The sequence below is a fragment of the Mustelus asterias genome, unplaced genomic scaffold, assembly GCF_964213995.1.
Source record: "Mustelus asterias unplaced genomic scaffold, sMusAst1.hap1.1 HAP1_SCAFFOLD_1370, whole genome shotgun sequence".
Classification (NCBI taxonomy): domain Eukaryota; kingdom Metazoa; phylum Chordata; class Chondrichthyes; order Carcharhiniformes; family Triakidae; genus Mustelus; species Mustelus asterias.
In genome coordinates, this window is record NW_027591315.1 from 146 (window position 1) to 71,491 (window position 71,346).

A 71,346-nucleotide genomic window follows, 5' to 3' on the forward strand; every position below is an offset into this window, starting at 1 on the left:
AGTGGGATAGCTTGATCTTGGTTTCAGATAAAGCTCGGCACAACATCGTGGTCTGAAGGGCCTGTTCTGTGCTGTACTGTTCTATGTTCTACGTTCTGTATCTAACCCCGTGCTGTACCTGTCCTGGGAGTGTTTGGTGGGGGACAGTGTAGAGGGAGCTTTACTCTGTATCTAACCCCATGCTGTACCTGTCCTGGGAGTGTTTGATGGGGACAGTGTAGAGGGAGCTTTACTCTGTATCTAACCCCGTGCTGTATCTGTCCTGGGAGTGTTTGATGGGGACAGTGTAGAGGGAGCTTTACTCTGTATCTAACCCCGTGCTGTACCTGTCCTGGGAGTGCTTGCTGGGGGACAGTGTAGAGGGAGCTTTACTCTGCATCTAACCCCGTGCTGTACCTGTCCTGGGAGTGCTTGATGGGGGACAGTGTCGAGGGAGCTTTACTCTGTATCTAACCCCATGCTGTACCTGTCGTGGGAGTGTTTGATGGGGACAGTGTAGAGGGAGCTTTACTCTGTATCTAACCCTGTGCTGTACCTGTCCTGGGAGTGTTTGATGGGGACAGTGTAGAGGGAGCTTTACTCTGTATCTAACCCTGTGCTGTACCTGTCCTGGGAGTGTACACAGGCTGTCACCATTATTGGGAAGAGGAAGTCTTTATCATCCATATCAAATTGTTTTAACATCCTGATTTGACCATCTAACAGTCTTCTAAACACAAACCTAGTCTGTGCAACCTGTCCTCGTAGTGTAACCATTCTAACTGGGGTTGTCGTGGTCACTCTGTAGAGATAAGCCAGGGAACTACAGACTGGTGAGTCTCCGATCAGTGTTAGGGAAATTATTGGAGAAAAGTCCGAAGTTGAGAATCTGTCTGCACTTGGAGAGGCAAGGCTTGATCAGGGACTGTCAGCATGGCTTCGTCAGAGGGAGGTCATGCCTAACAAATTAGATTGAAGTTTTCTGAGGAGGTGACCAGGTGTGTAGATGAGGGCAGTGCAGTCGATGTAGTTCATATGGAATTTAGCAAAGCCTTTGACATGGGAGACCTATAAAGAAGGTAAATTCATAAGGGATCCAGGGTAATTTGAGAATGTGGATTCATACCGGGCTCAGTTGTAGGAGACAGAGGGTGATGACAGAAGGCTGATTTAGTGACTGGGAGCCAGTGTCCAGTGGCGTATCACAGAGATCTGTGTTGGGTCCCCTATTATTCGTCAGTTATATAAATGACATAGATGACTATGTGGAGGGGGTAGGATTAGTAAGTTTGCGGATGACTCAAAGATTGGCTGGGTGGTTGACAGTGAGGTTAAGTGTCTTGGGCTACAAGGAGATATAGACGGGACGGCCAAATGGGCGGATAAGTGGCAGATGGAATTTAACCCTGAGAAGTGTGAGGTGACACATTTTTGAAGGAATAATTTGACCAGGAATTATTCAATGAATGGTAGGACACTAAGAAGTTCTGTGGAACAAAGTGACCTTGGTCTGTTTGTCCATCGATCTCTGAAGGCGGAAGGGCGTGTTAGTAGGATGGTGAAAAAGGCACATGGGACACTTGCCTTTATCCATCGAGGTGTAGATTACAAAAGCAGGGAAGTCATGTTGGAATTGTATCGAACTTTGGTGAGGCCACAGCTGGAGTATTGTGTGCAGTTCTGGTCATCACTTCATAGGAAGGATGTGATTGCACTGGAGGGGGTGCAGAGGAGATTCACCAGGATGCTGCCTGGGATGGAGCATTTAAGTTCTGGTGAGAGGTTGGGTAGGCTTGGGTTGTTTTCATTGGAGCAGAGAAGACTGAGGGGCGACCTGATTGAGGTGTTCAAGATTATGAGGGGCACGGACAGGGTGGATAGGGAGCAGCTGTTCCCCTTAGTTGAAGGGTCAGTCACGAGGGGACACAGGTTCAAGGTGAGGGGGCAGGAGGTTTAGGGGGGATGTGAGGAAAAGATTTTTTACCCAGAGGGTGGTGAGGGTCTGGAATGCGCTGCCTGGGAGGGTGGTGGGGGTGGGATGCCTCACACCCTTTAAATAGTCCCTGGATGAACACTTGGCGCATCAGAACATTCAGGGCAATGGGCCAAGTGCTGGCAAGTGGGATTAGGTGGGAGGTCAGGTGTTCCTTGTGTGTCGGTATGGACTCGATGGGCTGAAGGGCCTGTTCTATGCTGAGTGATTCTATAAACCGCCCTGTGCTATGTCTAAACATCAAGCACTTGAGCCTCAGTGAGCACAGCTGGAGGGATTCCCTGCTCAGGTTTGGTGTTGGTGGGGTCCGCTCCACTCCGCCCTGCCCTGGTCTGACTGTCTGTCTCTGCTTGTAGACGGGGGCTTGCTTTCTGAACTGTCCTTTGTGGAGGAGCCCAGCGATGTGATTGCTGTCAGGGACCGGCCGCTGCTCCTACACTGCCAGGTTGACGGAGTCGAGCCCATCGCGATTACATGGCGGAAGGACGGATCGACGCTGAGAGGAGGTCCCCGACTCTCCCTGCTCCCGAACGGTTCCCTCCGCATCCAAAACTTCCAGAAGAAGCGGGAGAACAATGATTCCGATGCCGGGGAGTACGACTGCACGGCGCGCAACCGCTTCGGGATCCTGCTTAGCCGCAAGGCCAGGGTGCAGGTGGCAAGTACGTCTCATCCCTGACCCCCTCCTCCACCCAACCCCCCCCTCCCTCACCCAACCCCCCCCTCCCCCACCCACACCCACCCCCTCCCCACCCAACCCCCCCTCCCCCACCCACCCCACCCCCCCCACCCAACCCCCCCTCCCCCACCCACACCCACCCCCCCCCACCAACCCCCCCTCCCCCACCCACACCCCCCCTCCCCCACCCACCACCCCCCTCCCCCAACCCCCCACCCACACCCACCCCCCCTCCCCCAACCCCCCACCCACACCCAACCCCCCTCCCCCACCCAACCCCCCTTCCCCACCCACACCCCCCTCCCCCCCACACCCAACCCCCCCTCCTCCACCCAACCCCCCCTCTCCCATCCACAACCCCCCTCTCCCACCCACAACCCCCCCCACCCACACCCCCCCTCCTCCACCCACACCCCCCCTCCTCCACCCACACCCCCCCTCCTCCACCCACACCCCCCTCCTCCACCCACACCCCGCTCCTCCACCCACACCCCCCTCCTCCACCCACACCCCCCTCCTCCACCCACAACCACCCTCCCCCACCCACACCCAACCCCCCCCCCCACCCCACCCACCACCCCCCCCCCCCACCCACACCCAACCCCCCCCTCCCCCACCCAACCCCCCCTCCCCCACCCACACCCTCCTCCCCCACCCACACCCTCCTCCCCCACCCACACCCTCCTCCCCCACCCACACCCTCCTCCCCCACCCAACCCCCCCCTCCCACACCCAACCCCCCCTCCCACACCCAACCCCCCCTCCCCCACCGAACCCCCCCACCCAACCCCCCCTCCCCCACCCAACCCCCCCACCCAACCCCCCCTCCCCCACCCAACCCCCCCACCCAACCCCCCCTCCCCCACCCAACCCCCCTTCCCCACCCAACCCCCCCCCACCCAACCCCCCCTCCCCCACCCAACCCCCCCCCTCCACCCAACCCCCCCCCTCCACCCAACCCCCCCCCTCACCCACCCAACCCCCCCTCCCCTCCCCCACCCAACCCCCCCTCCCCTCCCCCACCCAACCCCCCCTCCCCTCCCCCACCCAACCCCCCCTCCCCTCCCCCACCCAACCCCCCTCCCCTCCCCCACCCACCCCCCCTCCCCTCCCCCACCCAACCCCCCCTCCCCTCCCCCACCCCCCCTCCCCTCCCCCACCCAACCCCCCCTCCCCTCCCCCACCCAACCCCCCCTCCCCCTCCCCCACCCAACCCCCCCTCCCCCTCCCCCTCCCCCACCCAACCCCCCCTCCCCCTCCCCCACCCAACCCCCCCCTCCCCCTCCCCCACCCAACCCCCCCTTCCCCCTCCCCCACCCAACCCCCCCCTCCCACCCACAACCCCCCTCCCCCACCCACAACCCCCCTCCCCCACCCACAACCCCCCTCCCCCACCCACAACCCCCACACCCCCCTCCCCCACACCCCCCTCCCCCACCCCCACACCCCCCTCCCCCACCCCCCTCCCCCACCCCCACACCCCCTCCCCCACCCCCCTCCCCCACCCCCCCTTCCCCACTCAACCCCCCTCCCCCACTCAACCCCCCTCCCCCACTCAACCCCCCCTCCCCCACCCAACCCCCCCTCCCCCACCCAACCCCCCCTGCTCCACCCAACCCCCCCTCCCCTCCCCCACCCAACCCCCCCTCCCCTCCCCCACCCAACCCCCCCTCCCCTCCCCCACCCAACCCCCCCTCCCCTCCCCCACCCAACCCCCCCTCCCCTCCCCCACCCAACCCCCCCTCCCCTCCCCCACCCAACCCCTCCCTCCCCTCCCCCACCCAACCCCCCCTCCCCCTCCCCCACCCAACCCCCCTCCCCCTCCCCCACCCAACCCCCCCTCCCCCTCCCCCTCCCCCTCCCCCTCCCCCTCCCCCTCCCCCTCCCCCACCCAAACCCCCTCCCCCTCCCCCTCCCCCCCTCCCCCTCCCCCACCCAACCCCCCCCTTCCCCTCCCCCACCCAACCCCCCCTCCCCCTCCCCCACCCAACCCCCCTCCCCTCCCCCACCCAACCCCCCCCTCTCCCACCCACAACCCCCCTCTCATAGAAATCATAGAAACCCTACAGTGCAGAAGGAGGCCATTCGGCCCATCGAGTCTGCACCGGCCACAATCCCACCCAGGCCCTACCCCCACATATTTTACCCACTAATCCCTCTAACCTACGCATCTCAGGACTCTAAGGGGCAATTTTTAACCTGGCCAATCAACCTAACCCGCACATCTTTGGACTGTGGGAGGAAACCGGAGCACCCGGAGGAAACCCACGCAGACACGAGGAGAATGTGCAAACTCTCCCACCCACAACCCCCCTCCCCCACCCACAATCCCCCACCCACAACCCCCCTCCCCCACACCTCCCTCCCCCACCCCCACACCCCCCTCCCCCACCCCCACACCCCCCTCCCCCACCCCCTCACCCTCATTCAGACCTCCCCACTCAGTTCTTCGGCCAGACTCTCTTCGCCTGCTCCTCCTCCTTCACCCTCCAGCTCGACCCCGTCCACCTCAGATCCTCTTCACCCGCCTCCTCCCCATCCCCTTGCTCCCTCACTCTCTTTCCAGTGCCATAGAACCATAGAACATTCCAGCGCAGGAACAGACAGGCCTTATGGCCCTTCTTGCCTGTGCCGAACCATTTTTGTGCCTAGTCCCACTGACCTGCACCTGGACCATATCCCTCCACACCCCTCTCATCCATGAACCCGTCCAAGTTTTTCTTAAATGTTAAAAGTGAGCCCACATTCACCACCTCATCTGGCAGCTCATTCCACACTCCCACCGCTCTCTGTGTGAAGAAGCCCCCCCTAATATTCCCTTTAAACTTTTCCCCCCTCACCCTTAACCCATGTCCTTTGCCGAGCTTTATTTACAATTTCTTTTTGTTTCTCTCTGTCTCCTCTCTCGTGACTTTCATCTCCCCTCACACTGTCCACCTCCCTTTCTGTCTGCACGTTCTCCCCGTGTCTGCGTGGGTTTCCTCCGAGTGCTCATTTTCCCTCCCACAGTCCAAAGATGTGTAGGTTAGGTGGATTGGCCATGCTAAATTGCCCCTTAGTGTCCAAAGATGGGCAGGTTAGTGCTAAATTGTCCCTTAGTGTCCCAAGATGAGTAGGTTAGGGGGATTAATGGGGTGGATGTGGGGTTATGGGGATAGTGCAGTGAGTGGGCCTCAGTGGCTTGCTCTGTTGGAGAGCCGGTGCAGACTCGATGGGCCGAATGGCCTCCTTCTGCACTGCAGAGATTCTATGATTGTGTGTGTCACCCCCTCCCTCTCTATCACTCACTCCACCTCCTGGTCAGTCTTTCTCTCGTTCTCGAATCTCCCTGTCCAGTTGAGATCTGGATCAATGTGCTGAGTGTGAGAGAATAATGAACCTGCTTTCTCCTCTTTCCCTCCCACTCCAGCCCTGCCTCGGTTTCACACCCACCCTCAGTCCATGAAGGTGCAGCTGGGAGGTGTGGCCCGTTTTGAGTGTCACATCTACGGTGTTCCGGAAGCCACGATCACCTGGGAACTTAATCGTGTCCCTTTGAACATGGATGACGCCAGGTGAGCTACACATTTCCAAACAGGATTTCTGAATGTGACGTTTGATTTGATTCATTATTGTCACATGTATTGGGGTACAGTGAAAAGTATTGTTTCTTGCACGCTATACAGACAAAGCATACCGTTCATAGAGAAGGAAAGGAGAGGGTGCAGAATGTAGTGTTACAGTCATAGCTAGGGTGTAGAGAAAGATCAACTAAAATGCAAGGTAGGTCCATTCAAAAGTCTGACAGCAGCAGGGAAGAAGCTGTTCTTGTGCCGGTTGGTACGTGACCTCAGACTTTTGTATCTTTTTCCTTAAGGAAGAAGGTGGAAGAGAGAATGTCCGGAGTGCTTGGGGGTCCTTAATTATGCTGGCTGCTTTTCCCAAGGCAGCGGGAAGTGTAGACAGAGTCAATGGACGGGAGGCTGGTTTGCGTGATGGATTGGGCTACATTCACGATCCTTTGTAGTTCCTTGGGGTCTTGGGCAGAGCAGGAGCCCCAGACCAAGCTGTGATACAACCAGAAAGAATGCTTTCTATGGTGCATCTGTAAAAGTTGGTGGGAGTTGTAGCCATAGTCATCAATGGCCTGTGGTGATATGCATTCCCAGTCGAGGACAGAAGAAGTCGGGGTGACAGGGAGGGAAGCAGAGGTAACTCACTCCCCTCTGTATTGTATTTCCATTGTAGTTTCCAATGTCAACATTCATAATGGTCAGAGCCTGTGTAAACTGGTAACGCTGTAATAACACCCTCCTGCCAGGGGTGATGCTGTGGCTGCTCCTGAGAGAAGCGTGACAGTTTACACAGACAGATCCCATTGGAACTGGAGATGGGAGCACTGGAAAAGATTGAAAGGATGCAAGGATTGAAAGGGGTCAGCCCGGGGGCACACTGGTTAACACTGCTGCCTCACAGCGCCAAGGACCGGGCCTCGGGTTACTGTCTGTGTGGAGTCTGCACATTCTCCCCGTGTCTGCATGGGTTTCCTCCGGGTGCTCCGGTTTCCTCCCACACTCCAAAGATGTGCAGGTTAGGTGGATTGGCCACGCTAAAGTGCCCCTTAGTGTCAGAGGGATTAGTGGGGTAAATACGTGGGGTTGTGCTGATTGGGCCTGGCTAAGATGCTCTTTCGGTGAGTCAGTGCACACATGATGGGCTGAATGGCCTCCTCCTGCACTGTAGGGATTCTGTGATTTCTGTGCACAAGAGAGAGATATTTAGTCGATGTTGAATTTGATGATCAACATTGACCATAATGAATGGCAGAGCAGGCTCGAAGGGTCGAATGGCCTCCTCCTGCTTCTAGTTTCTATGTTTTGATTTAATTTCAAAACACAATGCGGAGTATTCCCGCCTGAAAGACAAGGAACTGGGATTGAGTCCAGCCCCCGAGTCCTCAGCATCCAACTCAGGCTGACACTGCCAGTATAGTACTGAGGGAGCGCCGCACTGTGGGAGGGTCAGTGCTGAGGGAGTGCCGCACTGTGGGAGGGTCGGTGCTGAGGGAGCGCCGCATTGTGGGAGGGTCAGTGCTGAGGGAGCGCCGCACTGTGGGAGGGTCGGTGCTGAGGGAGCGCCGCACTGTGGGAGGGTCAGTGCTGAGGGAGCGCCGCACTGTGGGAGGGTCAGTGCTGAGGGAGCGCCGCACTGTGGGAGGGTCGGTGCTGAGGGAGCGCCGCAGTGTGGGAGGGTCGGTGCTGAGGGAGCGCCGCAGTGTGGGAGGGTCGGTGCTGAGGGAGCGCCGCACTGTGGGAGGGTCGGTGCTGAGGGAGCGCCGCACTGTGGGAGGGTCAGTGCTGAGGGAGCGCCGCACTGTGGGAGGGTCAGTGCTGAAGGAGCGCCGCACTGTGGGAGGGTCAGTGCTGAGGGAGCGCCGCACTGTGGGAGGGTCAGTGCTGAGGGAGCGCCGCACTGTGGGAGGGTCGGTGCTGAGGGTGCGCCGCACTGTGGGAGGGTCAGTGCTGAGGGAGCGCCGCACTGTGGGAGGGTCAGTGCTGAGGGAGCGCCGCACTGTGGGAGGGTCAGTGTTGAGGGAGTGCCGCACTGTGGGAGGGTCTTGTGATGATGTGAGAGTTTGCTGCATGTAACTTGTCCCCTGTGTTTAACAAAGAACAATACAGCACAGGAACAGGCCCTTCGGCCCTCCAAGCCCGTGCCGCTCCCTGGTCCAAACTAGACCATTTTTTTGTATCCCTCCATTCCCACTCCGTTCATGTGGCTGTCTAGATAAGTCTTAAACGTTCCCAGTGTGTCCGCCTCCACCACCTTGCCTGGCAGCGCATTCCAGGCCCCCACCATCCTCTGTGTAAAATATGTCCTTCTGATATCCGTGTTAAACCTCCCCCCCCCCGCCCCCCCTCACCTTGAACCTATGACCCCTCGTGAACGTCATCACCGACCTGGGATAAAGCTTCCCACCGTTCACCCTATCTATGCCTTTCATAATTTTATACACCTCTATTAGGTCACCCCTCATCCTCCGTCTTTCCAGTGAGAACAACCCCAGTTTACCCAATCTCTCCTCATAACTAAGCCCCTCCATACCAGGCAACATCCTGGTAAACCTCCTCTCCACTCTCTCTAAAGCCTCCACGTCCTTCTGGTAGTGTGGCGACCAGAACTGGACGCAGTATTCCAAATGCGGCCGAACCAATGTTCTATACAACCGCAACATCAGACCCCAACTTTTACACTCTATGCCCCGTCCTATAAAGGCAAGCATGCCATATGCCTTCTTCACTACCTTCTCCACCTGTGCCGTCACCTTCAAGGATCTGTGGACTTGCACACCCAGGTCCCTCTGCGTATCTACACCCTTTATGGTTCTGCCATTTATCGTATAGCTCCTCCCTACGTTAGTCCTACCAAAATGCATCACTTCGCATTTATCTGGATTGAACTCCATCTGCCATTTCTTTGCCCAAATTTCTAGCCTATCTATATCCTTCTGTAGCCTCTGACAATGTTCCTCACTATCTGCAAGTCCTGCCAATTTTGTGTCGTCCGACAACTTACTGATCACCCCAGTTACACTTTCTTCCAGATCGTTTATATAAATCACCAACAGCAGAGGTCCCAATACAGAGCCCTGCGGAACACCACTAGTCACAGGCCTCCAGCCGGAAAAATACCCTCCCACTACCACCCTCTGTCTTCTGTGACCAAGCCAGTTCTCCACCCATCTAGCCACCTCCCCCTTTATCCCATGAGATCCAACCTTTTGCACCAACCTACCATGAGGGACTTTGTCAAACGCTTTACTAAAGTCCATATAGACGACTACAGTGTACGTTTTGTACACTGTAATAAGTATTTCACAATGTAGACATCTTTCTGATGTGGAATGTTTAGTGTTCACTCTTGTTGGACTCAGTGCCTCTGCCTTGATTCACAGGTATACTCTGTTACCTACCGGTGTGCTGCAGATCACCAGAGTACGGCAGCAAGACCTCGGCCCTTACCGCTGTGTGGCTGTGAACATCGCCAATACCAGAGCGAGTCAGGAGGCCACGCTGAGCCTGTCAGGTTAGTATCGCCATCGTCTCTCACACTCACACACACACACACACACACACACACACACACACACACACACACACACACAGACACACACACACAGAGACACTCACACACACACACAGAGACACTCACACAGAGACACTCACACACACACACACACACACACAGAGACACTCACACAGAGACACTCACACACACACACAGACACACACACACAGAGACACTCACACACACACACAGACACACACACGCACGGACACACACACAGACACTCACACAGACACTCACACACAGACACTCACACACAGAGACACACACAGACACACACAGACACTCACACACACAGAGACACACAGACACGGACACTCACACACAGACACACACACACACAGACACTCACACATACACACACAGACACTCACACACGCACGGACACACACACAGACACACACACACAGACACTCACACACAGACACTCACACACAGACACTCACACACACACACACACAGAGACACACACACACACACACACACAGACACACACAGACACTCACACACACAGAGACACACAGACACGGACACTCACACACAGACACACACACACACACACACAGACACTCACACACACACACAGACGCACACACGCACGGACACACACACAGACACTCACACACAGACACACACAGAGACACACACACACACACACACAGAGACACACACACACACACACACAGACACACACACACAGACACAGACAGACACACACACACAAACACACACAGACACACACACACAGACACACACACACACAGACACACAGACACTCTCTCTCTCTCACACATATTCTCTCTCCCTCACACGCACACTCTCTCCCTCCCTCTCTCTCTCACACACACTTTCTCTCTCACACACACTCTTTCTCACTTTCTCTCTCTCACACCCACACACACACACACTCTCTTGATCTTGTACAACTTCAACAAGACGTCCCAACTCCTGTATTCAATGTTCTGACCGATGAAACCAAGCATGCCGAATGCCTTCTTCACCACTCTGTCCACCTGTGACTCCACTTTCAAGGAGTGATGAACATGTGCCCCTAGATCTCTTTGTTCTGTAACTCTCCCCAACGCCCGACCATTAACTGAGTCCTGCCCTGGTTCAATCTACCAAAATGCATCACCTCGCATTTATCTAAATTAAACTCCATCTGCCATTCGTCAGCCCACTGGCCCAATTGATCAAGATCCCGTTGCAATCCGAGATAACAAAGAACAGTACAGCACAGGAACAGGCCCTTCGGCCCTCCGAGCCTGCACCGATCACATTGTCCTATCTCGACCAACCGCCTGTACCCCTCTATTCTCCACCTGTTCATGTGTCTATCCAGATAAATCTTAAATGTCGCTAACGTGTCTCCCTCAACCACCTCCCTTGGCAGTCCATTCCAGGCCCCCACCACCCTCTGTGTAAAAAACCTTCCCCCCGCACATCTCCACTGAACCTTTCCCCCCTCACCTTGAACTTGTGCCCCCTTTTAATTGTCATTTCTACCCTGGGAAAGGCTTCCAACTTTTCCCCCTATCCATACCCCATATACTTTAATAAATGTCTATCAGGTCGCCAGTCAGCCTCCGTCTTTCCAGGGAGAACAATCCCAGTTTATTCACTCTCTCCTCATAGCTAATACCCTCCATACCAGGCAACATCCTGGTAAACCTTCTCTGTACTCTCTCCAAAGCCTCCATGTCCTTCTGGTAGTGCGGCGACCAGAATTAGACACAGTATTCCAAATGTGGCCATAATTATAACATAATTTGCCAGTTTTTATACTTGATGCTCCGTCCGATGAAGACAAGCGTGCCATCTGCTTCCTTCACCACCTTTTCCACCTGTGCTGCCACTTTGAAGGATCTGTGGACCTGTACTCCCAGATCTCTCTGTACTCCCAGATCTCTCTGTACTCCCAGATCTCTCTGTGTGTCTCTGTTCCTGATAATTCTGCCATTTATTTTATAGCTCCCACCTGAATTTGATCGACCAAAATACACCACCTCACATTTATCCGGATTAGATTCCATCTGCCATTTCTCCACCCAGTTTTCCAGCCTATCCGTATCCTGCTGTATTCTCTGACAATCTTCATCACTATCCGCAACTCCGCCAATCTTAGTATCATCCACAAACTTGCTAATCAGACCAGCTACGTTTCCTTCCAAATCATTTATATATATTCCAAACAGCTGAGGTCCCAGCGCTGATTCCTGCTGAAGACCATAAGACATAGGAGCAGAATTAGGCCACTCGGCCCATCGAGTCATAGAATCATAGAAACCCTACAGTACAGAAAGAGGCCATTCGGCCCATCGAGTCTGCACTGACCACAATCCCACCCAGGCCCTACCCCCATATCCCTACGTATTTACCCACTAATCCCTCTAATCTACGCATCTCGGGACACTAAGGGCAATTTTTAGCATGGCCAATCAACCTAACCCGCACATCTTTGGACTGTGGGAGGAAACCGGAGCACCCGGAGGAAACCCACGCAGACACGAGGAGAATGTGCAAACTCCACACAGACAGTGACCCAAGCCGGGAATCGAACCCAGGTCCCTGGAGCTGTGAAGCAGCAGCGCTAACCATTGTGCTACCGTGCCGCCCCCAGAGTCTGCTCCGCCATTCAATCATGGCTGATATTTCCCTCATCCCCATTCTCCTGCCTTTTCCCCATAGCCGCTGACTCCTTTATTAATCAAGAACCTATCTGTCTCTGTCTTAAAGACACTCAATGACCCGGCCTCCACAGCCTTCTGCGGCAAAGAGTTCCACACCACTAGTTACAGACCTTCATTCAGAAAAACACCCTTCCACCGCTGCCCTCTGTCTCCTGTGGCCAAGCCAGTTCTGATTCCATCGAGCGAGTTCACCCTTGATCCCGTGAGATTTCTTCACTGTCCACTATGCCGCCAAACTTGGTGTCATCTGCAAACTTACTAACCATGCCTCCTAAATTCTCATCCAAATCATTAATATAAATGACAAATAACAGTGGACCCAGCACCGATCCCTGAGGCACACCCCTGGTCACAGGCCTCCAGTTTGAAAAACAACCCTCTACAACTACCCTCTGGCTTCTGTCATCAAGATGTGGAGATGCCGGCGTTGGACTGGGGTAAACACAGTAAGAAGTCTCACAACACCAGGTTAAAGTCCAACAGGTTTATTTGGTAGCAAAAGCCACTAGCTTTCGGGGCGCTGCTCCTTCATCAGGTGAGTGAGAGTTCTGTTCACAAACAGGGCATATAAAGACACAAAACTCAATTTACAAAATAATGGTTGGAATGTCAGTCTTTACAGGTAATCAAGTCTTAAAGGTACAGACAATGTGAGTGGAGAGAGGGTTAAGCACAGGTTAAAGAGATGTTTATTGTCTCCAGACAGAACAATTAGTGAGATTTTGCAAGCCCAGGCAAGTCGTGGGGGTTACAGATAGCATGACATGAACCCAAGATCCCGGTTTAGGCCGTCGTCATGTGTGCGGAACTTGGCTATCAGTCTCTGCTCAGCGACTCTGCGCTGTCGTGTGTCGCGAAGGCCACCTTGGAGAACGCTTACCCGAAGATCAGAGGCTGAATGCCCGTGACTGCTGAAGTGCTCCCCAACAGGAAGAGAACACTCTTGCCTGGTGATTGTCGAGTGGTGTTCATTCATCCGTTGTCGTAGCGTCTGCATGGTCTCCCCAATGTACCATGCCTACGGACAAGCCCTCCGTACACACAGGATCTGCTCGGATGAGGAGGATCGCAACAGACACCTCCAGACGCTGAAAGATGCCCTCATAAGAACAGGATATGGCGCTCGACTCATCGATCGACAGTTCCAACGCGCCACAGCGAAAAACCGCACCGACCTCCTCAGAAGACAAACACGGGACACGGTGGACAGAGTACCCTTCGTCGTCCAGTACTTCCCCGGAGCGGAGAAGCTACGGCATCTCCTCCGGAGCCTTCAACATGTCATTGATGAAGACGAACATCTCGCCAAGACCATCCCCACACCCCCACTTCTTGCCTTCAAACAACCGCACAACCTCAAACAGACCATTGTCCGCAGCAAACTACCCAGCCTTCAGGAGAACAGTGACCACGACACCACACAACCCTGCCACAGCAACCTCTGCAAGACGTGCCGGATCATCGACACGGATGCCATCATCTCACGTGAGCACTCCATCTACCAGGTACACGGTACCTACTCTTGCAACTCGGCCAACGTTGTCTACCTGATACGCTGCAGGAAAGGATGTCCCGAGGCATGGTACATTGGGGAAACCATGCAGACGCTACGACAACGGATGAATGGACACCGCTTGACAATCACCAGGCAAGAGTTCCCTTCCTGTTGGGGAACATTTCAACGGGCATTCGGCCTCTGACCTTCAGGTAAGCGTTCTCCAAGGCAGCCTTCATGACACATGGCAACGCAGAGTCGCTGAGCAGAGACTGATAGCCAAGTTCCGCACACATGAGGACGGCCTAAACCGGGATCTTGGGTTCATGTCACGCTATCTGTAACCCCCACGACTTGCCTGGGCTTGCAAAATCTCACTAACTGTCCTGGCTGGAGACAATACACATCTCTTTAACCTGTGCTTAATCCTCTCTCCACTCACATTGTCTGTACCTTTAAGACTTGATTACCTGTAAAGACTCGCATTCCAACCATTATTTTGTAAATTGAGTTTGTGTCTCTGTATGCCCTGTTTGTGAACAGAACACCCACTCACCTGACGAAGGAGCAGCGCTCCGAAAGCTTGTGTGGCTTTTGCTACCAAATGAACCTGTTGGACTTTCACCTGGTGTTGTGAGACATCTTATTCTGTCATCAAGCCAGTTTTGTATCCATTTAGATACCTCATCCTGGATCCCGTGAGATTTAACCGTATGCAACAGCCTACCATGCAGCACCTTGTCAAAGGTCTTGCTAAAGTCCATGGAGACAACATCAACTGCACTGCCCTCAGCGACCTTCTTGGTGACCCCTTCAAAAAACTCAATCAAATTTGTGAGACATGATTTTCCACTCACAAAGCCATGCTGACTGTCCCTAATCAGTCCTTGCCTCTCTAAAACAACAAACCCCTGCCCTCCAGCACCCCTCCACCCTCTCCCTCCACCCTCAGCAGCCCCCTCATCCTCACGTTCAATGAACCCGTCCACCTTCATCATCTGCTCCCTCAGAACCGCACCCTCAGCAGGACCTGAATCATCGCTCCACCCTCTCCCTCCACCCTCTCCCTCCACCCTCTCCCTCCACCCTCTCCCTCCACCCTCTCCCTCCACCCTCTCCCTCCACCCTCTCCCTCCACCCTCTCCCTCCACCCTCTCGCTCCCAGCCCTAACCCATTCCTCACCATCACAGCTGATCCCAGCACCGTTGTTTCTGACTGATGTTTATTCCTCCCTCAGTCGTGTCGCCCCGCGCCGACCAGGAGCCGGTGATCCTGTCCGGACCCCAGAACCTCACCCTCACCATTCACCAAACAGCCATCCTGGAGTGCATCGCCACAGGAAATCCCAAACCCATTGTATCCTGGAGCCGCCTGGGTGAGTGTGAGAGAGAGAGAGCGCTGACTCTCCGGGATATCTGTCCCACAGGCAGGTAACAGGGCGCACGCTGGGAGGGAGACCAGTGACTGACCCGGATTCCCTATTCGTACCTGTCAGCGATGGATAGATTGACGGAAACCTGCAATAACCCGAGAAAGCTTTAGTGTAACTCCCTCCCCGCGCGTAACTCCCTCCCCGCGCCGCACGTAACTCCCTCCCCGCGCGTAACTCCCTCCCCGCGCCGCACGTAACTCCCTCCCCGTGCGTAACTCCCTCCCCGCGTGTAACTCCCTCCCCGCGCCGCACGTAACTCCCTCCCCGCGCGTAACTCCCTCCCCGCGCCGCACGTAACTCCCTCCCCGTGCGTAACTCCCTCCCCGCGCCGCGGGTAACTCCCTCCCCGTGCGTAACTCCCTCCCCGCGCCGCACGTAACTCCCTCCCCGCGCCACGGGTAACTCCCTCCCCGCGCCACGGGTAACTCCCTCCCCGCGCCACGGGTAACTCCCTCCCCGCGCCGCACGTAACTCCCTCCCCGCGCCGCGCGTAACTCCCTCCCCGCGCCGCGCGTAACTCCCTCCCCGCGCCGCGCGTAACTCCCTCCCCGCGCCGAACGTAACTCCCTCACCGCACCGCGCGTAACTCCCTCCCCGCGCCGCACGTAACTCCCTCCCCGTGCGTAACTCCCTCCCCGCGCCGCACGTAACTCCCTCCCCGCACCGCGGGTAACTCCCTCCCCGCGTGTAACTCCCTCCCCGCGCCGCACGTAACCCCCTCCCCGCACCGCGGGTAACTCCCTCCCTGCGCGTAACTCCCTCCCCGCACCGCGCGTAACTCCCTCCCCGCGCCGCATGTAACTCCCTCCCCGCACCGCGGGTAACTCCCTCCCCGCGCGTAACTCCCTCCCCGCGCGTAACTCCCTCCCCGCGCGTAACTCCCTCCCCGCGCCGCGCGTAACTCCCTCCCCGCACCGCGCGTAACTCCCTCCCCGCGCCGCACGTAACTCCCTCCCCGCGCCGCACGTAACTCCCTCCCCGCGCCGCACGTAACTCCCTCCCCGCGCCGCACGTAACTCCCTCCCCGCGCCGCGCGTAACTCCCTCCCCGCGCCGCACGTAACTCCCTCCCCGCGCCGCACGTAACTCCCTCCCCGCGCCGCACGTAACTCCCTCGCCGCGCCGCACGTAACTCCCTCGCCGCGCCGCACGTAACTCGCTCCCCGCGCGTAACTCCCTCCCCGCGCGTAACTCCCTCCCCGCGCGTAACACCCTCCACGCGCGTAACTCCCTCCCCGCGCGTAACTCCCTCCCCGCGCCGCGTGTCTCTCCCTCCCCGCGCCGCGCGTAACTCCCTCCCCGCGCAGCACGTAACTCCCTCCCCGCGCGTAACTCCCTCCCCGCGCGTAACTCCCTCCCCGTGCCGCGCGTAACTCCCTCCCCGGGCGTAACTCCCTCCCCGTGCCGCGCGTAACTCCCTCCCCGCGCCGCACGTAACTCCCTCGCCGCGCCGCACGTAACTCGCTCCCCGCGCGTAACTCCCTCCCCGCGCCGCGCGTCTCTCCCTCCCCGCGCCGCGCGTAACTCCCTCCCCGCGCCGCACGTAACTCCCTCCCCGCGCGTAACTCCCTCCCCGCGCGTAACTCCCTCCCCGTGCCGCGCGTAACTCCCTCCCCGGGCGTAACTCCCTCCCCGGGCCGCGCGTAACTCCCTCCCCGCGCGTAACTCCCTCCCCGCGCCGCACGTAACTCCCTCCCCGCGCGTAACTCCCTCCCTGCGCCGCGCGTAACTCCCTCCCCGCGCCGCACGTAACTTCCTCCCCGCGCGTAACTCCCTCCCCGCGCCGCGCGTAACTCCCTCCCCGCGCCGCGCGTAACTCCATCCCCGCGCCGCGCGTAACTCCCTCCCCGCGCCGCGCGTAACTCCCTCCCCGCGCCGCGCGTAACTCCCTCCCCGCACCGCGGGTAACTCCCTCCCCGCGCGTAACTCCCTCCCCGCGCCGCACGTAACCCCCTCCCCGCACCGCGGGTAACTCCCTCCCTGCGCGTAACTCCCTCCCCGCACCGCGCGTAACTCCCTCCCCGCGCCGCATGTAACTCCCTCCCCGCACCGCGGGTAACTCCCTCCCCGCGCGTAACTCCCTCCCCGCGCGTAACTCCCTCCCCGCGCCGCGCGTAACTCCCTCCCCGCACCGCGCGTAACTCCCTCCCCGCGCCGCACGTAACTCCCTCCCCGCGCCGCACGTAACTCCCTCCCCGCGCCGCACGTAACTCCCTCCCCGCGCCGCATGTAACTCCCTCCCCGCACCGCGGGTAACTCCCTCCCCGCGCGTAACTCCCTCCCCGCGCGTAACTCCCTCCCCGCGCGTAACTCCCTCCCCGCGCCGCGCGTAACTCCCTCCCCGCACCGCGCGTAACTATCTCTCCCCGCGCCGCACGTAACTCCCTCCCCGCGCCGCACGTAACTCCCTCCCCGCGCCGCACGTAACTCCCTCCCCGCGCCGCGCGTAACTCCCTCCCCGCGCCGCGCGTAACTCCCTCCCCGCGCCGCGCGTAACTCCCTCCCCGCGCCGCACGTAACTCCCTCCCCGCGCCGCACGTAACTCCCTCCCCGCGCCGCGCGTAAATCCCTCCCCACGCCGCGCGTAACTCCCTCCCCGCGCCGCGCGTAACTCCCTCCCCGCGCCGCGCGTAACTCCCTCCCCGCGCCGCGCGTAACTCCCTCCCCGCGCCGCGCGTAACTCCCTCGCCGCGCCGCACGTAACTCCCTCGCCGCGCCGCACGTAACTCCCTCCCCGCGCGTAACTCCCTCCCCGCGCGTCACTCCCTCCACGCGCCGCGCGTCTCTCCCTCCACGCGCCGCGCGTAACTCCCTCCCCGCGCGTCACTCCCTCCACGCGCGTAACTCCCTCCCCGCGCGTCACTCCCTCCACGCGCCGCGCGTCTCTCCCTCCCCGCGCCGCGCGTAACTCCCTCCCCGCGCCGCACGTAACTCCCTCCCCGCGCGTAACTCCCTCCCCGCGCGTAACTCCCTCCCCGCGCCGCGCGTAACTCCCTCCCCGCACCGCGCGTAACTCCCTCCCCGCGCCGCACGTAACTCCCTCCCCGCGCCGCACGTAACTCCCTCCCCGCGCCGCATGTAACTCCCTCCCCGCGCCGCACGTAACTCCCTCCCCGCGCCGCATGTAACTCCCTCCCCGCACCGCGGGTAACTCCCTCCCCGCGCGTAACTCCCTCCCCGCGCGTAACTCCCTCCCCGCGCGTAACTCCCTCCCCGCGCGTAACTCCCTCCCCGCGCCGCGCGTAACTCCCCGCACCGCGCGTAACTCCCTCCCCGCGCCGCACGTAACTCCCTCCCCGCGCCGCACGTAACTCCCTCCCCGCGCCGCACGTAACTCCCTCCCCGCGCCGCGCGTAACTCCCTCCCCGCGCCGCGCGTAACTCCCTCCCCGCGCCGCGCGTAACTCCCTCCCCGCGCCGCGCGTAACTCCCTCCCCGCGCCGCACGTAACTCCCTCCCCGCGCCGCACGTAACTCCCTCCCCGCGCCGCGCGTAACTCCCTCCCCACGCCGCACGTAACTCCCTCCCCGCGCCGCACGTAACTCCCTCCCCACGCCGCACGTAACTCCCTCCCCGCGCCGCGCGTAACTCCCTCCCCGCGCCGCGCGTAACTCCCTCCCCGCGCCGCGCGTAACTCCCTCCCCACGCCGCACGTAACTCCCTCGCCGCGCCGCACGTAACTCCCTCCCCACGCCGCACGTAACTCCCTCCCCGCGCCGCGCGTAACTCCCTCCCCGCGCCGCACGTAACTCCCTCCCCGCGCCGCGCGTAACTCCCTCGCCGCGCCGCACGTAACTCCCTCGCCGCGCCGCATGTAACACCCTCCACGCGCGTAACTCCCTCCCCGCGCGTCTCTCCCTCCCGCGCCGCGCGTAACTCCCTCCCCGCGCCGCACGTAACTCCCTCCCCGCGCGTAACTCCCTCCCCGCGCGTAACTCCCTCCCCGTGCCGCGCGTAACTCCCTCCCCGGGCGTAACTCCCTCCCCGGGCCGCGCGTAACTCCCTCCCCGCGCGTAACTCCCTCCCCGCACGTAACTCCCTCCCCGCGCCGCACGTAACTTCCTCCCCGCGCGTAACTCCCTCCCCGCGCCGCGCGTAACTCCATCCCCGCGCCGCGCGTAACTTCCTCCCCGCACGTAACTCCCTCCCCGCGCCGCACGTAACTCCCTCCCCGCACCGCGCGTAACTCCCTCCCCGCGCCGCACGTAACTCCCTCCCCGCGCCGCACGTAACTCCCTCCCCGCGCCGCACGTAACTCCCTCCCCGCACCGCGCGTAACTCCCTCCCCGCGCCGCGCGTAACTCCCTCCCCGCGCCGCACGTAACTCCCTCCCCGCGCCGCGCGTAACTCCCTCCCCGCGCCGCGCGTAACTCCCTCCCCGCGCCGCACGTAACTCCCTCCCCGCACCGCGCGTAACTCCCTCCCCGCGCCGCACGTAACTCCCTCCCCGCGCCGCACGTAACTCCCTCCCCGCACCGCGCGTAACTCCCTCCCCGCGCCGCGCGTAACTCCCTCCCCGCGCCGCACGTAACTCCCTCGCCGCGCCGCACGTAACTCCCTCCCCGCGCGTAACACCCTCCACGCGCGTAACTCCCTCCCCGCGCCGCGCGTCTCTCCCTCCCCGCGCCGCGCGTCTCTCCCTCCCCGCGCCGCGCGTCTCTCCCTCCCCGCGCCGCGCGTCTCTCCCTCCCCGCGCCGCGCGTCTCTCCCTCCCCGCGCCGCACGTAACTCCCTCCCCGCGCGTAACTCACTCCCCGCGCGTAACTCACTCCCCGCGCCGCGCGTAACTCCCTCCCCGCGCCGCGCGTAACTCCCTCCCCGCGCCGCGCGTAACTCCCTCCCCGCGCCGCGCGTAACTCCATCCCCGCGCCGCACGTAACTCCCTCCCCGCGCGTAACTCCCTCCCCGCGCCGCGCGTAACTCCCTCCCCGCGCCGCGCGTAGCTCCCTCCCCGCGCCGCGCGTAACTCCCTCCCCGCACCGCGGGTAACTCCCTCCCTGCGCGTAACTCCCTCCCCGCACCGCGCGTAACTCCCTCCCCGCGCCGCATGTAACTCCCTCCCCGCACCGCGGGTAACTCCCTCCCCGCGCGTAACTCCCTCCCCGCGCGTAACTCCCTCCCCGCGCGTAACTCCCTCCCCGCGCCGCGCGTAACTCCCTCCCCGCACCGCGCGTAACTCCCTCCCCGCGCCGCACGTAACTCCCTCCCCGCGCCGCACGTAACTCCCTCCCCGCGCCGCACGTAACTCCCTCCCCGCGCCGCACGTAACTCCCTCCCCGCGCCGCATGTAACTCCCTCCCCGCACCGCGGGTAACTCCCTCCCCGCGCGTAACTCCCTCCCCGCGCGTAACTCCCTCCCCGCGCCGCGCGTAACTCCCTCCCCGCACCGTGCGTAACTCCCTCCCCGCGCCGCACGTAACTCCCTCCCCGCGCCGCACGTAACTCCCTCCCCGCGCCGCACGTAACTCCCTCCCCGCGCCGCGCGTAACTCCCTCCCCGCGCCGCGCGTAACTCCCTCCCCGCGCCGCGCGTAACTCCCTCCCCGCGCCGCACGTAACTCCCTCCCCGCGCCGCACGTAACTCCCTCCCCGCGCCGCACGTAACTCCCTCCCCGCGCCGCGCGTAACTCCCTCCCCACGCCGCACGTAACTCCATCCCCGCGCGTAACACCCTCCACGCGCGTAACTCCCTCCCCGCGCGTCACTCCCTCCCCGCGCCGCGCGTCTCTCCCTCCCGCGCCGCGCGTAACTCCCTCCCCGCGCCGCACGTAACTCCCTCGCCGCGCGTAACTCCCTCCCCGCGCGTAACTCCCTCCCCGTGCCGCGCGTAACTCCCTCCCCGGGCGTAACTCCCTCCCCGGGCCGCGCGTAACTCCCTCCCCGCGCGTAACTCCCTCCCCGCACGTAACTCCCTCCCCGCGCCGCACGTAACTTCCTCCCCGCGCGTAACTCCCTCCCCGCGCCGCGCGTAACTCCATCCCCGCGCCGCGCGTAACTCCCTCCCCGCGCCGCGCGTAACCTCCCTCCCCGCGCCGCGCGTAACTCCCTCCCCACGCCGCGCGTAACTCCCTCCCCGCGCGTAACTCCCTCCCCGCGCCGCGCGTAACTCCCTCCCCGCGCCGCGCGTAACTCCCTCCCCGCGCCGCGCGTAACTCCCTCCCCGCGCCGCGCGGAACTCCCTCCCCGCGCCGCGCGGAACTCCCTCCCCGCGCCGCGCGGAACTCCCTCCCCGCGCCGCGCGGAACTCCCTCCCCGCGCCGCGCGTAACTCCCTCCCCGCGCCGCGCGTAACTCCCTCCCCGCGCCGCGCGTAACTCCCTCCCCGCGCCGCGCGTAACTCCCTCCCCGCGCCGCGCGTAACTCCCTCCCCGCGCCGCGCGTAACTCCCTCCCCGCGCCGCGCGTAACTCCCTCCCCGCGCCGCGCGTAACTCCCTCCCCGCGCCGCGCGTAACTCCCTCCCCGCGCCGCGCGTAACTCCCTCCCCGCGCCGCGCGTAACTCCCTCCCCGCGCCGCGCGTAACTCCCTCCCCGCGCCGCGCGTAACTCCCTCCCCGCGCCGCGCGTAACTCCCTCCCCCGCGCCGCGCGTAACTCCCTCCCCGCGCCGCGCGTAACTCCCTCCCCGCGCCGCGCGTAACTCCCTCCCCGTGCGTAACTCCCTCCCCGCGCCGCGCGTAACTCCCTCCCCGTGCGTAACTCCCTCCCCGCGCCGCACGTAACTCCCTCCCCGCACCGCGGGTAACTCCCTCCCCGCGCGTAACTCCCTCCCGCACCGCACGTAACCCCCTCCCCGCACCGCGGGTAACTCCCTCCCTGCGCGTAACCCCCTCCCCGCACCGCGCGTAACTCCCTCCCCGCACCGCGGGTAACTCCCTCCCCGCGCGTAACTCCCTCCCCGCGCCGCGCGTAACTCCCTCCCCGCGCGTAACTCCCTCCCCGCGCCGCGCGTAACTCCCTCCCCGCGCCGCGCGTAACTCCCTCCCCGCGCCGCGCGTAACTCCCTCCCCGCGCCGCGCGTAACTCCCTCCCCGCGCCGCGCGTAACTCCCTCCCCGCGCCGCGCGTAACTCCCTCCCCGCGCCGCGCGTAACTCCCTCCCCGCGCCGCGCGTAACTCCCTCCCCGCGCCGCGCGTAACTCCCTCCCCGCGCCGCGCGTAACTCCCTCCCCGCGCCGCGCGTAACTCCCTCCCCGCGCCGCGCGTAACTCCCTCCCCGCGCCGCGCGTAACTCCCTCCCCGCGCCGCGCGTAACTCCCTCCCCGCGCCGCGCGTAACTCCCTCCCCGCGCGTAACTCCCTCCCCGCGCGTAACTCCCTCCCCGCGCGTAACTCCACGCGCGTAACTCCCTCCCGCGCGTAACTCCCTCCCCGCGCGTAACTCCCTCCCCGCGCCGCGCGTAACTCCCTCCCCGCGCCGCGCGTAACTCCCTCCCCGCGCGTAACTCCCTCCCCGCGCGTAACTCCCTCCCCGCGCGTAACTCCCTCCCCGCGCCGCGCGTAACTCCCTCCCCGCGCGTAACTCCCTCCCCGCGCGTAACTCCCTCCACGCGCGTAACTCCCTCCCCGCGCGTAACTCCCTCCCGCGCCGCGCGTCTCCCCTCCCCGCGGCGCGCGTAACTCCCTCCCCGCGCCGCACGTAACTCCCTCCCCGCGCGTAACTCCCTCCCCGCGCGTAACTCCCTCCCCGTGCCGCGCGTAACTCCCTCCCCGGGCGTAACTCCCTCCCCGGGCGTAACTCCCTCCCCGCGCCGCGCGTAACTCCCTCCCCGCGCGTAACTCCCTCCCCGCGCGTAACTCCCTCCCCGGGCGTAACTCCCTCCCCGCGCCGCACGTAACTTCCTCCCCGCGCGTAACTCCCTCCCCGCGCCGCGCGTAACTCCCTCCCGCGCCGCGCGTAACTCCCTCCACGCGCCGCGCGTAACTCCCTCCCCGCGCCGCGCGTAACTCCCTCCCCGCGCCGCGCGTAACTCCCTCCCCGCGCCGCGCGTAACTCCCTCCCCGCGCCGCGCGTAACTCCCTCCCCGCGCCGCGCGTAACTCCCTCCCCGCGCCGCACGTAACTCCCTCCCCGCGCGTAACTCCCTCCCGTGCCGCACGTAACTCCCTCCCCGCGCCGCGCGTAACTCCCTCCCCGCGCCGCGCGTAACTCCCTCCCCGCGCCGCGCGTAACTCCCTCCCCGCGCCGCGCGTAACTCCCTCCCCGCGCCGCGCGTAACTCCCTCCCCGCGCCGCGCGTAACTCCCTCCCCGCGCCGCGCGTAACTCCCTCCCCGCGCCGCGCGTAACTCCCTCCCCGCGCCGCGCGTAACTCCCTCCCCGCGCCGCGCGTAACTCCCTCCCCGCGCCGCGCGTAACTCCCTCCCCGCGCCGCGCGTAACTCCCTCCCCGCGCCGCACGTAACTCCCTCCCCGCGCGTAACTCCCTCCCCGCGCGTAACTCCCTCCCCGCGTGTAACTCCACGCGCGTAACTCCCTCCCCGCGCGTAACTCCCTCCCCGCGCGTAACTCCCTCCCCGCGCCGCGCGTAACTCCCTCCCCGCGCCGCGCGTAACTCCCTCCCCGCGCGTAACTCCCTCCCCGCGCGTAACTCCCTCCCCGCGCGTAACTCCCTCCACGCGCGTAACTCCCTCCCCGCGCGTAACTCCCTCCCCGCGCCGCGCGTCTCTCCCTCCCCGCGCCGCGCGTAACTCCCTCCCCGCGCCGCACGTAACTCCCTCCCCGCGCGTAACTCCCTCCCCGCGCGTAACTCCCTCCCCGTGCCGCGCGTAACTCCCTCCCCGGGCGTAACTCCCTCCCCGGGCGTAACTCCCTCCCCGCGCCGCGCGTAACTCCCTCCCCGCGCGTAACTCCCTCCCCGCGCCGCACGTAACTTCCTCCCCGCGCCGCGCGTAACTCCCTCCCCGCGCCGCGCGTAACTCCCTCCCCGCGCCGCGCGTAACTCCCTCCCCGCGCCGCGCGTAACTCCCTCCCCGCGCCGCACGTAACTCCCTCCCCGCGCGTAACTCCCTCCCCGTGCCGCACTCTGCCCCACCCTCCCGGGCCGCGCTCTGCCCTCCCTCCCCGCAACGCGGTCTGCCCCCCACCCCTCCCTGCACCATGCTCTGCCACCCCACCTCCCCAGGCCACGCTCTGCCCCTCCCCCCCTCCCGGACCAGGCTCTGCCCCCTCTCCTCACCAGGCCCCTTCCCCTCCCCGGGCTGCGCCCCGTCCCCCCCTGCACCGTGCCCCTTCCCCTCCCCGGCTGCGTCCCGTCCCCCCTGCACCGTGCGCCTCCCCTGCCCGGGCTGCGCCCCGTCCCCCCCTGCACCGTGCCCCTCCCCTGCCCGGGCCGCGCCCCGTCCCCCCCTGCACCGTGCGCCTCCCCCTGCCCGGGCCGCGCCCCGTCCCCCCCTGCACCGTGCCCCTCCCCCTGCCCGGGCTGCGCCCCGTCCCCCCCTGCACCGTGCGCCTCCCCTGCCCGGGCTGCGCCCCGTCTCCCCTCCCCTGCACCGTGTCCCTCCCCCTGCCCGGGCTGCGCCCCGTCCCCCTCCCCTGCACCGTGCCCCTCCCTGCCCGGGCTGCGCCCCGTCCCCCCTGCACCGTGCCCCTCCCCCTGCCCGGGCTGCGCCCCGTCCCCCCCTGCACCGTGCCCCTCCCCCTGCCCGGGCTGCGCCCCGTCCCCCCCTGCACCGTGCCCCTCCCCCTGCCAGCGCCAGTATGGTTCTGGCCCAGTCTGTAACCGCTGTTTCTCTTGTTGCCCGTGCTTTCCCAGACGGACGATCGATCGGAGTGGATGGAATCGAGGTGCTCGGCACTGGGAACCTGATGATCTCCGACGTGACGGTCCATCATTCCGGGATCTATGTGTGCGCCGCCAACAAGCCAGGGACCCGGGTCCGGCGTACAGCCCAGGGGCAGCTGGTGGTGCAAGGTGTGTGCTGCCGGACTGGAGACGTACACTAACCAAAGCCCATTAACAAATTGCATTTGTGTAGTGCCCTTCGTGTAACAGAACCTTCCCAAGTGTTTCACACTGGAGGTCTATAAAACCCTGCGGGGCACCGAGAGGATGAACACACACAGTCTTTTCCCCAGGGAGCGGGAACTGAAAACTCGAGGGCAGTGGGTTAAGGTCAGAGTCACAGAGGTTTACAGCATGGAAACAGGCCCTTCGGCCCAACTTGTCCGTGCCGCCCTTTTTTTAAAAATCCCTAAGCTAGTCCCAATTGCCCGCATTTGGCCCATATCCCTCTATACCCATCTTACCCAAGTAACTGTCTAAATGCTTTTTAAAAGACAAAATTGTACCCACCTCTACTACTGCCTCTGGCAGCTTGTTCCAGACACTCACCACCCTCTGTGTGAAACAATTGCCCCTCTGGACACTTTTGTATCTCTCCCCTCTCTCACCTTAAACCGATGCCCGCTAGTTTTAGACTCCCCTACCTTTGGGAAAAGATATTGACTATCGAGCTGATCTGTGCCCCTCATTATTTTATAGACCTCTATTAGATCACCCCTCAGCCTCCTACGCTCCAGGGAAAAAAGTCCCAGTCTATCCAGCCTCTCCTTATAACTCAAACCATCAAGTTGATGGTTTGAGTTATAAGGAGAGGCTGGTAGCATCCTAGTAAATCTCTTCTGCGCTCTTTCTAGTTTAATAATATCCTTTCTATAATAGGGTGACCAGAACTGTACACAGTAAGTAAGGTGAGAGGGGAAAGATTTAAAAGGAACCTGAGGGGCAACTACTTCACGCAGAGGGTGGTGCGTGTATGGAATGAGCTGCCAGAGGAGTTGAATCATTAGAATCTCTACAGTGCAGGCGGAGGCCGTTCGGTCCATCAAACCTGCACTGACCACAATCCCATCCAGGCCCTATTCCCATAACCCAACGTATTTACCCTGCTAATCCCCCTGACACTAAGGGGCAATTTAGCATAGTCAATCCATTTAACCTGCACATCTTTGGACATGATGTGGAGTTGCCGACGTGGGACTGGGGTGGGCACAGTAAGTAGTCTCACAACACCAGGGTAAAGTCCAACAGGTTTATTTGGTAGCACGAGCTTTTGAAGCGTCGCTCCTTCATCAGGAGAGTCACTCATCTCATGAAGGAGCAGTGCTGCGAAAGCTCGTGCTCCCAAGTAAATCTTTGCTCACTAAGGGGCAATTTAGCATGGCCAATCCACCCAACCCGCACATCTTTGGAGTGTGGGAGGAAACCGGAGCACCCGGAGGAAACCCACGCAGACATGGGGAGAACGTGCAGACTCCGCACAGACAGTGACCCTTGGCCAGGAGTGAACCCGGGTCCCTGGCACTGTGAGGCGGTCGTGCTAACCACTGTGCCACCGAGCCGCTCCATGGTGTTAGAGGCAGGTACAATAGCAACACTTAAAAGACATTTAGACAGGGACATGGATAAGAAAGGATTTTAGAATCATAGAAACCCTACAGTACAGAAAGAGGCCATTCGGCCCATCGAGTCTGCACCGACCACAATCCCACCCAGGCCCTACCCCCATATCCCTACACATTTACCCACTAATCCCTCTAACCTACGCATCTCAGGACACTAAGGGCAATTTTTAGCATGGCCAATCAACCTAACCCGCACATCTTTGGACTGGGATATGGGCCAAACGCGGGCAAGGGGCGACCAGCTGAGAGGTCGGCACGGACAGGTTGTGCCGAAGGGCCTGTTTCCCTGCTGGATTGCTCTGTGTCTCTAAGTGTGTTACAGGATCAGAAATGGTTTATCACTGAGCTTCGTGAGGAGATGTTGGTGACTAAAAGTTTAGTGTTAAGCTTTGTGTAAACGGGGAGAGAGGCTGGGGGACGGGTGAAGGGGGGCATTACCAAGTTTAAAGTCAAGTCTCTGGACTCGATGGAATCTGGGAGGGGGGGGGGGGGGGGGGGGGGAGCAGTCCAGCCATTTACTGACCTCTTTTAATTAAAATAAAGAATAAAAGAAAAAAACCTCCCCAAAGTCTTCTCACAGACAGCTGCCTGGACATCTGGGATAACTTCAGGGGCGCACAAAGGATTCACCAGAGTGTGTGGAAGCAGAGACCCTGAGACAGGTCGCGACCCACTGCCCTCCGCACCCCGAACTTGTTTGACGTGGAAGAATAGGCAGACAAAGCACATTCTCTCCGCGTGGGACAGACAATGGGGAGTGGGGGCTGGGGGAGGGAGAGTTCGGGGAGGAGAGATTTGCCGGCTCCTATTGTCCACTGACTGCCTTTGTCACGCAGGCAGTCTGGACTGACGGCTGAGAGAATTGAAAGAGGCCGCAGCGACCAGAATCGATTGTGAGCAATTGGCTCGATGTAATAAATTAACGCAGCCTGTCCAGCACAGCTGAAAGGGTCTCCGCGATCCCTCGAGACAGGGCTGAAGTTAACACGTTCAAAAGGGGACATGATGGAGCACTTTTTAAGTTTGGGAATCGCATTTGCTGCTGATGCCAGTGTTCGTGGCTGTAATTCTCTCGCTCCCAACCTGCCGACTATAACACATGGTCAGCTCCCTGGCTAATGACCCCCGACTCACCTCCCCTAACACAGCCAGGCAGATGTGGGATTCCAATTCCAGCAACACTGGGGCTGATAACTTGAATTTGACCCTTACCGGAGATGAGGGGTGTGGCTTATGAGGAGAGATTAAACAGATTGGGTCTGTACTCGTTGGAGTTTAGAAGGATGAGGGGTGATCTTATAGAGACATATAAGATAATGAAGGGGCTGGATAGGGTAGAGGTGGAGAGATTCTTTCCACTTAGAAGGGAAACCAGAACTAGAGGGCACAGCCTCAAAATAAGGGGGGGCCGGTTCAGAACAGAGTTGAGGGGGAACTTCTTCTCTCAGAGGGTAGTGAATCTCTGGAATTCTCTGCCCATTGAAGTGGTGGAGGCTTCCTCGTTGAATATGTTTAAATCACGGGTAGATAGTTTTCTGATCGATAAGGGAATTAGGGGATATGGGGATCAGGCGGGTAAGTGGAACTGATTCGCTTCAGATCAGCCATGATCTTGTTGAATGGCGGGGTAGGCTCGAAGGGCCAGATGGCCTACTCCTGCTCCTATTTCTTATGTTCTTAGCGGACTCTGGAAACTCACTCACTTTCAGTTAGAATTCTGGAAACATCTTTCCCCCTATTCTCCAATGACTCGGTGAATGAGTGTTGCCCCCCCCCCCTCACTGGACAAGAAGGGGGGGAAGATATTCGGACTAGGATTATTAGCCTCTAGTACTAGGGTTAGGGGTGACTTATCAGGGTCAGGCTCATAAGATAGAGGAGTAGAATTAGGCCATTCGGCCCACTGTGTCCGCTCCGCCATTCGATCATGGCTGATATGCTCCTCGTCCCCATTTTCCTGCCTTCTCCCCATAACCCTTCGCCCCATTACCAATTAAAAATCTGTCTAACTCCTCCTTAAATGTACTCACTGTCCCAGCACCCACCGCACTTTGGGGTAGCGAATTCCACATATTCACAATCCTTTGGGAGAAGTAGTTTCTCCTCAACTCTGTTTTAAATTTGCTGCTCCTTATCCTAAGACCTCTCGTCCCAGAATGTCCCACAAGAGGAAGCATCCGCTCCACGTCTACTTTATCCCAGACCTTTTATCATCTTGTAAACCTCAATTTGATCTCCCCTCATTCTTCTAAATTCCAGAGAGTGTCGGCCTAAACTGTTCAATCTCCTTCACACGACAAACCCCTCATCTCTGGAATCAACCAGTCAGCAGTTAGGAAGGCAATGTTAGCATTCATGTTGAGAGGGCTAGAATACAAGAGCAGGGATGTATTTCTGAGGCTGTATAAGGCTCTGGTCAGACCCCATTTGGAGCATTGTGAGCAGTTTTGGGCCCCGTATCTAAGGAAGGATGTGCCGGCCTTGGAAAGGGCCCAGAGGAGGTTCACAAGAATGATCCCTGGAATGAAGAGCTTGTCGTATGAGGAACGGTTGAGGACTCTGGGTCTGTACTCGTTGGAGTTTAGAAGGATGAGGGGGATCTTATTGAAACTTACAGGATACTGCGAGGCCTGGATAGAGTGGACGTGGAGAGGATGTTTCCACTAGTAGGAAAAACTAGAACCAGAGGGCACAACCTCAGGCTAAAGGGACGATCCTTTAAAACAGAGATGAGGAGGAATTTCTTCAGCCAGAGAGTGGTGAATGTGTGGAACTCTTTGCCGCAGAATGCTGTGGAGGCCGGGTCATTAAGTGTCTTTAAGACAGAGATGGATAGGTTCTTGATTAATAAGGGGATCAGGGGCTATGGGGAAAAGGCAGGAGAATGGGGATGAGAAAAGAATCAGCCATGATTGAATGGCGGCGCAGACTCGATGGGCCGAGCGGCCTCATTCTGCTCCTATGTCTTATAATGAACCTCCTCTGAGCTGCCTCCACTACATCTTTCCTCAAATAAGGAGACCAAAACTGTCCCCAATACTCCAGGTGCGGCCTCACCAATGCCTCGTATAGTTGCAGGTGTTAGGGTCAGTCTCAGATGCTGGGATTAGGACCCATATTTTGGGGTCAGAGTTCAGGTGTGAGGGTCAGGAGGAGGTGATGGCCCAGTGGTATTATCACCAGACTATTAATCCAGAAACTCAGCTAATGCCCTGGGGGACCCCGGGTTCGAATCCCGCCGCGGCAGATGGTGGAATTTGAATTCAATAAAAAATATCTGGAATTAAGAATCTACTGATGACCCATCGTCGGAAAAACCCATCTGGTTCCCTTTAGGGAAGGAAATCTGCCGTCGTTACCCGGTCTGACCTACATGTGACTCCAGAGCCACAGCAATGTGGTTGACTCTCAACTGGCCTCTGAGCAAGGGCAACTAGGGATGGGCAATAAATGCTGGCCCAGCCAGCGACGCCCATGTCCCACGGATGAATAAAAAAAAGGTTCCACTATGAAGGTCGGGTGTGGGCGTCGGGGTCGGGTGTGGGGGTCAGGGTTTGGGTGTGGGGGTCAGGGTTTGGGTATCGGGGTCAGTGTTTGGGTGTCGGGGTTCAGGGTTTGGGTGTCGGGGTCAGGGTTTGGGTATCGGGGTTAGGGGTCAGGTGTTGGGGTCACACAGTCCTCTTTGCTGTATTTTGTCCCCTGTCCTGCGAGCTCCCCGTGCGATTGACTCTCTCTCTCTCTCTGTCTCTGTCCACAGCTCCACCTGAGTTTGTCCAGTGGCCACAGTCCGTGAGTAAACCGGCAGGAAGTACGGCCGTCTTCACCTGCGTGGCCCAGGGCGTTCCAGAACCACACCTAACCTGGCTGAAAAATGGTAACGTGCTGACAGTGCCCAGCGAAAACATCAAACTGACCCACAGTAACAGGTATGTGAGAGAGAGGGGGGGGCGGGGGGAGAGAGCGAGAGGGAGGGGGGAGCGAGAGAGGGGGGGCGGGGGGGGAGAGAGAGGGGGGGAAGGGGGAGCGAGAGAGGGGGAAGGGGGAGCAAGAGTGAGAGGGAGGGGGGAGCGAGAGAGGGAAGGGGGAGTGAGAGACAGTGTTAGTATTTGTGAGAGAGAGGGGTGAGTGCGTGTGAAGGGTGAGTGTGTGGGGGAATTAGTGTTTGAGGGGTAAGGGGACGTCTATCTGCCTCACTCTCCCCGTCATGGTTCTTATTCACTCTCTTACGCTCTCTGACAGTCTGACAGGAGGTGAGGGTGGGTGAGCAGCCGACACTGGGAGAGAGCTACGCACACACACACACACCATAATAAGACCATAAGGCATAGGAACAGAATGAGGCCACTCGGCCCATTGAGTCTGCTCCGCCATTCAATTATGGCTGATATTTTTCTCATCCCCATTCTCCTGCCTTTTCCCCTGATCCCCTTATTAATCAAGAACCTATCTATCTCTGTCTTAAAGACACTCAATGACCCGGCCTCCACAGCCTTCTGCAGCAAAGAGTTCCACAGATTCACCACTCTCTGGCTGAAGAAATTCCTCCTCATCTCTGTTTTAAAGGATCGTCCCTTTAGCCTGAGGTTGTGCCCTCTGGTTCTAGTTTTTCCTACTAGTGGAAACATCCTCTCCACGTCCACTCTATCCAGGCCTCACAGTATCCTGTAAGTTTCAATAAGGTCCCCCCCCTCATCCTTCTAAACTCCAACGAGTACAGACCCAGAGTCCTCAACCGTTCCTCATACGACAAGCTCTTCATTCCAGGGATCATTCTTGTGAACCTCCTCTGGACCCTTTCCAAGGCCAGCACATCCTTCCTTAGATACGGGGCTCAAAACTGCTCACAATACTCCAAATGGGGCCTGATACAGCCTCAGAAGTACATCCCAGCTCTTGTATTCTAGCCCTCTCGACATGAATGCTAACTTTGTATTTGCCTTCCTAACTGCCGACTGAACCTGCACGTTAACCTTAAGAGAATCTTGAACAATGACTCCCAAGTCCCTTTGTGTTTCTGATTTCCTAAGCATTTCCCCATTTAGAAAATAGTCTCTGCCTCCATTCCTCCTTCCAAAGTGCAGAACCTCACACTTTTCCACATTGTATTCCATCTGCCACTTCTTTGCCCACTCTCCGAACCTGTCCAAGTCCTTCTGCAGCCCCCCTGCTTCCTCAATACTACCTGTCCCTCTACATATCTTTGTATCATCTGCAAACTTAGCAACAGTGCCTTCAGTTCCTTCCTCCAAATCGTTAATGTATATTGTGAAAAGTTGTGGTCCCAGCACCGACCCCTGAGACACACCACTAGTCACCGGCTGCCATCCTGAGAAAGACCCCTTTATCCCCACTCTCTGCCTTCTGCCAGTCAGCCAATCCTCTATCCATGCCACACACACACACGCACACTCACTCACCCTTTCACACTCCAATGGTCATCTTTAATACTCCTTTTAAATTATCAGTTTATTGTTTGACATTTTTTGCTCGGTGAGTTCTTTCTTTTCATCCCCCTTTTTTAAATTCATGTTTGGTATGCGGTTCCTGTGGGGCTCAGTACCCTGAGCTGGGTACATGGTGTTTGGGGGTGCGCGGTGTTTGGGGGCGCGTGGTGTTTGGGGGCGCATGGTGTTTGGGGGCGCGTGGTGTTTGGGGGTACATGGTTCCCGGGGTCTCAGTAGGCGGTGCTGGGTTTTTGGGGGTACGCGGTTCCCGGGGTCTCAGTAGGCGGTGCTGGGTTTTTGGGGGTACGCGGTTCCCGGGGTCTCAGTACCCTGAGCTGGGTACATGGTGTTTGGGGGTGCGCAGTGTTTGGGGATACGCGGTTCCCGGGGTCTCAGTAGGCGGTGCTGGGTTTGTGGGGATACCCGGTTCCCGGGGTCTCAGTACCCTGGGCTGGGTTTTTGGGGGTACGCGGTTCCTGGGGTCTCAGTACCCTGTGCTGGGCTTTTGGGGGTGCGCGGTGTTCCCGGGGTCTCAGTACCCTGGGCTGGGTTTTTGGGGGTACGCGGTTCCCGGGGTCTCAGTACCCTGGGCTGGGCGGTGCTGGGTTTTGGGGGTGCGCGGTTCCCAGGGTCTCAGTACCCGGTGCTGGGCGGTGCTGGGTTTTGGGGGTGCGCGGTTCCCGGGGTCTCAGTACCCTGGGCTGGGCGGTGCTGGGTTTTGGGGGTGCGCGGTTCCCGGGGTCTCAGTACCCTGGGCTGGGTGGTGCTGGGTTTTGGGGGTGCGCGGTTCCCGGGGTCTCAGTACCCGGTGCTGGGCGGTGCTGGATGTTTATTGGCGATGTATTTGAGTGAGATTACCCCCGAGTGGCTGTAACTCTGTCTCTTCCTTCCAGCACGCTGATTATAAACCGCATTACCTCGTCTGACGAAGCCATTTACCAATGCATTGCCAAAAACAGTGCCGGCTCCAACCAGGCCAGTGCACGGCTGGCTGTCGCTCTCTCCCAGGAGCTGCCCGAACCCCCAGACAATGTGAGGGCGGAGAGCGTGTCGGGAAACGCCATCCGGTTATCCTGGCAGGAGCCGGCTCTGGCCGTCACCGAGGAGATTATCGGCTACGTCCTGCACATCCGGGCGGCCACAGGTAGATCGTCGCTTTCCCCGAAAACCCAACCCGTTCCCCAGCCGCGCGGCCCGATCCCCATTTCCACCCACTGCCTGACCCCCGCTTCCCCCATGGCCGGACCTCCCCCGTTCCCCCCACAGCCAGTCCCCACACAGCCTGATCCCCGTTTCCCCCCCACAGCCAGATCCCCCAATGGCCTGAACCCCCCCCCCCACCACAGCCTGACGCCCAAGCCCCGGTCCTCTGTGTCCAGCCCCCGTTGGCTGGTGTCTGTCCTCCATTACCTGATGTTCACTCATTACCTCCATTTACCCATCCTCCAGATCCGGAAGGTAAGGAGTTTCAGGAGGCCGTCAGCAAGACTGCGTTCCAACACGTGTTCACCAACCTGGAACCTGCCACCACTTACACCATGTACATCAAAGCCTACTCCCCGGTGGGAGCCAGCAGAGCCTCAGCGAGGGTCAGAGCCACCACGGCAGGAGAAGGTAAAAGAGACTCAAGTGGAGGAGACCTGCGTATGTTTTAGAATCGTTCCTGGGACCTGGGTGTCGCCGGCTGGGTCAGCATTCACTGCCCATCCCAAGGAGAAGGTGGTGGGTGAGCCACTTTCTTCAACCGTTGCTGCCCCAGTGATGTAGGTACACCCACAGTGCTGTTAGGGAGGGAATTCCAGGATTAGTGGAGGCGATGGCCCAGTGGTATTATCACTAGACTATTAATCCAGAAACTCAGCTAATGTTCTGGGGGACCCCGGGTTCGAATCCCACCACGGCAGATGGTGGAATTGGAATTCAATAAAAAATATCTGGAATTAAGAATCTACTGATGACCCATTGTCGGAAAAACCCATCTGGTTCCCTTTAGGGAAGGAAATCTGCCGTCCTTACCCCGGTCTGGCCTACATGTGACTCCAGAGCCACAGCAATGTGGTTGACTCTCAACTGCCCTCCAGGGGCAACTAGGGATGGGCAATAAATGCTGGACCAGCCGGCGACGCCCACGTCTCAAATGTGACCCAATGACAGTGAAGGAACGTCCGATATATTTCCAAGTCGGGATGCTGAGTGGATTATAACATAAGAACTAGGAGCAGGAGTGGGCCATCTGGCCCCTCGAGCCTGCTCCGCCATTCAATAAGATCATGGCTGATCTTTTCGTGGACTCAGCTCCACTTACCCGCCCGCTCACCATAACCCTTAATTCCTTTACTGTTCAAAAATCTATCTCTCCTTGCCTTAAAAACATTCAATGAGGGAGCCTCAACTGGGCAGGGAATTCCACAGATTCACAACCCTTTGGGTGAAGAAGTTCCTCCTCAACTCAGTCCTAAATCTGCTTCCCCTTATTTTGAGGCCATGCCCCCTAGTTCTAGTTTCACCCGCCAGTGGAAACAACTTCCCTGCTTCTATCTTATAGAAACATATAAGATTATGAAGGGAATAGATAAGATCTCCCCTCATTCTTCTGAATTCCAATGAGTATAGCCCCAGTCTACTCAGTCTCTCCAGGTTCAGAGGGGAACTGGTGGTGGAGCAGGTGGTGGTGTTCCCAGGTATCTGCTGCCCTTGTCCTTCTAGCTGGGGAATTTCACAATAACTTCACTGAAGTGTTAATGTAAGCCTTACTTGTGACTAATGAATTAACTTTAAACTTTAACTTGGTGGCGGGGTTGGCTCTGGAAGGTGCTTTTGAAGGAGCCTTGGTGGGCAAGCTAGAAGCCAAGAGCTTTCTGTTTGCACCCTGATTCACCTCAGAACGTCCCAAAATAATTGTCCTCCTTTACAATACCCCGAATCCCTTCCATAGACCTTCCTTCGATCCTACTGGAGGGGCTGCAGAGGAGATCCACCAGGATGCTGCCTGGGACGGAACATTGAAGTTATGGAGAGAGGTTGGGTAGGCTTGGGTTGTTTTCATTGGAGCAGAGAAGACTGAGGGGCGACCTGATTGAGGTGTTCAAGATTATGAGGGGCACGGACAGGGTGGATAAGGAGCAGCTGTTCCCCTTAGTTGAAGGGTCAGTCACGAGGGGACACAAGTGAAAAGTGAGGGGTGGGAGGTTTAGGAGGGATTTGAGGAAGCGCTTTTTTCCCCAGAGGGCAGTGAGGGTCTGGAATGCGCTGCCTGGGAGAGTGGTGGGGGCGGGGGATGCCTCACACCCTTTAAATAGTCCCTGGATGAACACTTGGCCCGTAGCCCTGATTGTTCTGATGTGCCAAGCGCTGGCAAGTGGGATTAGGTGGGCAGGGCAGGTGTTTCTATTGTGTCAGTGCAGACTTGATGGGCCGAAGGGCTTCCTCTGCGCTGTATGGTTCTATTCTATACTATCGTGGCCGGGTTGTTCCTCTGTGTAAATGGGAGGGTCTGGTTTTTATGTTGCGGGTGAAGTACCTCAACACTGTCTTTGTGAAAGGAGCAGAATGTAGCTGGTTGGTGTCTCTGCCAGTGAAATCTCACAGGGGAGCACGGCAGGCCATCTGTACACAGCAAGATCCCACAGACAGTAATGCAGTAAGGAGCAGAGAGTTTCTCACAGCGACATGGATCGAGGGATCAACACTTTCCACATGGGGTCAATGTCCCTCACTCCCTGCGTAGCATCGACTTGGCGAGGAGCAAAGAATAAACGCTCCTGTCCTCGCTCTCCCTCCCATCCCCAGTGGAGAGGTTCTCTCTCTCTGTCTGTGTGCTCCCTTCCTGCTCTGCCCTCTTACAGCTGAGCGAGTTCAGGGAGCTGGATTAAATGTTCTCCTGTGTGGAGAGGGCTGGGTGGCGTTCTCACTTCGGGTTCAGTGTGCTCGTTATCAACTCAGCTGCTGAACGCTTCTCTCACATTAGCTGAGCTCAACTAACCAGCAGTTTCTCTCTGAGGGGTGCGGTGGGAAGTAAGGGGGGGGCAGTGGTGAGTATCTCAGGGGTTTTGGGGCAGTGGGGGGTATGGGGGGGGGGCAGTGGGGAGTATTTGGGGAGCGGGGGAGGCAGTGGGGAGTATTTCAGGGGTTTTGGGGCAGTGGGGGGCATGGGGGGGGGCAGTGGGGAGTATTTGGGGAGCGTGGGAGCCAGTGGGGAATATTTGGGGGCAGTGGGGAGTATTTCAGGGGTATTGGGGCAGTAGGGGGTATTTGGCAGGCAGTGGGGGGGGGGGTGGGGAGGTGCAGTAGGGGGGTATTTGGGGGGGACAGTGTCCAGTGAACGTGCTGTTTACCCGGTTGCTGTTCCCCTGTTTTAAAGCGGATGTGTTTGTGACCATGGCGACTGTTCTCACTCCCTCAGTACCGGACAGTGTCACCTTCTTCACCCGGGTATTGAATTCCTCAGCGGTGCTGGTGGTTTGGGAGCACCGGCCCAGCCAGGGCGTGATCAAGGGGTACAAGCTGTACTACAGGAACGTCCAGAGCTCCCAGCTGCTGGGGCCCACTCTGCTGTCCAGTACAGCGACCCGCTTCACCATCACCCATCTGGGTAAGTGTCACAGCAGGGGAGGATTATCAGGACATAGCCCAAACCCGGGGCCTCAAACACACATGCCAGAGTTACATTAATATCTGCAAGGTATTAACTGGGGTGATCAGTAAGTTTGCGGACGACACAAAACTGGCAGGACTTGCAGATAGTGAGGAACATTGTCAGAGGCTACAGAAGGATATAGATAGGCTGGAAATTTGGGCAAGGAAATGGCAGATGGAGTTCAATCCTGATAAATGCGAGGTGATGCATTTTGGTGGGAATAATGTAGGGAGGAGCTACACGATAAATGGAAGAACCATAAAGGGTGTAGAGACGCAGAGGGACCTGGGTGTGCAAGTCCACAGATCTTTGAAGGTGACGTCACAGGTGGAGAAGGTGGTGAAGAAGGCATATGGCATGCTTGCCTTTATAGGACGGGGCATAGAGTATAAAAGTTGGGGTCTGATGTTGCAGATGTATAGAACGTTGGTTCGGCCGCATTTGGAATACTGCGTCCAGTTCTGGTCGCCACACTACCAGAAGGACGTGGAGGCTTTGGAGAGAGTACAGAGGAGGTTTACCAGGATGTTGCCTGGTATGGAGGGGCTTGGTTATGAGGAGAGATTGGGGAAACTGGGGTTGTTCTCCTTGGAAAGACGGAGGATGAGGGGAGACTTAATAGAGGTGTATAAAATTATGAAAGGCATAGATAGGGTGAACGGTGGGAAGCTTTTCCCCGGGTTGGTGGTGACGTTCACGAGGGGTCATAGGTTCAAGGTGAAGGGGGGAGGTTTAACACAGATATCAGAAGGACATATTTCACACAGAGGGTCGTGGGGGCCTGGAATGTGTTGCCGGGCAAGGTGGTGGAGGCGGACACACTGGGAACGTTTAAGACTTATCTAGACAGCTATATGAACGGAGTGGGAATGGAGGGATACAAAAGAGTGGTCTAGTTTGGACCAGGGAGCGGCGCGGGCTAATTGTTCCTTGTTTCTCATTTCAAGGCTTCATTCTATGATCATCTTGCTGGTGCCAGTGCAGAGCGAGACTGCGGATAGTTGGGAACCTGTCTCGGGGGCAGGGAATTCATATGGTGTTCGTGGAAGTGGAAATGACTAGGGTTGGGAAGCATTTTCCGATCAGGGCCATTGTGATCTCCTGGACTCGTTTCGATCGCCTCAGGAGGTCGGAGAGGAATTTCCCAGATTTTTTTTCCCCCATATTGGCCCTGGGGTTTTTCACTCTGGGTTTTCGCCTCTCCCTGGAGATCACATGGTCTGGAATGGGGGGGTGGGGGTGAGTTAATAGGTTGTGATGAACAAAGCATCGTAGCTGTGGGGGACAGCTCGGTGGATAGGATATTGGTATGTAGATAGGCTGGAAAATTGGGCGGGGATCCTGGATTCAGGATTCAATCCTGGACCGGGGAGCGGCGCGGGCTTGGAGGGCCGAAGGGCCTGTTCCTGTGCTGTATTGTTCTTTGTTCTTTGTATTCACAAAGTACAGCAATGCAGAAGAGCCACATTGTGCTCAGCAAGATCCCACTAACAGCAATAAACACTATCTCTTTTACGGACTTTTGGTTTGGGAGGGGTGATAGATTTTTTAAAAATTCTTTCACGGGGAAATGGGTGTCGCTGGGTGAGTCCAGCATTTATTGCTCTTCCCTAGTTACCCCTTGAAAAGTTTGGTTTATTTATTAGTGTCGCAAGTAGGCTTACATTAACACTGCAATGAAGTTATTGTGAAAATCCCCTCGTCGTCACATTTCGGCACCTGTTTGGTTCACCGAGGGAGAATTTAGCACGGCCAATCCACCCTAACCAGCACGTCTTTCGGACTGTGGGAGGAAACCGGAGCACCCGGAGGAAACCCATGCAGACACGGGGAGAACGTGCAGACTCCACACAGACAGTGACCCGAAGCGGGAATTGAACCTGGGTCCCTGGTGCTGTGAGGCAGCACGAGTGGCTTACTATGCCATTTCAGAGGGCAGTTGAGAATCACAGAATCCTACAGAGCAGAAGGAGGCCATTAGGTCCATCAAGTCTGTACCGACCACAACCCCTTCCATTTACCCTAACTAGTCCCCCTGACACTAAGGGGCAATTTAGCACGGCCATTCCACCTAACCTGCACATCTTTGGACCACATTGCTGTGGCTCTGGAGTCACATGTAGGCCAGACCGGGTAAGGACGGCAGATTTCCTTCCCTAAAGTGAACCAGATGGGTTTTCCGACAATCGACAATGGGTCATCAATAAAAATCTGGAATTAAGAATCTACTGAACTCAAATTTCACCCATCTGCCATGGGCGGGATTCGAACCGAGGTGCACGGAACATCTCCAGATTACTAATCCAGCAATAGTACCACTACACCAAAATTTTCCAATAGTAGCCATAACATTATTTACACTCACAGGAAAGGGCAGATGGAGGCTGCAGTTTAATATCCCTTGCGAAAGACAGAACATCTGACAGTGCAGCACTCCCTCGGCACTGACCCTCCCACAGTGCGGCGCTCCCTCAGCACCGACCCTCCCACAGTGCGGCGCTCCCTCAGCACCGACCCTCCCACAGTGCGGCGCTCCCTCAGCACCGACCCTCCCACAGTGCGGCGCTCCCTCAGCACCGACCCTCCCACAGTGCGGCGCTCCCTCAGCACCGACCCTCCCACAGTGCGGCGCTCCCTCAGCACTGACCCTCCCAGTGCGGCACTCCCTCGGCACTGACTCTCCCACAGTGCGGCGCTCCCTCAACACTGACCCTCCCACAGTGCGGCACTCCCTCGGCACTGACTCTCCCACAGTGCGGCACTCCCTCGGCACTGACTCTCCCACAGTGCGGCACTCCCTCGGCACCGACTCTCCCACAGTGCGGCGCTCCCTCGGCACCGACCCTCCCACAGTGCGGCGCTCCCTCAGCACCGACCCTCCCACAGTGCGGCACTCCCTCAGCACTGACTCTCCCACAGTGCGGCGCTCCCTCAGCACTGACCCTCCCAGTGCGGCGCTCCCTCAGCACTGACCCTCCCACAGTGCGGCGCTCCCTCAGCACTGACCCTCCCACAGTGCAGCGCTCCCTCAGCACTGACCCTCCCTCAGTGCGGCGCTCCCTCAGCACTGACTCTCCCACAGTGCGGCGCTCCCTCAGCACTGACCCTCCCACAGGGCGGCGCTCCCTCAGCACTGACCCTCCCACAGGGCGGCGCTCCCTCAGGGGAAAGTGTAGTTAAAATCAGTCAGTTGGCACCTGGCCTGTACGTTTGAAAGTTGGTAAGAAGTCTAACAACACCAGGTTAAAGTCCAACAGGTTTATTTGGTAACAAAAGCCACTAGCTTTCGGAACAGGCTGTCCCTTCGTCAGGTGGGTGGGAGTTCTGATCACAAACAGGGCACAAAGACACAAACTCAATTTACATGAATAATGATTGGAATGTGAGTCTTTACAGCTAATCAAGTCTTAAAGGTACAGACAATGTGGGTGGAGAGAGCATTAGCACAGGTTAAAGAGATATGTATTGTCTCCAGACAGGACAGCCAGTGAGATTTTGCACATCCAGGCAGGTTGTGGGGGTTACAGATAGTGTGACATGAACCCAATATCCCGGTTTAGGCCGTCCTCATGTGTGCGGAACTTGGCTATCAGTTTCTGCTCAGCGACTCTGCGCTGTCGTGTGTCGTTTGAAAGTTCCGCAGTAGTTTTATCGCAACAAGGTTTGAAATGTTTGTCTTGTTTCCAGAACCTTCTGCATTGTACGAGATCAAGATGTCAGCTTTCAATCAGCACGGAGATGGGAATACCACGGGAAGGTTTGTCTCTCTGAAGGACAGCATCGAGATACCAGGTATATGTACGCTTAGTGTGAGTGTACACTGATCTGTAGGTTTGAGTGTACACAGTGCATTCACTAACCCCCCCCCCCCCCCCCTCTCTCTGTCACTGTCCACAGCCCCACGAGACCCCGCCTGTAACTGCAAGAAATCGGCTGAAAGCCCCCTGACTGGGATTGTGGTGGGAATCCACATTGGAATGGCTTGTATCATCTTCTGTGTCCTCTTCCTCCTGCTCGGGTACCGCCGCAGGTAAGAGCATGGGTGGGGAGGGAGAGCGAGGGGGTGTGGGGGGGTGGAGAGCGAGGGGGTGTGGGGGGGTAGAGAGCGAGGGGGTGTGGGGGGTAGAGAGCGAGGGGGGGGAAAGAAGAGAGTGGAAGGGGGAAAGGGGTAGGAGTGGCAATGGTGCAGGAAGGGGGAAGGAGGACAGAGAGAGATGGAGGGGGGGGGGAATGGGTGATAGCAGGAACAGGAGTGGAGCGGGGGGAGCTGGTGGGATGGCAGACAGACGGGGAGGCGTTTGTGTTTGGATGATGTGCTCACTCTGTCTCCGTGTGTTGCAGTCTGTTTGGGTGTAAGGGCCTCAAGGAAAGTTGGACAGTCCCACAGGCTGGGCATAGCATGGTCCAAGAGGGGCAGAATGGCCACCTGGAGGCAGATAAGAAGGAGGAAGTTGGCAGAGGGATGGAGATGACTGAACTGGTCCCTGTGGTGAGATTAGTTTTCACATTAATTACTGCATTCAAAATTCTTCATTGTGTTCCTCGCAATTGCCCTGACCCTCCTCTCTCACCGTCACCCTGACCCTCCTCTCTCTCTCTCACCGTCACCCTGACCCTCCTCTCTCACCGTCACCCTGACCCTCCTCTCTCACCGTCACCCTGACCCTCCTCTCTCACCGTCACCCTGACCCTCCTCTCTCACCGTCACCCTGACCCTCCTCTCTCTCTCACCCTGACCCTCCTCTCTCTCTCACCCTGACCCTCCTCTCTCTGTCACCCTGACCCTCCTCTCTCTCTCTCTCACCCTCCCCTCTCTCTCTCACCCTGACCCTCCTCTCTCTCTCTCTCACCCTCCCCCCTCTCTCACCATCACCCTGACCCTCCTCTCTCTCTCACCCTGACCCTCCTCTCTCTCTCACCCTGACCCTCCTCTCTCTCTCTCTCACCCTCCCCTCTCTCTCACACTCCTCTCTCTTTTGATTTGTTTCAGAATGGAGTTCCGTCTTCAGGGAGCAGTCGAGAGCGAGAATGTTCCTGCGGTCCGCTCCAGGTGGTTATTGAGCAACACCAGACCACAGCAAAGCCCTGAGAGCGGCGGCTCCACCTGACACTGTGCCTCCCACCCAGCTCACTTTCCCACTGCTTCTCTCCTATTATCCAAAGATCAGACTCGGATCCAAGACTAGGTCCCAATCCGGATCCAGAGCGAGACCAGATCCCGATCCTGATCGAGTCCAGGTCCCAATCCAGATCGGATTCTGATCCAGACCGAGTCCCAATCTGGATCCAGATTCAAACCCAGACCGAGTCCCAATCCGGATCCAGATTCAAACCCAGACCGAGTCCCAATCCGGATCCAGATTCAAACCCAGACCGAGTCCCAATCCGGATCCAGACCAAGACCCGATGCGGATCCAGACCGGGTCCTGATCCGAATCCAGATCGGGACTGGATTATGATCAGGTGTGAAACCAGGTTTGAATCTGGTTCAGTCTCTAACTGGGTCTGAAACCAGATTTTACCCGGGTTTCAATACTTACTTTCACCGGATTGGAAAGCAGAATTAGAATCTGCTTTAACCGGCATTTTAACCAGTCTCTAACCAGCTTTAACCGTGATGTTAACCGGTCTCTAACCAGCTTTAACTGTGATGTTGACCGGTCTCTAACTAGCTTTAACCGGGCTTCATGCTAAGCTGGCGCGATCGGGCGCTCCAAAGATTCCTACCTCAATTGACATGAATGTTCAGATGAGCCATTTTTAAACCCCGTACCCACGGCGAGCGGCAGTTTCTGTCACTGACCCAGGGACTGACATAGAATTAACTACCTCCAGAGTCACTGGATTCTCCCCATCGTGTGGGGCCTTCCTTCGCACTGCTTTACACCCTGCTGAAAGAGGGGCTGGAAATATTGCTCCTGCTCTCACAATATACCTAAAGATTCTCCAAATGTTATAAACTGGCTGAGAAGCATCCAAAGATTGTAGAGATTTAGGGCCGTTGTGATAAATACAGTTTCTATCTTTATTTTTAAAAATCAAATAACTGTCAGAGGGGTCAGGAAGCAGCCAGTGTGTCTGGCAGACAGGCTGCAGTTCTGACTCTGAGGTTCCCCATCTCCTTTCTCAGCCCCCAGGGCTGTTGCTGATGAGAGAGCTAGTTGAGTGTTTAAGCAGAGGAGAGAGAGAGAAGGGTGTTCCTCACACCAAGACCAAAGACGCAGACAGACAAACCGCCTGAGCTTACGGGGCGTCCTCTGCTAATTTCACTGTGTGTTTGAGGGCATCCCTCAACCCCCTCTCTCTCCGTCCCCTCCCCAAAGCTTTCAAATGGACTGCCGGACTGATAGTCTGTAGTCAGAGGGAAGACCGTGGCCCCAGTCCGTTTGAGGTGGATATTCAGCCCTCACCCTTCCCCGAATCTGCTCTCTTTGGAGCCAGAGCTTGGGACCCGTCCTGTTCACCATGAGGTAGAGATGCTGGTGTTGGACTGGGGTGGGGCACAGTAAGAAGTCTCAGAACACCAGGTTAAAGTCCAACAGATTTATTTGGTACCAAGAGCTTTCACAGCACTGCTCCTTCATCAGGTGAGTGGAGAGATAGGTTTCAGAAGCATGGTATATATAGACAAAGACACAATGGTCAAAGTGGAGAGGATCACGCATATTGACACAGACACCAAGTTTCTACAAAGATGCAAGAACAGTAAGTAGTCTCACAACACCATGTTAAAGTCCAACAGGTTTATTTGGTAGCACAAGCTTTCAGAGCACTGCTCCTTCTTCACCTGATGAAGGAGCGACACTCCGAAAGCTCGTGCTACCAAATAAACCTGTTGGACTTTAACCTGGTGTTAAGAGACTTTTTACTTTGCTTACCTCAGTCCACAAGATACAAGAAAGCAGACAAGATCCCAAAAGACTCGCATTCCAACCATTATCTTGTAATTGAGTCTGTGTCTATATATACCGGGTTTGTGAACCCAACTCTCCACTCACCTGCAGAAGGAGCAGCACTGCGAAAGCTCGTGATACCAAATAAACCTGTTGGATTTTAACCTGGTGTTGAGAGACTTCTTACTGTGTTCACCATGGGACAGGATCGAAGGGGCTGAATGGCCACTGATAGAAAGGTAACCAGTCCTCCCCTTTCTGCTAGCCCTCCAAATAAACACTCCGTCTCCTCTGGCACCCTCTCACTCTGGAGATTTTTACCTCAATGAATAAAGTTATTGACTTTTAAATATGATCCCAAAAGAAAAGCCACAAAATCCTTGTAAAAACGGACATTTTAAAGGTTCTTTTTATAAAGCTCACCAAACCCTCGCTGATTGTGGGTTTGATACCAAAGTTTCCCCCACTTTGTAAGCGTTTCTCTAGGAAGTTGTTTCACTTTGTGTCGTGGCATTGTCCCCAAAGACCTTGGTGGCGAGGGCACCTGTCTGCAGCATATCCCCACCACCACCCCTCGTACCGAATCTCTGCAGGAGAGATAGTCAGGGAAGCTCAGCTGGCCGGCTGTAGATCAGGTTATACAGCCCCCAGCGCTTCCTCCAGTTGTGGACAGCAGAGAGAGATCTCTCCCACCGTAGAGACATTCCCCCGCCCTGGGGAGAGGGTGGAAAAGATCCCTCCAGCTGTGGACGCCTTTCCTGGGGAAGCTCTGCCTTTAACCAGTGTTTACATGGTGTTGGCAGTGCCACTCTCTGCTTCACACCCTCCTGTTCCTGACTGCTCAGGGTGTGTTTATATCTATTTCAAATTCCCACTTTGCAAACACATGTAATGTTTACTTTTGAGTTTTAATTATGTTCAGATTTGGGTGATTTTAGCAATCCATTTCTCACCAAAAGATTCTTTGTTTGAATTATTATGTCCTAGGATTAGGAATAAGCGATGGTTTAATTTTTGTGGAGTGGGAGGGGAATTAGTGCGACTGCGACTCGCTGGACAAATGTTCCGTCAAAAGGCAAACTCGGAAGTTTCAATTGTTAAAAACCCTGTCAGGAAATCTTCCCGCCTGAAGCAGGGGCAGGGTGTGAAAATCCAGCTGTCAGAATTAATGGAAGGTGGGATCACATCCGAGACTGCTCCTGTCTCTCTCTGACACTGCAGCAGGAGGCAGGTGCTCCCTGATATATCCCTACTCTACACCAAGGAGACCGAGAGACAGCCACCTTCAGCTGCTTCATCAATCACCTTCTTTCCATCAGAAGTGGGGATGTTCACTGATGACTGCACAACGTTCAGCACCATCCAGAGTCGTGTTCAGATGCAGCAAGATCTGGACAATAGCCAGGCTTGGGCTGACAAGTGGCAAGTAACATTCACGCCACACAAGTGCCAGGTAGAGAGAGAATCTATCCATCGCCCTTTTGACATTCAATAGCATTATCACCACCGAATCCCCCCGCACCCCGATATGAACATCCTGGGGGTCACCATTGACCAGAAACTGACCTGGACCCAGCCATATAAATACTGTGGCTACCAGAGCAGGTCAGAGGCTGGAAATCCTGCGGCGAGTAACTCGCCTCCTGACTCCCCAAAGCCTGTCCACCATCTACAAGGCACAAGTCAGGAGCGTGATGGAATACTCCCCACTTGCCTGGATGATTGCAGCTCCAACACAAGAAGCTCAACTCCAACCAGGACAAAGTAGCCCCACTTGATCGACGCACTAAACACAAACATTCACTCCCTCCATCACCGACGCTCAGTAGCAGCCATGTGTAACATCTACAAGATGCACTGTAGCAATTCACCAAAAATCCTTAGACAGCACCTTCCAAATCCATGACCACTTCTGTCTAGAAGGACAAGGGGGGGGGGGGGCAGCAGACACATGGGGAACATCACCACCTGCAAGTTACTCCCTCCGAGCCACTCACCATCCTGACTTGGAAATATATCAGCCGTTCCTTCACTGTGGCTGGGGTCAAAATTCCTGGAACTTCCTCTCTAACAGCACTATGGGTGTACCTACACCTCTGAGGACTGCAGCGGGTTCAAGGCGGCGTTTCACTCACCACCTTCTCAAGGGGCAATAAATGCTGGGTCTAGCCAGCAATGCCACATCCTGTAAGAGTTTATAAAGACCAATAGCAACACGGCTCACCCTGACCCTGGCTGAAATTAGATTTCCAATGGATTAGTAACGGCAAACTTTCCTCCCCGCTACTCAGGATGAGATTAGTGTTTGAACAATACTTTTCAGCGATTAGATACTTACTGCAGTCTGTCTCAGTGAGAAATGCTATGCTGCGCATTGGAGCCAGAACCTCCTTCTCTTAAGCATTCAGTAAACACATTTAAATTATTTTACAGAACCTTGGGGGGCCCCCCATGGACCCCAGTCTGAAAACCACTGAATGGTAGTCCAGGGAATGAATAGGTTCCTGTTGTCCCCGTCTCTTAGGATCTTCCAATAAATCAGGACCTGTCCTGAGCACCATCGGGTACGACGATACCTGGCAGTGAGTAGCTATAACACTGCCCGAGACACAGTAAGAAGTCTCACAACACCAGGTTAAAGTCCAGCAGGTTTATTTGGAATCACGAGCTTTCGGAGCGCTGCCCCTTCATCAGATGAGTGGAGAGGTAGGTTTCACAAGCATGGTATATATAGACAAAGACACAATTACAAGATAATGGTCAAAGTGGAGACGATCTCCAAGAGGATCGCGCATATCGACAGACACCGCGTTTCTACCAAGATGCAAGAAAGCAGACAAGATCCCGAAAGACTTGCATTCCAACCATTATCTTGTAATCGAGTCTGTCTATATATGTGCCGTGTTTGTGAACCCAACTCTCCACTCACCTGATGAAGGAGCAGCGCTCAGAAAGCTTGTGATTCCAAATAAACCTGTTGGACTTTAACCTGGTGTTGTGAGACTTCTTACAATGTGTGGAGATACTGGGGTGGGCACAGTAAAGGGTGTATGCCACTCCAGCTGGATTTTCATTGCCCTGCTCGTTCTGCCAAGGTTGAGAAGTGAACTTTCAGAAACAGATGAACAAGAATCTCCTTTCCGAAACCGGTCGTTGGCTTTCAATGCTGGAAATTGGGCGAGGTGTCGCCACTGACATTGATTGCAGAGTCTTCCAAAGATCTTAATAGAATCCAGAAATGTCACTCCTGATTTTTTTTGCCTGGAGCCACTGGGCTGTTATTTCAACGCGTGAGGTGCCAAAAACTATTTTCTAATTAATACGTGTGAAACGAACAGCGAGTTCCTGTTTGAGTGGTGCGGGGGGTGAGATGCTGCTGTGTAAGACTGATCCACCCCCTCTGAGCTCCTGCAGCGACCTAGTTCTGGTTCTCTGATAGGATTGCTCACTCTTTGGTACCTCAACCCCTCGCCACGAAACAGCACAGCTCTAAACACCCAGTGGTTCCCCACCGGCCTGCCCGAGCCCTCCCAAACAAGGCAACTCCGTCCCTTCAGTGAAGTCTGTAGTCAAACTTAGAGTGGAAGCTAGTACCAATGAAATGAAAGCTGTTCTGTGTATTTTTGTAAAAGATACTTGTTAAATGTTTGAACTTTCTCTCTCTAATGTATGTTTTGATCACGAGACTGTGCAGGACGTTGCTTACTTTCCAGCCCTTTGTCTTGCTGTTAGGGCAGCATAGTGGTTAGCGCTGCTGCTTCACAGCGCCAGGGACCCAGGTTCGATTCCCAGCTCGGGTCACTGTCCGTGTGGAGTCTGCACGTTCTACCCGTGTCTGCGTGGGTTTCCTCCGGTTTCCTCCCACACTCCAAAGATGTGCGGGTTAGGTGGATTGGCCATGCTAAATTGACCCTAGTGTCAGGGGATTAGGTGGGTAAATATGTGGGGTGACGGGGATAGGGCCTGGGTGGGATTGTAGTCAGTGCAGACTCGATGGGCCGAATGGCCTCCGCCTGCACTGTAGGGATTCTATGTTGGGCTGCTGGGCATTTTCAGCAGATTAATTCCCCCCAGATACCAGACTGATTGATTTGAAGTGGCGAATGTAGCACCAGATTCCACAATAAATCTGAGAATGTGGCCCTTCCTGAGGTTACCTGAACCCCTCCCCCCCCGTACTTCCCCACCACAGAATCTGATCAGCCCCAAATACTCATCCCCTCCCACCTGTATATCGACAATTCGTGCCTCGTTCTGAACCGATTTGGGTGTTATGACTGACCCACTTTCCGAGCCCCATCCCCTGCCCTGGCCACTGTCTGTTGGTGAACCAGATTGATCACGATCGTCAGTGTCCATTTGCGCCCATAGCCTCTCCGTCATAAAGACCAGCTGCACCCACCTCCATCCCAGCCCTGGCCTACCTGCTGCTGACCCAGGGGTTAGTCACCACCCCATTATTACAAGTCATAGTCACAGCACAAAAAAGGCCCTTCAGCCCATCAAGTCTGCATTGACAATATATCGTCCTAATCCCATTATCCAGCACTTAGAACATAAGAACTAGGAGCAGGAGTAGGCCATCTGGCCTCTCGAGCCTGCTCCGCCATTCAATAAGATCATGGCTGATCTTTTCGTGGACTCAGCTCCACTTACCCGCCCGCTCACCATAACCCTTAATTCCTTTACTGTTCAAAAATTTATCTATCCTTGCCTTAAAAACATTCAATGAGGGAGCCTCGACTAGGCAGGGAATTCCACAGATTCACAACCCTTTGGGTGAAGAAGTCCCTCCTCAGCTCAGTCCTAAATCTGCTCCCCCTTATTTTGAGACTAGACCCCCTAGTTCTAGTTTCACCTGCCAGTGGAAACAACTTCCCTGCTTCTATCTTATCTATTCCCTTCATAATCTTATATGTTTCTATAAGATCTCCCCTCATCCTTCTGAATTCCAATGAGTATAGCCCCAGTCTACTCTGTCTCTCCTCATAAGCCAATCCTCTCAACTCCGGAATCAACCTAGTGAATCTCCTCTGCACCCCTTCCAGTGCCAGTATATCCTTTCTCAAGTAAGGAGACCAAAACTGTACACAGTACTCCAGGTGTGGCCTCACCAGCACCTTATACAGCTGCAACATAACCTCGCTGTTTTTAAACTTCATCCCTCTAGCAGTGAAGGACAAAATTCCATTTGCCTTCTTAATTACCTGCTGCACCTGCAAACCAACTCCTTGAGATTCCTGCACAAGGACACCCAGGTCCCTCTGCACAGCAGCATGCTGCAATTTTTTACTATTTGTCCCATATCCTTGAATGTTAGGATATTTCAAGCGCTCATCCAAATATTTTTTAAAGATTGTAAGGTTTCTGCCCTCCATGACCTTCCCAGGCAGCGCATTCCAGCTTCCCACCACCCTCTCAAATCCCCTCACCCTAAAACTCTGCCCCTCGTGATTGGTCCTTCAACCAAGGGGAACACAGCTGCTCCCTACTCATCCTGTCCATTCCCCTCAGAATCTTATACACCTCAATCATGTCCTCTCCTCAGCCTTCTCTGCTCTAGAAAAAACAATCCAAGCCTATCCAGTCTCTCCTTGTAGCTCAGATGCTCTGTCCCAGGCAACATCCTGGTAAATCTCCTCCGTACCCCCTCCAGTGCCATCACATCCTTCCGATAGTGAGCTGACCAGAGCTGCACACAGTGCTCCAGCTGTGGACTCACCAATGCTCTGTACAGCTCCAACATTACCTCCTTGCTCTTATACTTGTGCCACGACTGATGCCTTGTAAACTATCCTATTCACCAGCTCTGCCACCTTCTGGGATCTGTGGATAAGCAACCCAAAAACCACGTGTTCCTCTGAGCTTCCCAGTGTCCTGCCATTCATTAAATACTCCCTTGTCTTGTTACTTCTTCCAAAGTGCATCACCTCACACTTATCAGGGTTAAACACCATCTGCCACTGCTCTGACTATCCCATCTATATCTTCCTGTAATCTACTCCAACTTCTTCACTATTAATCACCCTATAAATCTTGGTGTCATGTATCAAGTATCATGTGGCCAATATCCATCTTCTATGAACATTAGCTACTCCACAACTGCTTCCCATATCTCATCCCTCCTCTCATTGTGGTTCCCAATGTGATATTTTCACTGTTTATATCCATTCCCTTGCCGCTCCCAGATATCAGCCAGTCACAGCCGGGCCCACATTCCCTGCCACCTCCTCCAAGACCCTCCTGAAAAAGCCACCTCAATCAAGATTTCCATCATGTTCTTGGGCGCTTGATTATATCTTTGTGGAACAGCTTACACATTTGTCTATAAAGGTTTTAAGATAAATGTGGGTTCGTTACCACAGCCTCGAATCAGTAACAACCTTTTCGACACACACAGAAAATGCTGGGAAGACTCAGCAGGTCTGGCAGCATCTGTAGAGAAACAGTTCACATTTTCAGACCATCTTCAGGGCTGGACAGAGGGATAAATGTGTTCTACCCTCTCCAGGGCCCAGCGTTTTCTGCTTTTATTTCAGACTTCCAGCATCCGCATTATGTTGCTTTGCTAATAACCTTTCCCCACATTTCTCACTTAACCTTTCCCTCACTTTTCTCAACCACGGGCAATGAGTCAGTCCAGGCCACTGATCTCACAGGACTAGTGAGATAAATGCTCTTCCTCCAACCCCACCCTATAATCGTTGTGCGGGGAGATCCGTACCTCACTGGTGGCCCTGGTAAGACGGGAACTCCCAGCAGTAACTCTACCCATCTAACAGCAACTCCTAACCTGAGCCCACTTGCAGCAAACAAAGGGTTGGCAATAGCTATTGATCCTGCAGTGTTAGTATCATTCTTTTCAAACACATCTCCATCTAGAAGATAATAAAATTATTTGGAAAAGAAACCCAGTCTTTAAAGGTGTTAATTTCTGAAAACATTTACAGCGTGACAGGTTGCGACATTACTCAGCCAGGATTGAATCTGTTCTCCACAATATAACATTCATCTTGTCTACCGCAAAACATACCTGGTTCCAGCTGAGAACGGAGGACTTGGATTCACTGGCAGGTGGCTGGGTGCATTGGTGGTTTAGTTGGGTGAAGAGATCACTCCCATCTCAGCCAAACTGATGGGAGCTCCTGGATTGAGCCAGAGTGAGGGCTGCGCCGTGGCTGGATCTACACCAGATGGACTACAACAGTTCAAAGTGCGGCCATTAAGAGGATAGCCAACAAACGCTGGCCTTGCCAGGACACCAACATTACGTGAAATAATTTTTAAAAATACCACACCCCAAGACTGCCAGTCCTGCAATAGGCCAAACATAGAAAATCATGTTCCATGAATGAATAAGAACTCAGCGAATAGACTGGAAGGGTCAGTCATCTCAGCTCCAGGGCAGCACTGCAGAAGTTCCTCAGGGTTCTGTCCCTGGGCCCAATCACCACATCATCCCAATCACCTTCAGCAGTTTAATCAATGACCTTCCTTCCATCATAAGATCAGAGGTGAGGATGTTCACTCCTCAGGTACTGAAGCAAGTCCATGTCCAAATGCAGCAAGACCTGGACAATGTCCAGGCTGGGGCCGACAAGTAACATTCTCACCAGGCAAGAGCCAGGCAATGACCATCTCCAACAAGAGAGAATCTAACCATTGCCCCTCGACATTCAACAGCATGACCATAGCTGAATCCCCAGGTATCATAGAAATCATAGAAACCCTACAGTGCAGAAGGAGGCCATTCGGCCCATCGAGTCTGCACCGAGCACAATCCCACCCAGGCCCGACCCCCACATATTTTACCCGCTAATCCCTCTAACCTACGCATCTCAGGACTCTAAGGGGCAATTTTTAACCTGGCCAATCAACCTAACCCGCACATCTTTGGACTGTGGGAGGAAACCGGAGCACCCGGAGGAAACCCACGCAGACACGAGGAGAATGTGCAAACTCCACACAGACAGTGACCCGAGCCAGGAATCGAACCCAGGTCCCTGGAGCTGTGAAGCAGCAGTGCTAACCACTGTGCTACCGTGCCGCCATCCTGGGGGGGGGTTATCAACATCCTGGGGGGTTACCATTGATCAGAAACGGAACTGGACCCAGCCATATAAATACTGTAGCGACTAGAACAGGTTAGAGACTGGGAATCCTGCAGTAAGTAACTTACCTCCTGACTCCCCAAAGCCTGTCCATCTACAGGGCACAAGTTAGCAGTGTGATGGAGTACTCTCCACTTGCCTGGATGGGAGCAGCTCCAACAACACAAGCTCAACACCATCTAGGACAAAGCAGCCCCACTTGATTGGCACCACATCTACAAACATCCACTCCCTCCACCACCGACGCTCAGTAGCAGCAGTGTGTACCATCTGCAAGATGCACTGAAAAAAATTCACCAAAGATCCTTAGACAGCACCTTCCAAACCCACGAAACTTCCATCTAGAAGGACAAGGGCAGCAGGTCCTGGGAACACCCCCACCTGGAAGATTCCCCATGCAGGGTACAAATACTTTGAAAGAATGGGTGGATTGAAAGGCTGCATTCTGAGCAGCTGGGAAGTAAATCAGAGAGCATATTGAGCTTCATTTTATTTACAAAGAGCAGGATAAGAACTTTTATCACAATATTTACAGAAGGCCGGAGATTATAGCCAACGCGGTATAACAGCCAGAAATTAACCTCATCATCCAAGCTCCCTGAGCATTCAGCCCACCCCAGGACTATAGGTAGCATGACCTTGTTTAAACATTCAGCACACATGCAGGTAAAAGGGAAGCGTGCACAGGTTAAAGTAACAATTCAAATTCAACTGTTTGTTTGGTAAGTAAACTGTCCCAAATCCATGACACCTTAATATTCAACAAGAAATCAAATGTATATTGCTACCTTTTCTTGAACTGCCTCTTCATATCCCAATGCATCATTCTGTTGCTTTTTGAAGTTGTGACTATTGTAATGCAGGAAATGCAGCCCCCCATAACTGCACAGCAAGATCCCACTAACCAGCCAGCTATTGTATCTTAATTATTTTGGCTAAAGGCAAGTGTCGGTCAGGACAAGGGAGACAGGGCAACTCTTCAAACACCTTCCATGGGATCTTTTAAGACCACTTAAAAGCTGGACAAGGCCTTCGTTTAATATCTCACCCTAAAAGCCAGGCCCTCTAACTCCGGCGCTCCCTCAGCACTGACCCTCCCACAGTGCGGCGCTCCCTCAGCACTGACCCTCCCACAGTGCGGCGCTCCCTCAGCACTGACCCTCCCACAGTGCGGCACTCCCTCAGCACTGACCCTCCCACAGTGCGGCGCTCCCTCAGCACTGACCCTCCCACAGTGCGGCGCTCCCTCAGCACTGACCCTCCCACAGTGCGGCGCTCCCTCAGCACTGACCCTCCCACAGTGCGGCGCTCCCTCAGCACTGACCCTCCCACAGTGCGGCGCTCCCTCAGCACTGACCCTCCCACAGTGCGGCGCTCCCTCAGCACTGAACCTCCCACAGTGCGGCGCTCCCTCAGCACTGACCCTCCCACAGTGCGGCGCTCCCTCAGCACTGACCCTCCCACAGTGCGGCGCTCCCTCAGCACTGACCCTCCCACAGTGCGGCGCTCCCTCAGCACTGACCCTCCCACAGTGCGGCGCTCCCTCAGCACTGACCCTCCCACAGTGCGGCGCTCCCTCAGCACTGACCCTCCCACAGTGCGGCGCTCCCTCAGCACTGACCCACCCACAGTGCGGCGCTCCCTCAGCACTGACCCACCCACAGTGCGGCGCTCCCTCAGCACTGACTCTCCCACAGTGCGGCGCTCCCTCAGCACTGACCCTCCCACAGTGCGGCGCTCCCTCAGCACTGACTCTCCCACAAGTGCGGCACTCCCTCAGCACTGACCCTCCCACAGTGCGGCGCTCCCTCAGCACTGACCCTCCCACAGTGCGGCGCTCCCTCAGCACTGACTCTCCCACAAGTGCGGCACTCCCTCAGCACTGACCCTCCCACAGTGCGGCACTCCCTCAGCACTGACCCTCCCACAGTGCGGCACTCCCTCAGCACTGACCCTCCCACAGTGCGGCGCTCCCTCAGCACTGACCCTCCCACAGTGCGGCGCTCCCTCAGCACCGACCCCGACAGTGCGGCGCTCCCTCAGCACTGACTCCCTGAAAGTGCAGTGCTCTCTCAGTAGAGGACCTGCTCTATACTGCACTGTGTGCTGTGCTGAAGTGGGATAAATCCTAGGCTTTTGATGCGCAGTGTATTACCCAGTGAGCCACCACCGTCACTGGAGTACCAGGCAGTGTGTTTGGTCCTTCAGCGCAAGGTTGGTGAACTGGATAAGGGCAGTCACTGGGAGAGAGAGAGAGGGTCTTTTATCTATACTAATGAATGCTCAGGTAGATCATTAGTTAACACAAACCCGCCCAAGAATACAGGAGCTCAGACAATGATGTTGTGAGAACGGGAGCGCAGTAATCTGTCAAACACCAACAGGCTCCCTCCTCTCAGACGGCGGATTCTGTGCAGTCCTTCCATCGGAGGTGATTATTTATTTGTTACTTATGGCGATCAAAGTGGAAAGCTGGCAATTGGGGCATTAAGAAAATGGCTCACAGGGGAGGGGGGGGGGGGGGGAAGTCCAGCAGGTTGGGTCCAAACTACTTTTTCCAAGCTCCAGTGGGAAGTAATGTCTGTGATGCTGAGGGAGGTCGCGGGACTGCGAGGGTGTTTCCTCATGAGGGAGCCAGAATTTGGCACACTCGCTGTAAAGGGTCTCCCGCTGAGAACAGCGAGGGGGTGGGGGGAGAGAGAGAGAATTCCCTGCCTCGGAGACTCCGGAATTCTCTCCCCGGTGGGTCATCCCGGCTGAGTTTGACATGAATTTTCAGCTACAGGGATCAGGGTCACGGACGGGAAAGTGGAGGCAAGGCCATGATTCGAATCACCCCTGATCTACCGCAGCTGAATGGTCTCCCATTTCTTATCCTTGGCCCCCTGTCACAGGGATCGAGAGCTCGAACACTGCACCGTTACTCTGCTGGCAGTGTGTAAATGGCACAAGGCGAGGATTGGCAGTGACAGCAGCCGGGCCGAGCACAGGTCTGGCACTGTTCAGCCCTAACCCTGGCAAACAGAGGGAAAGCACCGAGCTTGGTTTCCTGTGCCCCTCACACAGATTGCATCGATGTGCAGCCCTGAATCTAACCTTCGTAACATGGAGAGAAACAGTCATAGAATCATAGAATCCTACAGTGCAGAAGGCGCCATTCGGCCCATCGAGTCTGTACCGACCACAATCCCACCCAGGCCCTACCCCCATAACTCCGTGCATTTACCCTAGCTAGTCCCCTTGACACTAAGGGGCAATTTTAGCACGGCCAATCCCCCTAACCTGAACGTCTTCCAGACTATGGGAGGAAACCGGAGCACCCGGGGGAAACCCACGCAGACACGGGGAGAACGTGCAGACTCCACACAGACGGTGACCCAAGCCGGGAATGTACAGACTCCACACAGTCAGTGCCATTCCCTTTGGATCGCAGCCTCCCCATTCGTCACTCAGGCCAATTCACTGCTCGCTGGCCCCAGCAAGGCCAGCAGGGAGGCTAATCAGATCTGACCCCGACAACGCCCGTCCCTTCCCCGCAGGGTTGCGGCAATGCGCTTGAGACAGGACAGGGGGTGACTGCCGCGGGATGGGTTGGGATGTCTGAATCTCAGTCAGTACACACACACAAAGCGTAGAGAACGGGACGGTGGACTCCAGGGAGAGACGGAGGGTAAGAGACAGGCTAACCCATGGTATAAGGAGCAGCACAGGTGGAAGTGTCTGTCTGCTGCTCCGGGTATTAATGCAGAATCAGAGTTCTGTCTGTCAGGTGGTTACAGCAGAGTCCGCACTGGGATTTGGAAGGGCCCTGATCAGGGGGTACAATGGGAGACACAGCAGACAGTCAGTGCAGTTCTAACCGCCCCCCCCCACCCTGCCCCAGATCCAACACCCCGAGGGAAGGCAGGGGAATCTGTGACAATCCTGTCAATGCAGAAACCTCCACGGTGCCACGCCAGCCCCGGGGAGACACAGGAACAGTCAACCCCAAACTCTGGGAACTAAATATTTCTTGGAAAACTGCCCCCACCCCACCCCACCCTCCCAGAAAGAGAAAAGCATAACGTTTGAGGCTCTAACACGCTAAGCATGCGATAGCACACTGCTGGGACCCTCACCCCAGGGGCAAGGAGGTTCGTTCCCATTTTGCCAAGTGTCTATTTGCCAGTCTGCATGCCAATAGTTCACAGTAACATGGAGGGCCAGCAAAATCTTCAGCTGGGTTGGGGAGGGGGTCATCTGTTGGTCCACTCTGAGCCTTACGGTGCCATCCAGAAGGGCATCTGTTGCTGTGCTCGCTGCGGGGGCAATGTGTAGTGGCACTCTGCGCTCCAGCCGTGCGCCATGCTCTGCCGCCTTCTGGAATGTTCCTCTTCCTCGTCCGACGAGTCTCCGCCGTAGGACACGAGCCGCGATCCCCGATCACCCATTCTCCTCATCTTCAGCGAGGGTTCGCCCAGACGATCTACAGACAGGCAAAGAACAAGAGACACAAACACACACGCCCACACAGACACGCACACAAACACACACACACACACACCAACAGTCCCAGAAACAGCAGCTCAGGGAGAAAAAGGGATTTGTTATTGAGGGGGGATTGTTGTCGAAGATGTGATGAAGGTTTGGCGCACGGGCCAGGGGAATCCAGCACACAGCAGGAAGGTTAGCACCAACCAGTGACGGCAGCCGCAGAACCACGGGAAAGAGCGAGGGAGAGAGAGAAACACAAAAAAGAGAAAGGCCATGTTAGAATGGGTTCCATCCATCTTCTCATTCCCATTTGTAGGGCCGACTCTGAACAAGGGGATTTACAAAATAACCCACAAATGCCTGATGTCGGGTCCCCAAACGGGCCGGCGGTTTTAGCCAGACAGGTCGGTCAGCCAGGGTTTCCTGTTCTGTGCCAATGCCCCACTCAACCTTCCGCAAAACCAAACCATGCAGCACTTACACCCCTCCCGAAACCAGGGACAGGAGCAGGAACCCTGGCTGATTTCCCCCCCCTCTCTCTCTCTAACCCAGGGATCACTGGACAGTGATCAGGAGCAGGAACCCTGGCTGATTCCCCCTCTCTCTCTAACCCAGGGATCACTGGACAGTGATCAGGAGCAGGAACCCTGGCTGATTTCCCCTCTCTCTCTCTCTCTAACCCAGGGATCACTGGACAGTGATCAGGAGCAGGAACCCTGGCTGATTTCCCCTCTCTCTTTCTAACCCAGGGATCACTGGACAGTGATCAGGAGCAGGAACCCTGGCTGATTCCCCTCTCTCTTTCTCTCTAATCCAGGGGTCACTGGACAGTGATCAGGAGCAGGAACCCTGGCTGATTCCCCCCTCTCTTTCTTTCTAATCCAGGGGTCACTGGACAGTGATCAGAACCCTGGCTGATTTCCCCTCTCTCTCTAACCCAGGGATCACTGGACAGTGATCAGGAGCAGGAACCCTGGCTGATTTCCCCCCTCTCTCTCTCTAACCCAGGGGTCACTGGACAGTGATCAGGAGCAGGAACCCTGGCTGATTTCCCCCCTCTCTCTCTAACCCAGGGATCACTGGACAGGGATCAGGAGCAGGAACCCTGGCTGATTTCCCCTCTCTGTCTAACCCAGGGATCACTGGACAGTGATCGGGAGCAGGAACCCTGGCTGATATCCCCCCTCTCTCTCTCTCTAACCCAGGGATCACTGGACAGTGATCAGGAGCAGGAACCCTGGCTGATATCCCCCCTCTCTCTCTCTCTAACCCAGGGATCACTGGACAGTGATCAGGAGCAGGAACCCTGGCTGATATCCCCCCTCTCTCTCTCTCTAACCCAGGGATCACTGGACAGTGATCAGGAGCAGGAACCCTGGCTGATTTCCCCCCTCTCTCTCTCTCTAACCCAGGGATCACTGGACAGTGATCAGGAGCAGGAACCCTGGCTGATTTCCCCCCCCCCTCTCTCTCTAACCCAGGGATCACTGGACAGTGATCAGGAGCAGGAACCCTGGCTGATTTCCCCTCTCTCTCTCTCTCTAACCCAGGGATCACTGGACAGTGATCAGGAGCAGGAACCCTGGCTGATTTCCCCTCTCTCTCTAACCCAGGGGTCACTGGACAGGGATCAGGAGCAGGAACCCTGGCTGATTTCCCCTCTCTCTCTCTAACCCAGGGATCACTGGACAGGGATCAGGAGCAGGAACCCTGGCTGATTTCCCCTCTCTCTCTCTCTCTAACCCAGGGATCACTGGACAGTGATCAGGAGCAGGAACCCTGGCTGATTTCCCCTCTCTCTCTCTCTCTAACCCAGGGATCACTGGACAGTGATCAGGAGCAGGAACCCTGGCTGATTTCCCCTCTCTCTCTAACCCAGGGGTCACTGGACAGTGATCAGGAGCAGGAACCCTGGCTGATTTCCCCTCTCTCTCTCTAACCCAGGGATCACTGGACAGTGATCAGGAGCAGGAACAAGGCATGAAGTCCTTCCGAACTGCCTGTGCTGTCCAGGTGGGTAACAATAATTCCACAGAGGGCAGATATGGACTCCACACAGTTGAGAATCACATCAAATTTAAAACCTTGCCTTCAAAATCAAAAGTTGACAATCTTAGCAGGAAGTCAGACATGCAGGTAGCAAAATAATTTCTGTATATGGCTGGTTCTAGCAGGGAGGATACAGGGGGGAGGGGAGATGCATGGGAATATTACCCGCGGCCAAATTGCAGCCCATTTAGACAGCTATTTATCGCAGTGTGATCACCATCTTGCTGCCTGATTTCTGGAAGAAATTAGATACAGCTCTTGGGGCTAAAGGAATCGAGGGATATGGCAGGAATGGGGGGGGGATCTGAATATTCAATTTGATAATCAGCCATGAACGGCAGGCGGAGCAGGCTCGAAGGGTTGAATGGGTGCCATCACAGAAAGACCGAGCACCGTCACAGAGAGCCAGTACACGGCTAATTCTGAAATTGCCTGGTGGCAGTATAAATTTACCAGATCATCCGGATTCCAGGCCTCAAATTCGGAGAGGTTACACCAACCAGAGTTTGTGCGTTTCCTGGAATTTAGGTGAAGGGGTGAACTTGGTCTAATTTCCACCAATTAAGCCGAGGAGACAGGAGGGACTATCCCTGGGAGTTTGGACGAGACATTTGTTTAAAATGAGGGGCGGAGCGTTCCGGAGTGAATTGGGAAACGTATCGCGCAAGGGCTGGGAGAAACCTGGAACTCTCTCCCACAAACAGCAGCTGCTGCTCGGTTAATCTTCAGTCCAAGACTGAGAGACTTTGGTGAAACCGGGGAGTTAGAGGGCGAGTGGGGAAAGGTGCAGGGGCTGTGATCAGGTCACAAGTCAGCCGTCACCGACTCAACAACGGGACAGGCTCAAGGGGCGGGCCGCCTGGCTCGGGTACGACATTCTGGTGAGCGAGTGTCCACTGCTCAGTGAGGCTCCGCATTGGACAGCCCATTCACACCATCCCAAGCTCAAAGAACGGACAAAGCAGGTTCCAATGATGGGCAAAGCCAGCCAGGGTGTGGCGACTAGTTCTGCTAGTGTCGGAGGTGTCCTGGGAATGTGGGCCGATTGGGAACCAGGAACGCTCCACCCCGCTCCCATCCCCAAGCGTGGGCGAAGCAGCTCACTCACCCAGAGGCGCTGGGAGTCCATATGGTCCCTGGTGGTCTTCCGGCTGCACCAGTCCGTCATTCACAAGCCGTGGTGGTGGGGGCATCAGTTGTCTGGATGGGCAGAGCAGAAAGGTGGTTAGCCAAGGCAGGAAAGCAGTCACTGACACACTGCACAGAGAGGTGATTCGACAAGGTAACTTTCTGCAGGAAAGCAGGCACTGACACACTGCACAAGTGAGATTGTCACACTATCAAAAGGAAAGATCCACACTGGGGTTCAGAAACGGACCCTTGGTGGGGTTCAACAGGGAGGTTACAGTTCCTCATTGTGAGAACGCACTAACCACACACAGTACAAAGGACAAAGAACAGTACAGCACAGGAAACAGGCCCTTCGGCCCTCCAAGCCTGTGCCGCTCATTGGTCCAACTCGACCATTCGTTTGTATCCCTCCATTCCCAGGCTGCTCATGTGACTATCCAGGTAAGTCTTAAACGATGTCAGCGTGCCTGCCTCCACCACCCTACTTGGCAGCGCATTCCAGGCCCCCACCACCCTCTGTGTAAAAAAACGTCCCTCTGATATCTGAGTTATACCTCGCCCCTCTCACCTTGAGCCCGTGACCCCTCGTGATCGTCACCTCCGACCTGGGAAAAAGCTTCCCACTGTTCACCCTATCTATACCCTTCATAATTTTGTACACCTCTATTAGATCTCCCCTCATTCTCCGTCTTTCCAGGGAGAACAAGCCCAGTTTACCCAATCTCTCCTCATAGCTAAGACCCTCCATACCAGGCAACATCCTGGTAAACCTTCTCTGCACTCTCTCTAACGCCTCCACGTCCTTCTGGTAGTGCGGCGACCAGAACTGGACGCAGTACTCCAAATGTGGCCTAACCAGCGTTCTATACAGCCGCAACATCAGACTCCAGCTTTTATACTCTATACCCCGTCCTATAAAGGCAAGCATACCATATGCCTTCTTCACCACCTTCTCCACCTGTGCTGCCACCTTCAAGGATTTGTGGACTTGCACACCTAGGTCCCTCTGTGTTTCTATACTCCTGATGACTCTGCCATTTATTGTATAACTCCTCCCTACATTAGTTCTTCCAAAATGCATCACTTCGCATTTATCCGGATTAAATTCCATCTGCCATTTCTCCGTCCAATTTTCCAGCCTATCTATATCCTGCTGTATTGCCCGACAATGTTCATCGCTATCCGATGAGTACTGGACAGTACTGGGTAGCAGGACAGGCGACGAGCCCACACTGTGTGGGGTACCCCTATCTGGGATAAATAGTAGACTGAAGTAGGCACGGTGACACGGTGGTTAGCGCTGCTGCCTCACAGCGCCAGGGACCCGGGTTCGATTCCCAGCTTGGGTCACTGTCTGTGTGAAGTCTGCACTTTTCCCCGTGTCTGCGTGGGTTTCCTCCGGGTGCTCCAGTTTCCTCCCACAGTGTGAAAGACGTGCTGGTTAGAGGTGGATTGGCCGTGCTAAATTCTCCCTCAGTGTTACCCGAACAGGAGTTGTGGCAACTGGGGGATTATCAAATTCTAGGCGCGCGCACACACGCACACACACCCACCTGTCCCTCTCCTTCACTCGGCCGCAGGGATCAGCGAAAAACACAGCAGCTCCACTTCGCCCGGTCTGAGAGGACCCTGTACCTAAATTAGTCATATGAATGGGTCCATGCTATGAGCAGAAAAAAGCAGCAGCATTAGCAGCAATAACAATCCTTCCTCCCGCAGCATCCCATTGCTAGGTTTCAGATGTCCACACATGCTGACTACCCAACTCTATTTACAAGGGGCTGAGCCACCAATAGCGCCCACGGCTGATACACGGGTGCCCTGTGCTAGGTTCAGTCTGCTGCGGAGGCCGCTACTCCACGCCCTGGACTTTGGCACTATACATTCCAGGAGACAGGAAGGGAGCCTGCGATTAACGCAGCTTACACTCGCTGCTCTTCCCCCGTCATCTCTCCACACACAGGTCTGGCCAGACTCGCAGCTCAAGCCCTGGGAATGCCGGCCTAGTTACATTCTTCACCAATAGAAACCAGCCGGAGGGCGATAAAATGGCTTTGAAAGCAAGGCAAGGAAATGAATCAGGAAACTTGCGAGTCAGCACAAATAAACCAACCAGTAAAACATTAAAGAGCAACCTCAACAGAATTAGTCACAGGGCGACTATTCCGTAAGCACGAATGAGGAACAGTGTGTAGAGATTCCAGAGGGAGCTTTACTCTGTATCTAACCCCGTGCTGTACCTGTCCTGGGAGTGTTTGATGGGGGACAGTGTAGAGGGAGCTTTACTCTGTATCTAACCCCTTGCTGTACCTGTCCTGGGAGTGTTTGATGGGGGACAGGGTCTTGTTGAAAGGGACGCAGCATGTCAGGAAACATTATTGCTCTGTCACTGCTGCCATCCTGTACAACAATGTGCCCTCAAGCTCTCTTCTTGTGAAACCTCCCTGGCTACAATAGCTCCTAGCGGTGTGCGGCGGTTAACCTCACTGCATGCTCTCTGTCCCTGGAGACAGACAAGAACTTCCATTCCCTCTTATTTTTTTAAACCAACGTGACAAATACCCAGGGGAGTGTGTAAAGAGGGGGCAGCTGGGGGTGCCTTGTGTTGTGATATTAAAACCACCCTTTCCCACCCTCATTCAGACACACTATGATAAGGACAGGCTCAAGAGAAGATTCTTTCACAGACAGCCTGCCAGGCACACAGCGCCTCTGACAGGGCAGCACTCCCATAGCACTGGGAGTGTTGATTAAATGATACACTCTGTTCCCAGAGGCTCTGACCATGGTGTGGCCTGGCTGAGAGCAGTGGAGACGGGTGAAGAAGGGGAGAAGGAATTGAAAGGTGTGTGTGTGGGGTGAGGGAGGTTAAGGGTGTAGCGGACAGGCCCAGTGTAAATACATGTACACTGTGCGCCAGGATTCAGAGTGAAGCCCACTAAACCCGCGTGTCCTGCAGTGACTGAGGGCGTATCTCCCACCTGGTAACCCAGCAGAGCGGATTCCTCCTCCGTCTCTTCAGTGAAGCGTCTCTTGTGCCCCTGCGGTGGCATGGGGTGGCCGGAGGATCGCGGTGCAGTCAGCATCCCCTCGTAGCCGGGCACGCCCGCAGGTAAGGACGGAGCATAGCCTCCAACCGCAGAGTTCGGCTGCAAATAAACACCAATCGTCATGGAGGGTAACGCAGCTGATCCACAGAATACCACCCCTCCCGACCCCCCCACACACACGCCCCCACCCCCCGACCCCCCACTCTCACACACCCCCCCGACCCCCCACACACACACCCCACCCCCCCGAACCCCCCACACACACACCCCACCCCCCCGAACCCCCCACACACACACACCCCCCCCGACCCCCCACACACACACCCCCACCCACCCGACCCCCCCACTCACACACTCCCCCCCGACCCCCCACACACACACACCCCCACCCACCCGACCCCCCCACTCACACACTCCCCCCCCCCCCGACCCCCCCCACACACACACACCACCCCCACCCCGAACCCCCCACTCACACACACCCACCCGACCCCCCCACTCTCACACTTCCCCCCCCCGACCCCCCCACTCACACACACCCCCCCGAACCGCCCACACACGCCCCCCCCCCGCCCCCCCCACCCAGATAAATAAACACCGATCGTAATGGAGGGTAACGCAGCTCATCCACAGAATATCGCCAATCTTCCCCGCTGGACCCCCCGCCCCCCAACATACCCCACACCCACCCCCCCAACACACCCACCCCCCCAACACACCCACCTCCCCACCAACACACCCACCTCCCCAACACACCCACCCCCCCAACACCCCACCCCCAACGCACCCACGCCCCCACCAACACACCCCGCCCCCACCAACACACCCCGCCCCGCCCACCTCCCCAACACCCCCCCCACCAACACAACACACCCCCGCCCCCAACACACCCCCCCCAACACCAACACACCCACCTCCCCAACAAAACCCCCACCAACACAACACACCCACGCCCCCAACACCCCCCGCCCCAACACCAACAAACCCCCCCCACCAACACAACACACCCCCCCCCCAACACACCCAAAACCCCCCCCACCCCGCCCCCCAACACACCCACCTCCCCAACAAACCCCCCCACCCCGCCCCCCAACACACCCACCTCCCCAACAAACCCCCCCACCCCGCCCCGCAACACACCCACCTCCCCAACAAACCCCCCCACCCCGCCCCCCAACACACCCACCTCCCCAAACCCCCCCCACCCCACCCCGTCCCCCAACACACCCACCTCCCCAAACCCCCCCCCACCCCCCACCCCACCCCGTCCCCCAACACACCCACCTCCCCAACAAACCCCCCCCCCCCAAACAACACCCCCCACCCCCTCCCCACCAACCACCAGACTAGGACGCTGCAGGCATCCGGCATCCTTCACACAGGAGCAGTCGGAGGCCACTCAGCCTCTCCAGTCCTGCTTCCCCCATTCAATACCATCATGGCGGATCTAATTGTAACCTCAACCCCACATTCCCGCTGACCCCCGGTAACCTTCCGCCCCCACCAACAACCTCCCCCCGCCAATAACCCTTTGCCACCCCCCCACCCCCAATACCTTTCACACCTCGTTAATCAACAATGTCTCACACTCTGCCTTAAAAATATTCACAGACTCTCTGCTCCCTCTGAGGAAGAGAGTTCCAGACTCACCGAACGTCAACAAGAAAAATGTAATCTTATCTCCGTCTTAAATCAGCGACTCTTTATTTTTAAACACTGCCGCAGTCACCTACCTGTCCAGGTGCGCCCATCGGCTGCGCTCCCCCCGAGACGGGGAAGGGTGCAGAGTCAGTGCCCCGTGGCCTTGGGTATGAATTATGAGGGGACTGCAGTGGTACAGGGCCGAGAGGATACCTGGCCTGGTAACCCTGGCCTGGGTAATAATGTTGCTGCGGTGTGCCTCCAGGCACCTGCTGGTAACCTTCGAAAGAGAAAGAGGGAGGTTGGGAAAGTGGGAGTACTGACATGACTATTCATTCACTGCCCAGAGGCAAGAAACATCACACAGACCCGGACACAAACATGACCCCAGGCTGGCAGAGACACGAACTGAGGCAAAAGACTGCATTAGAAAACCTGAAGCTGAACCTCCTCAGGTCACTCCATACATTACACTGTCCAGAATCACAATCACTCTCCAGTTGCGCAGACAGATATCGAATAATCACTGCAGGACACCCCCAGGACAGGTACAGCACGGGGTTAGATACAGAGTGAAGCTCCCTCTACACTGTCCCCATCAAACACTCCCAGGACAGGTACAGCACGGGGTTAGATACAGAGTAAAGCTCCCTCTACACTGTCCCCCATCAAACACTCCCAGGACAGGTACAGCACGGGGTTAGATAAAGAGTGAAGCTCCCTCTACACTGTCCCCATCAAACACTCCCAGCACAGGTACAGCACGGGGTTAGATACAGAGTAAAGCTCCCTCTACACTGTCCCCATCAAACACTCCCAGGACAGGTACAGCACGGGGTTAGATACAGAGTAAAGCTCCCTCTACACTGTCCCCCATCAAACACTCCCAGGACAGGTACAGCACAGGGTTAGATACAGAGTAAAGCTCCCTCTACACTGTCCCCCATCAAACACTCCCAGGACAGGTACAGCACGGGGTTAGATACAGAGTAAAGCTCTCTCTACACGGGTTTCAGATGTTTCAGAAGGGACAGGGAGGGAGGCAAAAGAGGTGGGGGAGTGGCACTGTTGATCAGAGATCGTGTCACGGCTGCAGAAAAGATGGACACCATGGAGGGATTGTCTACGGAGTCTCTGTGGGTGGAGGTTACGAACAGGAAGGGGTCAATAACTTTACTGGGTGTTTTCTATAGGCCGCCCAATAGTAACAGGGATGTTGAGGAGCAGATTGGGAAACAGATCCTGGAAAGGTGTAATAATAACAGAATTGTCGTGATGGGAGATTTTAATTTCCCAAATATTTATTGGAATCTCCCTAGAGTAAGGAGTGTAGATGGGGAGGAGTTTGTTAGGTGTGTTCAGGAGGGTTTCCTGACACAGTATGTAGATAAGCCTACAAGAGGAGAGGCTGTACTTGATTTGGTATTGGGAAATGAACCTGGGCAGGTGTCAGATCTCTCAGTGGGAGAGCATTTTGGAGATAGTGATCATAATTCTATCTCCTTTACAATAGCATTGGAGAGAGATAGGATCAGACAAGTTAGAAAAGTGTTTAATTGGAGTAAGGGGAATTATGAGGCTATCAGGCAGGAAATTGGAGGCTTAAATTGGAAAGAGGTTTTCTCAGGGAAATGTACGGAAGAAATGTGGCAAATTTTCAGGGAATATTTGTCTGGAGTTCTGCATAGCAACCTTCCAATGAGACAGGGAAGTTATGGTAGGTTACAGGAACCATGGTATGCAAAGGCTGTAATTAATCTAGTCAAGAAGAAAAGAAAAGCTTACAGAAGGTTCAGGGAGCTCGGTAATGTTAGAGATCTAGAAGAGTATACGGCTAGTAGGAAGGATCTTAAGGAGGAAATTAGAAGAGCCAGAAGGGGTCATGAGAAGGCTTTGGCAGGCAGGATTAAGGAAAACCCCAAGGCATTCTACAAGTATGTGAAGAGCAAGAGGATAACACATGAAAGAATAGGACCTATCAAGTGTGACGGTGGGAAAGTATGCATGGAACCGGAAGAAATAGCAGAGGTACTTAATGAATACTTTACTTCAGTATTCACTATGGAAAAGGATCTTGGTGGTTGGAGTGCAGACTTGCAGCGGACTGAAAAGCTTGAGCATGTAGATATTAAGAAAGATGATGTGCTGGAGCTTTTGAAAAGCATCAAGTTAGATAAGTCGCTGGGACCGGATGAGATGTACCCCCGGCTACTGTGGGAGGCGAGGGAGGAGATTGCTGAGCCTCTGGCGATGATCTTTGCATCGTCAATGGAGACGGGAGAGGTTCCGGAGGATTGCGGATGTTGTTCCTTTATTCAAGAAAGGGAGTAGAGATAGCCCTGGAAATTATAGACCAGTGAGTCTAACCTCAGTGGTTGGTAAGTTGATGGAGAAGATCCTGAGAGGCAGGATTTATGAACATTTGGAGAGGTATAATATGATTAAGAATAGTCAGCATGGCTTAGTCAAAGGCAGATCATGCCTTACGAGCCGGACTGAATTTTTTGAGGATGTGACTAAACACATTGATGAAGGAAGAGCAGTAGATGTAGTATATATGGACTTCAGCAAGGCATTTGATAAGGTGCCCCATGCAAGGCTTATTGAGAAAGTGAGGGGGCATGGGATCCAAGGGGACATTGCTTTGTGGATCCAGAACTGGCTTGCCCACGGAAGGCAAAGAGTGGTTATAGATGGGTCATATTCTGCATGGAGGTCGGTCACCAGTGGAGTGCCCCAGGGATCTGTTCTGGGACCCTTACTCTCTGTGATTTTTATAAATGACCTGGATGAGGAAGTGGAGGGATGGGTTGGTAAGTTTGCTGATGACACAAAGGTTGGAGGTGTTGTGGATAGTGTGGAGGGATGTCAGAAGTTGCAGCGAGACATTGATAGAATGCAAGACTGGACGGAAAAGTGGCAGATGGAGTTCAACCCAGATAAGTGTGAGGTGGTTCATTTTGGCAGGTCAAATAGGATGGCGGAATATAATGTTAATGGTAGGACTCTTGGCAGTGTGGAAAATCAGAAGGATCTTGGGGTCCGAGTTCATAGGACGCTCAAAGCAGCTGTGCAGGTTGAGGCTGTGGTTAAGAAGGCGTATGGTGTACTGGCCTTCATCAATTGAGGGATTGAGTTTAGGAGTCGTGAGATAATGTTGCAGCTATATAGGACCCTGGTCAGACTCCACTTGGAGTACTCTGCTCAGTTCTGGTCGCCTCATTACAGGAAGGATGTGGAAGCCATAGAAAGGGTGCAGAGGAGATTTACAAGGATGTTGCCTGGGTTGGGGAGCATGCCTTATGAGGATAGGTTGAGTGAGCTCGGCCTTTTCTCCTTGGAGAGACGAAGGATGAGGGGTGACCTGATAGAGGTGTATAAGGTGTTGAGAGGTATTGATCGAGTGGATAGTCAGAGGCTTTTTCCCAGGGCTGAAATGGTTGCCACAAGAGGACACAGGTTTAAGGTGCTGGGGAGTAGGTACAGAGGAGATGTCAGGGGTAGGTTTTCACTCAGAGGGTGGTGGGTGCGTGGAATGGGCTGCCAGCAACGGTGGTGGAGGCGGATTCGATCGGGTCTTTTAAGAGACTTTTAGATCAGTACATGGAACTTAGTAAGATAGAGGGTTATAGGTAAGCCTAGTAATCGCTAAGGTAGGGACATGTTCGGCACAACTTTGTGGGCTGAAGGGCCTGTATTGTGCTGTAGTTTTTCTATGTTTCTACACTGTCCCCATCAAACACTCCCAGGACAGGTACAGCACGGGGTTAGATACAGAGTAAAGCTCCCTCTACACTGTCCCCCATCAAACACTCCCAGGACAGGTACAGCACGGGGTTAGATAGAGAGTAAAGCTCCCTCTACACTGTCCCCCATCAAACACTCCCAGGACAGGTACAGCACGGGGTTAGATACAGAGTAAAGCTCCCTCTACACTGTCCCCCATCAAACAATCTCAGGACAGGTACAGCACGGGGTTAGATACAGCGAAATAGGAGCCACACTGTGTTTTTATTGTAAGACTTACCTTGGGGTGGCATGACTGAAGAATTAATTTGACTCAGGAACCTAGAATGTTCGTTATGGACCTAAAGAAAGCAAATGGACTGAGTTATCATCCGCTCACCCTTTCCCTGTACAGAGTTAGCAACTAGTCAGTCCTTCCCCGTATGGAAATGGAACCGTGACGTTGAACAAAAGCAGCGGGTCTCAGCCTCTGTGTTCAGTCTGTGTTCTGCCAGCTGATCCCAAGCACAGCAGGGTGTCAGGGCTGGACTGAGTACCACACCTCGGGCTGCTGCTCAGCCCTGTTCACAGGCCTTCCTCCACAGTGCTATACCGTGCAGCCAGTCAGAGCACAGAAGACCCAATGGCCGGAGACAGAGACCACACTGCAACCGGAGGGGAGTCAGTAGTTTCTGGATGGAGCAGGCAGTGAGGGGGGGGGAAGAGAGGGGAACACACAGCGATAAATGACCCAGCCCATGACAATACTCACAGTCTGCAGCAAGCTCTCGCACAGTTTCCTCGCAGCCGATAGTCCCTCTGGCTTGGGATGACTGAAAGGAACACAGACGTACATTACTGACAATGGTACCCACCTGATAACACAGCGACAGACTGAGCCATCGCCGGAACTCGCAGACTACAACTGGCAGATACCCCCACACAGCTCAGCTCCCACTGCAATTCCTGTCGACATCCAGCTGCGGGATAGTAACCGTGCCCAGACCCTCCCAGGACAGGTACAGCACGGGGTTAGACACAGAGTAAAGCTCCCTCTACACTGTCCCCCATCAAACACTCCCAGGACAGGTACAGCACGGGGTTAGATACAGAGTAAAGCTCCCTCTACACTGTCCCCCCATCAAACACTCCCAGGACAGGGACAGCACAGGGTTAGATACAGAGTAAAGCTCCCTCTACACTGTCCCCATCAAACACTCCCAGGACAGGTACAGCACGGGGTTAGACACAGAGTAAAGCTCCCTCTACACTGTCCCCCATCAAACACTCCCAGGACAGGTACAGCACGGGGTTAGATACAGAGTAAAGCTCCCTCTACACTGTCCCCCATCAAACACTCCCAGGACAGGTACAGCACGGGGTTAGATACAGAGTAAAGCTCCCTCTACACTGTCCCCATCAAACACTCCCAGGACATGTACAGCACGGGGTTAGATACAGAGTAAAGCTCCCTCTACACTGTCCCCCATCAAACACTCCCAGGACAGGTACAGCACGGGGTTAGATACAGAGTAAAGCTCCCTCTACACTGTCCCCCATCAAACACTCCCAGGACAGGTACAGCACGGGGTTAGATACAGAGTAAAGCTCCCTCTACACTGTCCCCCATCAAACACTCCCAGGACAGGTACAGCACGGGGTTAGATACAGAGTAAAGCTCCCTCTACACTGTCCCCCATCAAACACTCCCAGGACAGGGACAGCACGGGGTTAGATACAGAGTAAAGCTCCCTCTACACTGTCCCCATCAAACACTCCCAGGACAGGTACAGCACGGGGTTAGATACAGAGTAAAGCTCCCTCTACACTGTCCCCCATCAAACACTCCCAGGACAGGTACAGCACGGGGTTAGATACAGAGTAAAGCTCCCTCTACACTGTCCCCCATCAAACACTCCCAGGACAGGTACAGCACGGGGTTAGATACAGAGTAAAGCTCCCTCTAGTGCCCATCAGGTGTGGGACAGGACTCAACCTGCAGAGGCTGCAGACTCCAGATCAAACACAAAGTTCAGTAGGAACCTATTGCCAGGCATGCACTGACCCCTCCAGGTCATTCCGCCCCCGCGCGCTGAGCCCTCCATCAGTTTCTCCTATCCCCTGTGATCTCTGTGCAATGCTGATCCAAGCTACAACATGCACCAAGTTACCAGATGCTGGAGTTAAACTGAAGTATAGTCTAATGCTGAATTGGTACAGAGTGCTGAGTCTAACAGGACATGTCTAGTCTACATAAACACAGTGACCGTTGGCAGTAATAGGTGGTACCTGATATAGATGTACATTGGCTCAAAGGCCTCTCTCCCAGAGGCAGGTTCCAGGCAACCAGAGCCCTTCCCACGGAGGAAGACCTTGGCACCAGTCTCGGCCTGAATGTGCTGCAGGTAGGAACCACCCGGACCCTCCACTTTCTCCTTAATATTAAAGGCTGGATCGATCTGCTCCAGACCCACAAAGACCTTATCTTGCACATAATGCATCTGCGGAGTGAGAGAAGGAACTGATCATACACAAGGCATCGAGTAAAAGGCTGAACAAGAAGGGCTGCTGTAAACGCTGAAGCGTCTAACCAGGACATTCTGGGTTCAAACTGACTTTGACGCCGGGTGTCCGAAAGGGGAAGCGGCTCATTCTCAGAAATGGTGGCAGCGGCATTGGCTTCACTCTTGCCGTGATGGGCATTCCAAACAAACACACACCTGAAACACAGACTTCGATCGCTGCGACTGCACAAGCACTTTGTTCTGGGCAAGTCGCCTCAGGAAAGAAACATTAACCTTTGTGGGGGGTGAGGGGGACCCAGCGTAGACCCACCAGAACGATGCCAGGGACAAAACAATTCAGAACGGCTGGATGCACGAGGATTGTACTCACCTGAATATATATCGGATTAAGGGATGATCTAATCAACGTGTTTGAAGATGATCAACGGAGTGGACAGGATAAAGAGAAACTAGTTTTGGGGGCAGGGGGGGGGTCGATTCACGGCTTGGGTCAGTGTGTGCGTGCGGAGTCTGCACGTTCTCCCCGTATCTGCGTGGGTTTCCACTCACAGTCTGAAAGACGGGCTGGTTAGGGTGCACTGGCCTGAACAGGCGCCAGAGTGTGGCGACTAGAGAAATTTCACAGTAACTTCATTGCAGTGTTAATGTGAGCCTTACTTGTGACTAATAAATAAACTTCTAACTTTAATCTAAAGGTGTCTTGCTGCTGCTGGATAGAGGCTGGTTGAGACCAGACCTGGAGCAGTGTGTAGAGTTTTGGTCTCCTGACCCAAGGAAGGGTTTACTGGCCCCCCGAGGGAGTGCAACAAGGGTTCAGCAGACTGACTCCTGGATGGTGGGATTGAGGAGGCAGGGCTTGTATTCTCTAGAGTTGCGAAGAACGAGAGGGATTCTCTT

The 71,346-nt window shown here is 56.1% G+C and overlaps 2 protein-coding genes across 4 annotated transcripts in view; one reads left to right on the plus strand and one right to left on the minus strand.

Moving 5' to 3' along the window:
* Positions 1 to 2,328: 2,328 nt before the first annotated feature.
* Positions 2,329 to 42,359, plus strand: LOC144488202 (immunoglobulin superfamily DCC subclass member 3-like; the record flags this gene model as incomplete). Its single annotated transcript, XM_078206232.1, has 13 exons — positions 2,329 to 2,634; positions 6,061 to 6,205; positions 9,586 to 9,716; positions 15,182 to 15,319; positions 25,119 to 25,277; positions 30,528 to 30,696; positions 33,108 to 33,358; positions 33,664 to 33,828; positions 36,617 to 36,805; positions 40,538 to 40,642; positions 40,748 to 40,880; positions 41,192 to 41,339; positions 42,141 to 42,359. Coding segments are annotated over 13 exons (2,258 nt in total), but the record flags the coding sequence as incomplete, so codon positions are not given.
* A 13,605-nt stretch (positions 42,360 to 55,964) lies between these two features.
* The window catches only part of LOC144488201 (KH homology domain-containing protein 4-like), a 26,551-nt gene continuing 11,169 nt past the window's right edge, over positions 55,965 to 71,346 (minus strand). Inside the window, exons 6-13 of one of the 3 annotated variants that reach the window (XM_078206229.1) lie at positions 70,214 to 70,425; positions 68,697 to 68,757; positions 68,226 to 68,286; positions 64,291 to 64,478; positions 62,489 to 62,656; positions 61,061 to 61,170; positions 59,485 to 59,576; positions 55,965 to 56,319 (exon numbers count right to left, since the gene is read on the minus strand). In XM_078206229.1, the coding sequence (XP_078062355.1) occupies positions 56,114 to 56,319; positions 59,485 to 59,576; positions 61,061 to 61,170; positions 62,489 to 62,656; positions 64,291 to 64,478; positions 68,226 to 68,286; positions 68,697 to 68,757; positions 70,214 to 70,425 (1,098 nt within the window). In that variant the 3' untranslated portion in view covers positions 55,965 to 56,113. Of the gene's footprint in view, positions 56,320 to 59,441; positions 59,577 to 61,060; positions 61,171 to 62,488; positions 62,657 to 64,290; positions 64,479 to 68,225; positions 68,287 to 68,696; positions 68,758 to 70,213; positions 70,426 to 71,346 lie in introns of those variants that run through there. The other 2 variants (XR_013496546.1, XM_078206230.1) reach the window with 2 other exon arrangements.